Source organism: Pyrus communis, chromosome 8 (assembly GCF_041283825.1).
Source record: "Pyrus communis isolate YQ-2024b chromosome 8, ASM4128382v1, whole genome shotgun sequence".
Classification (NCBI taxonomy): domain Eukaryota; kingdom Viridiplantae; phylum Streptophyta; class Magnoliopsida; order Rosales; family Rosaceae; genus Pyrus; species Pyrus communis.
In genome coordinates this window covers 6,185,432-6,257,520 of record NC_142572.1, presented here as the reverse complement: position 1 = coordinate 6,257,520, position 72,089 = coordinate 6,185,432, and the positions used below count along the sequence as shown (strand labels likewise).

General features: G+C 37.8%; 1 protein-coding gene and 3 long non-coding RNA genes across 9 annotated transcripts; 2 read left to right on the top strand and 2 right to left on the bottom strand.

Moving 5' to 3' along the window:
• Positions 1-5,837: 5,837 nt before the first annotated feature.
• LOC148694663 (uncharacterized) lies at positions 5,838-6,429 on the bottom strand. The gene is made up of 3 exons (XR_015965085.1): positions 6,221-6,429; positions 6,013-6,134; positions 5,838-5,902 (listed from the first exon to the last, which is right to left on the bottom strand). It is a non-coding gene; the product is annotated as an uncharacterized LOC148694663 (long non-coding RNA).
• A 7,761-nt stretch (positions 6,430-14,190) lies between these two features.
• On the top strand, positions 14,191-19,339 carry LOC148694662 (uncharacterized). The gene is made up of 4 exons (XR_015965719.1): positions 14,191-14,496; positions 14,602-14,716; positions 18,363-18,435; positions 18,879-19,339. It is a non-coding gene; the product is annotated as an uncharacterized LOC148694662 (long non-coding RNA).
• On the top strand, positions 14,991-17,545 carry LOC137743788 (uncharacterized). 5 transcript variants are annotated; one of them, XR_011069531.2, is made up of 8 exons: positions 14,995-15,331; positions 15,802-15,898; positions 16,010-16,236; positions 16,352-16,413; positions 16,548-16,702; positions 16,893-17,007; positions 17,352-17,417; positions 17,513-17,545. It is a non-coding gene; the product is annotated as an uncharacterized LOC137743788 (long non-coding RNA). The 5 variants fall into 5 exon arrangements; XR_015965078.1 differs by having other exon boundaries at positions 14,991-15,331; positions 16,010-16,413; positions 16,893-17,206; positions 17,513-17,538; XR_015965080.1 differs by having other exon boundaries at positions 14,996-15,331; positions 16,010-16,413; positions 16,893-16,987; positions 17,513-17,540.
• An 18,489-nt stretch (positions 19,340-37,828) lies between the features above and the next one.
• Positions 37,829-50,841, bottom strand: LOC137717363 (acetyl-CoA carboxylase 1). 2 transcript variants are annotated; one of them, XM_088699185.1, is made up of 32 exons: positions 50,702-50,841; positions 49,611-49,986; positions 48,778-48,984; positions 48,529-48,690; positions 48,317-48,409; positions 48,118-48,213; positions 47,772-47,945; positions 47,339-47,432; positions 47,056-47,243; positions 46,929-46,979; positions 46,805-46,844; positions 46,589-46,713; positions 46,363-46,479; positions 46,199-46,273; positions 46,061-46,117; positions 45,834-45,935; positions 45,249-45,338; positions 44,978-45,169; positions 44,715-44,903; positions 44,437-44,547; positions 44,263-44,349; positions 43,995-44,171; positions 43,714-43,791; positions 43,490-43,612; positions 42,932-43,201; positions 42,510-42,847; positions 42,011-42,248; positions 41,568-41,920; positions 41,264-41,477; positions 40,564-40,740; positions 38,316-40,466; positions 37,829-38,240 (listed from the first exon to the last, which is right to left on the bottom strand). In XM_088699185.1, the coding sequence occupies exons 2-32, from the start codon at positions 49,980-49,982 to the stop codon at positions 38,184-38,186; spliced, it is 6,798 nt and encodes a 2,265-aa protein (XP_088555311.1). In that variant the 5' UTR covers positions 49,983-49,986; positions 50,702-50,841; the 3' UTR covers positions 37,829-38,183. The 2 variants fall into 2 exon arrangements, with proteins under 2 accessions (XP_088555311.1, XP_088555310.1); XM_088699184.1 differs by having other exon boundaries at positions 38,005-40,466.
• Positions 50,842-72,089: the final 21,248 nt, after the last annotated feature.

The following is a 72,089-nucleotide window of genomic DNA, read 5'->3' as shown; positions in this document are numbered from 1 at the left end:
TTAACAAGCTTGTGTTTGATCATGAAAAAATGTGCGTATTTATTATTTTCTAGATGCAAGATCCATAGATGGCAATAAAAATGCAAAATTAAAGGGAAATTAGGGTTGTGTTTATGGAGAAAACTAGAGTCCATCCCGTAAATAATCATGTGACAATATCATTGATCCATCTCAATTCTAACTGCATGGTTTGCTAATTTGTTGTGTTTTGAGTTGATGCACATAAGTAGTGAACATAACTATTAAGAAATAAGCAAAAAAAAATTTACTTTCTTCATGTTATAATTGTAAAACTTTATTAGCCTATATAGATTAAAACACAAGTAAATAACTCACCCGAAGACGCCATGGACAAAAGCTTGGTATGCAAAGAGTCTACTTTGTACTAATCCTTAGAAATCAAACTGTAGGGAGAGTTTATGAATATTGTGTGTATCAGCAAAGGCAGGGACCTTCACTTATATAGGCATGCTAACCTAATTAATAGGCTTAGCTAATCCTTGAGACCTAATAGCTAGGTAACTGAATATGTCAATATCTCCTTAATCAATCAGTATTAGGAACCTTTTAGCAAGAATAATAACTTTAATATTACATTTCCTTTTGCAACAGGTAAAGTCCAAGTTAACTCTCTAACCCTAACTTGATCCTCAGGTAATGTACAATGATTTTTTTTTTTTTTTTTGTTCCCTATCCTTCAAGGGTCATAACTATTGTACTAACCCTTAGCCCTGGTTCACACCCGAGTCTGGACCAATCATTTGAGATAATTATGCGGGTTTAGATGGACCAAATTACCTTCACCAACCCGATCATCAATGCATGTTGATTTAGAAACCAAACAGCAGATTGAAAAAAATGCAGTTCATTCATGTTTCTTCCAGAAACCACTAATTAACTCTGTTTTTGATACTCTAGTGATTTTGCATATATAGTTTACAGCAAGTCCTTTAGTCTTGCAGTATTCATGAATTTCTCCCCTTCAGATAATAAAAAAGGAATTATAACTTGTTGGCAGACAGAAAAAATAATCAGGCATATATTGTCCGCTCAAATTCTTCATATTTTCTGTTCATAGCTTAATGCATAAAGTTCTAAACTCTGGATAAAGGATTTGAATTTCTGTGTGCAGAGGAGCTATACTGCCGTAGCTAAATTAAGGAGATAATTACTTTATTATTTATTCATGTAACAAAGCTATACTGCCATAGCTAAATTAAGGAGATAATTACTTTATTATTTATTACTGTAACAAAAGAGATACAGTAAAACATCTCTAAAGTAATACTCTATAATGGAATAAGCTCTTTCAAGTCATAAAAAGTTGCAGTCCCAACTTGGGACTAATTTTGTACTGAAATAAACTTCACATTGTTATAAATTATAATTCTTTTTTGTCTCGTCCTAAGGAAACACGCCTCCACATAAGATAACTGCAAGTAAGTACAAAAATATGGAATATCATAAGTTAACTTTAAGATGAACTAAAATACTTCTCTAAAGTTATTGGGTACAATGTTTTGTTTTTAAAGTGCTTTCAATAAAAATACTAATGAGTAGAAGCACTTATAAATGAACCATACAAGACAACGAAGATGGCTGCCTTTTTATCCAAAAAGAAACCAAAAGCAAGACATTGTGTTATCAGGGTTGATCCCATGCCTTTGAAATTTCTCCTTTTATTATGAAACATTGCAACTTCTCAAAAATTCTTGAAATCATATAAAATCAAGCATTACGAGAAATTTGAGCTTTTTTTTACGAATTTTTAAGCAACGGAACAAATCTCGTTGGCTAAATCTAACTTACGCGATGGACTTTGCAGGTGGTAGGGCAAAATAAGTCAGCAACCTGGGTTGATTGAAAGTTCTTATACGACGAACATAGTTCGTGGGTAATGAACAGATTCGTCGCGTAAATTTTTGGTGCCAAATAAGAAAAGTTTTAACCGATGGAGATTTGTGCCGCCGTGGTAAAGCCTAAACTCAAAAGGGGTTGACATTCCCTTTGTGAGGGTTCTAGATCCGTGACAATTTGAACGTAGGCTAAAGAATGAAAGCCAAGAAGTGCTTTGCCTATAGAACTGAGTAGTGAGATATTAAGGCCTAAGAAGATAGATAAGACTCTGTTTCTTAATCAATTCCTACTTATTAAACTACAAATTATGATCAATTTAAGGATAATGTTAAAAATCAACCACAATTATGGAAGAATTGTGGGGGTAACTTAGCTATCTTTGAGATATGACATTTACTTAAGATCCAACTGCATTATTAGCTATATTAGCTATCCTCCGAACAAAAACAGGAAAGTATTTCTCTCCATCCTCCTACTTGACTCCTCCCCCAACCCCAAGATCCAACTGCATAGAACCGTTATCTTCCACCATTGGCAACAAGCTACAAACAAAAATGAGAAAAAAAAGGTTTTCCCGCCTTCCTACATGACTCACACCCCAACATTTAACCCTTGAAATCCAGCCGCTTCGAATCGTCATCTTCCACCACCAACACCAAGCTACAAAAAAAAAAGAGAAAACAATGCATAATGGCGACGACAACAACCTGAACAATAATGGCAGCAGCGTCAACAACCTAAACAAAAATGGTAGTCACGACAACATCCTGAACAATAATAGGGGCGGCGACAACAACCTCAAAAACAATGGGGGCGGCGGTAGCAACCTGAACAACAATGGCAGCGACAACAACCCGAACAACAATAACAACGATGCTAACAACAACGGCAACGTTGGTCGGAACCATTTCTCCCATGAAACTTTCCCCTTAAAGCACTGGAAATCAATGTCTTTCTTGCAATGGTTGCCTTGATGTGGATTATTACACTCAACCCAGACATATTTGTCAAGGCGATCGGACACGAAGTTGGACACTATTACTGTTTTTCGGATTGCGTAATGCAGGTTGAGGATTTGGTACCTTCGTCCATGCGAAACTCGTCGTTGGAAAATTCTTGTCCGAAGTTGAGGTGGTTTGATTCGAGGAAGAACCCCAACAAAAATTGGATTACAAGGATCATCAAGGATGAGGAGTGCGAGTGCAAATCAAGTTATTTCTATACATTCATGGCTTTCTACAACGTGTTCACGTTGATCATATAGTGGGGATTGTTGATCATGACTTATGAACTCGCACAGGTTACCTCCCCTGTGTGGGCTATATTCTGGGTTGTATGGGTGGCATATTGTCTGTCCACAAGGAGGTTGTACACCGGAGAGCAAAGTTTGTGGAGGTGGCTTCAAAGTTTGTGTAGCCAATTTGAAGCCGCCTCCACAAACTTTGCTCTCCAGGGTACAACCTCCATGTGGACAGACAATATGCCACCTATACAATCTAGAGTGTAGCCCACACATAAGAGGTAACTTGTGGGAGTTCATAAGTCATGATCAACAATCCCCACCATATGATTAACATGGACACGTTGCGGAAAGCCATGAATGTGTAGAAATAACTTGATTTGCACTTGCACTCCACGTCATTGATGATCCTTGTAATCCACTTTTTGTTGGGGTTCTTCCCTGAATCAAACCACCTCAACTTAGGATGAGAGTTTTCCAACAAAGGGTTTCACACAAACGGAGGTACCAAATCCTCAACCTGCATTGCGTAATCCAGAAAATAGTAACAGTGTCCAACTGCCTTGACGAATATGTCCGGGTTGAGTGTAATAATCCACATCAAGGCAACCACTGCAAGAAAGACGTTGATTTCCAGTGCTTTAAAGGAAAGGTTCGAGGGAGAAATGGTTGCGGCCAACGTTGCCGTTGTTGTTAGTGTTGTTGTTATTATTGTTCTGGTTATTGTCGCTGCCATTGTTGTTCAGGTTGTTGCTACCGCCGCTATTGTTTTTTTCGTTGTTGTCGCCGACCCCATTGTTGTTCAGGATGTTGCCGCAACTTCCGTTGTTGTTCAGGTTGTTGGCGCTGCTGCCATTGTTGTTCAAGTTGTTGTCGTCACTGCCATTGTTGTTTAGGTTGTTCCTGTTGCCGTCATTATTGTTTAGGTCATTGCAACTGCTGTCACTGTTGTTTGGTTGTCACAAATTGCAGTGTTGTTTCCGGTGTTGTTTGGGTTGTCACTGATTGAAATGATAGTAATAAGCTCTATTTCTGGCGATGAAGTTACAGTGGAAGTCATGTTGGAACAAGGAGAATGCATTGTTTTTTTTTTTTTTTTTTTTTTTTTGTTGTAGCTCGATGTCGATGGTGGAAGAAGATGATTCTAAGCAGTTGGATCTCAAGGGTTAAATGTTGGGGTGGGAGTCATGTAGGAAGGTCGGGAAAACCTTGTTTTTCACATTTTTGTTTGTAGCTTGTTGCCAATGGTGGAAAATGACGGTTCTAAGCAGCTGGCTTTTGGGGGTTAGGGGAGGAGTCAGGTAGGAGGATGGAGAGAAATACTTTCCCGTTTTTGTTCGGAGTTCTCTATAAAGAAGGTAGCTAATATAGATTTTATTAAAAATAAATAGTTACAAATTATTTTGATTTTAGTGTAACTTATATAAGTCTACTAGCTAGGTTCCAACCTCACAATCTCGATTCGTGCAAATGGACTTAAATATTTACAAATTATTTCTAATAATGGACGTAATAAAATTTAGTGAGACATGCCTTAACCCGGAATGCCCACTTGGACTCCAAATCGAGCTATGATGGCTGACAACAGGAGGGTGAATAAGCCATAAAGTGTAGTGATGTGGAAAATGTGAATAAATTTAAACCTAAAAGTTCCTAAATACAAGAGTGAGCGGGAATGAACATTTTCACACGTGATGTCAGAGTATAAGTAAAGTACAGTAAAGCAGGATGAGAATTATGCATTGAAGGTAGCCCACCTATACTGATATTTGCCAAGAATCCTCGTCGATACGAAAGTTCAGCTGCTAAAACCTAGAATGGCGAAAAACAAGGGTGAGTAGGCCTGAAAATAAAGCGTTGTAAAAACCTTTTCGAAAACATAATAACCCTTCGCGTAAAACAAGTATATTTTCCAAAATATACATACTACGTATAGTAAGAGAATATTTACTGTAGCCTACAAGATCTCGAGAATTCAATATGGCATAATATTTCATAAATAACATATGATATCCGTAATCACATAATCTTGCATAAGCAATCATATCATAGCAAACGTTCATCGACACATGCTGACACACGAGTTCATGTAGAGATATTCTTACATGAACAGAACTGGGTGTAACAATGATATATGCTTTAGTACTACAATCACATGAAGGCTGACGCTATGCGCAACACATACGAGTCCTAATTGTCTATAGCAATCTAGGACAAGACTAGCACCTACAATGGATCCAAAGTGAGCGTACAGTGCGATGTGTACTTACATGTGAAAGACTAGGCCTAGCTCGGGCGAGTACTAACACCGGTGTAGCAAACGATGAGCAAATAACATAAACATAGTCATGCCATAGTAATTCGATAATTCTAGTCAATATATCAGTATTCATAGCCGTAAATTTAGCTAAAACTTTCTGTAAGATTTAGAAAGATTTACTAATTCTCATCGTTACGCCATTTACTATAAACATTAATTTAATTACAGTAGTCATATAGAAAAATTCATTGCTAGATGTATGTATGGAAACTAAACATTTATATATATATATATATATATATATATATTTATGTATATATCAAGCTCGATTCTCCACCAAAATGAATGATACAAGAACCTAAGTGATATATATATATATATATTTATTTATGTATATATCAAGCTCGATTCTCCACCAAAATGAATGATACAAGAACCTAAGTGTAGGGAATAGGTCTATACCCATTTGCAGCTGTGTTATAATCGGAGTTCGCTGGAAAAGTGGTCTAAAAGTGGCCAAATGGTCATGGGTTCTTGCTGGAAATCTGGAGAATTTCATCCCAACTTTAAGAGCTAATTTCTAGTTCGATACTTAAGCGAACTTGATGATTCAAAAGCCATTTTGAAGTAGAAAGTACATAGAATAGATCTATACCAGAACGGGGCTGAGACACAGTCAGAGCTGGCTGGAAAAACGTCTTGAAAGTGGTCGGATGGCCACGGTTCCTCGCTCAAAATCTGGGGATCTTTTCCTCGAGATGTTTTTCTGCATCAACTCTTTCAAATTGCATTTTGAAGTTTAAAGACCTTATCAGAAGTTCCAAAAACAATAAGATTTGAGGTTGATGGCTCCCGAGGCTTACCCTTGGTCGGAAAACCGTAAAATCGCCGGAGTTAGCAAGGTTAGGTGCGTTACTGTTGTTGTGCAATGGACCAATGGTCAATGTTTCTGTGCAGGTGTGCATCGACAGTGGAATGGAGAAAATATAAGACGGGGAGAGAGATTGAAACATGGTGGTGTAGTGGCCTGAGGACTCACCGGAGTTTGGCCTTGGCTTCCCGGCCTTCTGGAATTTACATTGAAACATGGTGGTATGATAGAAGGATGAGTGTTGGGGATGAGAGAACTAAAAGAGAGTGAAGGGAAATGATAATCTGGCAGCCAAGGAGAGGTCCCAGAAATAATGGAGGGACACGGGAGGGAGGTGAAGGAATGGAGGGTGGGCCCCACGTGGCACACAGCCCAAGGCCACCAATGGAGAAACAGAAAAATAACGGAACATTTTTCTCTCGTACACATGCATTAAATGCTATAAAGTGCCCTTCTTCTGATTCTGGGTTCAAAGCTGTCAATAACGGATCATTTTTTTATTCTGAATCTCAATAAATTAGGCTTTTTTTTTCAAAACAAGGTCATCGTTACTTTTATGTTTGATTATGATACGATAGTTTTGATGATTTTTGGACCATATGTGACTATGTCACTGTCACATGCAGTATTGTGATTGTTTGATGATTTTACATTTATTTATATATTTTAATTTTTTTTTTTTTTATCCCCAGACCAATTTCTCTCCTCAAATTGTGATTATTTGATGACATAAGTACATTTGTACATTGCTTTATTCATAAAAAGTTGCAGTCCCAACTTGGGATTAATTTTGTACTGAAATAAACTTCATATTGTTATAAATTATAATTCTTTTTGTCTCGTCCTAAGGAAACACGCCTCCACATTAGATAACCGCAAATAAGTACAAAAATATGGAATATCATAAGTAAACTTCAAGATGAACCAAAATACTTCTCTAAAGTTGTTGGGGACAATGTTATGTTTTTAAAGTGTTTTCAATAAAAATATTAATGAGCAGAAGCACTTCTAAATGAACCATAAAAGACAGCGAAGATGGCTGCCTTTTTATCCAAAAAGAAATCACAAGCAAGACATTGGTTATCCCTACTACAATATAGGCTATCACCAGCGAAGCAAAAACCGACAAGAAACCCAATTTTTGTCGGAAATTTGGCAAAAATCCGACATAAAATAATGTAATGTCGGATTGGAATAGCGACACTAATGCTAGCGTCACAAAAGGCCTTTAGTGTCGGTTTGTTCACTTAATCCGTCATTACACAACATTGTTTAAAAACGACACTGACATTTACGTCAGCTTAAAGCGGCGTATACTTGAACATTAAATCGGTTTAAAGTGACGTTCTAACCGACATTGTGATAAAATTAAATAAATAAAATATACCTAAACCGACGTCAGATAACAGTTAAATAAATTAAATATTCAAACTAGTAACGGTCTTAACCGACACCACCCTTGTTAATAATAATAAAAAAAAATGAGATTCTGCATTAGATTTCAATTAATTGGTACTAAAAAAAATTGTATAACCAAATTAATAAATTTCAAGTATTGGCCAAAACAAACATTAATAAAAATAATTAACAAGAAAAATAGTGCCAAAATATACAAATATTCTACATCCAACATTCCAAATATCAAGAGTCACCCCATGACCATATCCTCTGACTCTATTATGACTCTTAGGACCCATTGTATCAACATAAACACAGGTTCTAAGTTCTTCATTATCCTCTTGGCCCGACTCAATCAAAGTTTGTAAATTGCTCTCCATTGTTGCCTTGCATTACAATTTTTAAAAATAAAAATTCAAACAATCGTAAAATAGAAAAATAAGCTATAGATAATAAAAATTAATAACAATAAAATACTAACATGAAAAAATCAATTACCATTGTACACTCCGACGTTTCGTCAATCCAACTTTTATCCCTTCGTGTATGACATTCAAGGAAAAAGGTTACTGAATCTGCCTCTTTCCCATGCTTCTTCCGCTTTATGAAAAATAAAATTTCATACAAACAATTCTAAGCAAACCTCATATTAAAAATAAATTTTATTACTATATATTATTTAAAATTAATAACATTTCTTTAAAATGTACAATCCTTAAAAATTCTTGCCGTACTCTTGCAAAAGATTTTGTACCAATAGTATGGTTCATTGTTTTCATTTTCCGATTAATCTTATTTTTTTCAGCAACCTCTTGAAAAAAAACAGGAATTTATTAGGCAAATTTAAAGTTATAACGAAATAAATCATATAACGATTACCCTTGTTTTTTCTCTATTCCAGTATGCCACCAATTCAGCCCACTGTGCAGGATTCACTTCAGGATCATATGGTGGATCATAGGCATTTTTACTATATCTGCATCTTCAAAAAAAATATTTCCCTACATCCATAAAAAAAAAAAAAAAAAAAAAAAAAATCAAGCTAATCAATTATTATTACTTTCATTGACTTTTTCTTCTATTCTCAAGGAAAAATAAAAATATCTATACCTTTATTCTATTCCACAAAACTTCCTTATCTTCTTCCTTAATCTTATGCCAATCCCTTTCCAACGGGAAATTTTTGTTGTCTTTAACCTCCGCTGCTACATGTTTTGAAAAAGCACTAGAATTATCACTAATGCATTTTCAGGACAAATCAAACGAACATAGATGTTTCGTCCATTTAGGAATTGAGGGTCCATGCCTCCGTTGAGATGTTCCTTATTATTACAAAAAATAAAAAATAAAAAAATAAAAACCAGGAAACAAATGTAAATTTTCAGTTTAAGCATAATACTAGTTTAAACAGAAAACAAAAACTGAAATTAGTAATAATTCAAAAACAACTAGCTTCGAACTCCTCTTCCAAATGAAGTTCCTCAGAACGTTGATCTTCACTAGAATTATCCATAGCAAAAATTAGTGGAAGGAAAAGGAATATGGTTGAAATGGGGGAAAGAGTAAGGCTGAAATGGGGGAAAGAGTAAGGCCGAAATGGGAGAAGGGGAGGGAGTAAACGAGAGAGAGAAATGAAAGAGAGAAATGGAAGCACGGAAGTAATGGGAAAGAAGGGGCTCAAATATGGATACAATTTTAGCGTCGAAATATGAACACATTACGTCGGTCCAAACCGACACTATCTCTGACAAACTGACATTTTTGGACTTTGCGTTGAAATATTTGGACCTTGCGTCGGTTCAAACCAACACTATACCTAACATGGACTAGCTACACCTAGCCTGACATACGTTTTTACTGAAAAGCCTGACACACTTTTGACTAAACGCTAGTGGCGTCGAAATAGGGTCACATTACGTCGGCTAAAACCGATGTTAGGCTGATAGATTTATGTGGCATCGAAATAAGGAAGCTTTACGTCGAATTAATAAGAGGTTGCATTGGTGAAAATCGATGCCAACTCTGAAATGACTGAAAAAGCTTTTCCAATCCATTTCCTCGTGCAAAAAAACCGGGAAAATTCCCGCCCACAATATTTGAATTAAACTGACATAGATGACATATGCTGTCGGCTAAAAGAGATAGGAAGCAAGCCAAAAAAAAATATATAAATAACGTTTAACCCAAAGTTAAAAAAATAAGTTGCTGAGTTATCTCATATAATATTTTAATAAATAAAATTTAACTTATAAATAATACTTAATAAAAAACAGAAATATAAGTTTATGATAAGATATCATCACACACTAATTGAAACATGGTCTAATTAATACATAAAATAATTAATATACTTATTCCCTGTCATCATCTGTTAGCTCGTTGTCAACATTGACTTGATTAACGAGCTCGGTAGGCAACGATAATGATTCAAGAAAAGGAGTCTCTTTCACGCCAACCCTTGTATGGAAATTTTCATTATCAAGAATTCGATCATCCAAGTTAGGTATGGCATAATCATCAATTGCATCATTATCCTCCAATACGTCAAACAAATCCCTCGACTGGGTTCGAACAACTACGTGCCAATCTTTTTCAATTGTGTCCTCCACGTAAAATTCTTGTAATGCTTGTAATGCTAATATGAAAGGATCATCTTTAAATCCCAATTGATTGAAATTCACCATAGTAAATCCATATTGATCGGTCTTCGTTCCTCATGGACTTTCACTATTAACCCATTCGTACTTAAATAACATCACAGCTCAACCCCTATCTCCTGCCTCAGTACGACCACAATATTTAACTTCGAACATATCTACAACTCTGCCATAACAATTCACTTGCCCAAGTGCTCCAGGAACATTTGCAGGTACAAAGACACCACAATTTTGATTTTTATGCTTATCATCCACAAATTTTATACGAAATCTAAAACCATGAACAATGTGACTTTTATATCTACTCACAATCCTACTTGGATAATTAGCTAGCCAATGCAAGTCTTGAGATATCAACGTGTCATTAGCATGACATCTTGAATTCATTTGTAATAAGTATGAAGATAAAAATTGACAAAATAACTATAAACATGTTATAATTAAAATGCAAGACAATAAATAAATAATGTGATTGTCAAGGCCGGTCTAGAGATTTTTGAGGCTCGGGGCAACGTCAAAAAATGTGCCTTCACTTTATATAAGAAAATTATTTGTTTTCACACGTAAGACATCGATAAAATTATACTTAGAAAAACACTTCAAACTTAAATTTAGAAACAAGGAAAAACTAGTTTATTTTGTATCGTGAGAAGGAACAAAAAACCTCTGGGTTTACAAGTAGATAGATATGAGTTTTGTTTTCCATTTGAACTTTAAAAGTGTTTTTGTATAAATCGTGAGGTGTTTTTTCTTATTTACTAGCCTTGTCAATATGGGACTAAACAAATAATGATATTTTTGAGTCTTTAATTGATATGTATAAGTAATAAATTGGTACTAAATAAAACTTTTTGATAACACTATATGATTTGCAAATTTGGTCTAAAAATGTGGTCAACGCATTACTCTTTGTGGAAGATTATGAACAAATGTTTAAAAATAACAACCCACATAACTACTAGCTATTAATTAAAAATAAATTAACTACCAAACAAAAATTCGTAAAAATTGAAAAGAATAAACATGCACTTAGCATTTCGAACTTAGGACCTCTCGTTAATTTTAAACAACAAAAACCATTGATTCTAATTAAACTTCTTGATCATTTAGCCAAATTTTATATATTTATACTCTTATGCGAAATTTGTAAAAATTGAAAAACAAATAAGCACACAAGGTTTTTTGAACCCAAGACCTCCTCATTAATTTCAAACAACAAAACCACCAATTATAGTTAAACTTCTTTGTCATTGAACCAAATTTTATACATTTACACGCTTATGAAAACATATACAAATAATCACCCTAATAATTTTGGTGCCCTCAATTATGTTGGGCCGTAGACAGTCGCCTTGCCCACATTGGGCCTGGGTCGGCTCTGGTGATTGTTATATTAACTCGCATGTTGCTTGAACCATTCTGGAAATTCTTTCTTACTTAGCTCCTTAATTTGTCGCATAGTTAACCTTTCTCGACAATGTTTAGTTTTCAAGAATTCCTCATGTTGCCTAGACAATTATGTCCAAATTTAGATAATTAATTTTTCAAAGTTAAAAAAAACCAATAAAACATTAAGATGTATGATTAAACGTTCTTACCTTCGAAATGGGCTACCTTCATCACAATTATTTAGAATGTATTTATGGCACTAATCAAGAACATTTAGATCGAGCTCCACATTTTCTCCTGAACCCATATAACAACATTTTGAGTCAAAAATTGATAACCCACCAGATACTCCACGTCCAATACCATCTTCATTTCGGCCTCTACATGTACGACAAGACTCAACGTCTCTAAGATACATGGAACAGAAAGACAAGCACTCATCCACCAAATATGCTTCAGCAATAGAACCTTCAGGATGACCCTTATTACGAACATAGTGCTTCAGTGTTTGCAAATACCTACAATTATAAAACAAAATACAAATCATTATAATTATTAATTAAAGTTACTATAATTGTAAAAAATTTATAAAAATTTATTCATTACCGTTCAATTGGATACATCCATCTATATTGAATAGGCCTTGCAAGAGCTGCTTCATCTGCTTCATCTGCTAAGTGAACTGGGAGGTGCACCATTATATCAAAAAATGCAGGAGGGAATATTTTTTCAAGTTGACATAATGTCAAGGCAATTCTTGAATTCAGTTGCTTAAATCCTTCCTCAGACTCCTTCTTACTAAACAATTATCTGAAAATTGCACTCAACTCTAATAATACCATAGTAACAGCTTTTGGCAAAACCAGGCGTATTGCAAGCGGGAGTAACTACTGCATTAAAACATGGCAATCGTGACTTTTCAACCCATGTATTTTTCATTCATTCACGTGTACACATCGTGACAAATTTGATGAATATCCATCGAGGACCCGAATAGTAGACAACACTTTGCAAAACGTAGTTTTTTCTTCTCTGTTCAACATGAACAATGTTGGAGGTCAAAATGTTCTATTTCCTTCTCTACGTGGGTGTTGACTACGTCTTATGTTCAAGAATTCAAGATCTGCACGTGCAGCCAATCCATCATTAGACTTTTCTATATCTACCAATGCAAGAGAGGAAGAAGAAAACACCGGGGAGAGTATATAAAGACCATCAATCTGTTGCTTACAACCGACACCGGTTTTCAAAATATTTAAAAAAACTAAAATCTATGTCGCTCAAAATCGAAGCAGGCTTTAAAATATTTAAGAACAATACTTTGTGTCGCTTAAAAGTGACACCCATTCTTTATGTTGCTTAAAAGCAACACTATTTTGTTTAAAGCGACACAAGTATTTAAAAATTATTAAAATATATGTCAGTTATAAGCGACATTAAATGTTTACGTCGGTTTAAAAGCGACATAAACATTTTATGACGCTTATAAGCGACAGTAAATCTGACGTCATGTTCTGTTAGTGTCGCAACTGTCTTGTCCGCCGCTATATTATATTAAACCAATGCTACCTACTAACACTATAAGGCCCTTTTGTAGTAGTGTATCAGGGTTGATCCCATGCCTATGAAATTTCTCCTTTTATTATGAAACATTGCAACTTCTCAAAAATTCTTGAAATCATATAAAATCAAGCACTACCAGAAATTTGAGCTTTTCTTACAAATTTTTAAGCAACGGAACAAATCTCGTCAGCTAAATCTAACTTACACGATGGACTTTGCAAGTGGTAGGGCAAAACAAGTCAGCAACCTGGGTTGACTGAAAGTTCTTATACAACGAACATAGTTCGTAGGTAATGAAAAGATTCGTCGAGTAAATTTTTGGCGCCAAATAAGATAAGTTTTAACCGATGGAGATGTGTACGGTCGTGGTAAAGCCTAAACTCAAAAGGGGATGACATTCCCTTTGTGAGGGTTCTAGATCTGTGACAATTTGAAAGTAGGCTAAAGAACCCAAGCCAATAAGTGATTTGCCTAGCTATAGAACTGAGTAGTGAGGCATTAAGTCCTAAGAAGATAGATAAGACTCTGTTTCTTAATCAATTCCTACTTATTAAACTACAAATTATGATCAATTTAAGGTTAACATTAAAAATGAATCACAATTATGGAAGAATTGTGGGGGTAGCTTAGCTATCTTTGAGATATGAGATCTATTAAGAAGAATGGAAATATAATTCGCAAGATGCACTACTAGAATTATGCCCATTACACACCATTTTTTGCCCACTCTTTGCAATTGGTGGTCATAGATATAAAGTTGCTACTCTTACTATTATTTGGTGGCTTTACAGTGAGATGTCACTGATATCAGTGGCCTAAAAAAATCAGCCACCAATATTGGTGTCTGTTAACTAACTTTATTTCTTAAAAATACTTTTTTGTGCATTTGTGATTAACGGGGCACCAATACAATTTATTGAACACCAATAAAACAAATAAAAAAAAAAACCATTAAACCTCTCTCCCCTTCACAAAAGTCCAACTCCTCCCCTTCATTCCCTCCGCTCGCTTCCCCTTTCATTCTCTCTCTCCTCCCTCCCGTATACTCTTCTCTTTCATGCAGCAGTGGCTCCGTCCTCCCGTCACCAACGAGCGTCAAACTATACCTTCAGAATCCTCTTCCCTTCCTCTTTCCAACCCTCAAGTTAGTTTCTCCTAATTTGTAGCCGAATTTTCTCAATTTCAGATCTAAGAAACGGTGACCATAGGTATTCCGGCCAATTTCCAGCAAAGTCTGCCTGAATTGGACCTCAACCAAGAGGTAAAAATGATCCTCTCCTCATGGGTGTTCCCTAGTGTAAGTGATTTTTTTTGGATCAATTCTAGATTTCAAATTTTAATTCCATTTTCTGTATGCATGTTGAAGATTGGGGACAAGGAAGGTGAATCAAGGTTGTTTCCAACCTGGGCCGAGAAGAATGGAAGCCTTGGAAGGTTGTGGGTGAAACTAAGTTGAAGAGGGTTCTTCTAAAAAAATTAAGGTGAACATGGTGATTTTCTCCTTAACCACAACTATCACATTTTATCTCTTGCTTGGAATTTTTTTTTAAATTCCCAGGATCTGCAGTTGCAATATTTTTGATGGACAAATTAAAAAAGAAGCAACTGCTTTTATAAAGCTTTTGTAGTCTCAAGCACGGTAAATATATCATATATACTAAAACCCGTAGGGTTGGTACTGTGGATGACCAGTGTTGTTCCAATTTTGCCCTTCAGTTGTTCTTTAAGTCTTACTGTTTTTGTCAATTACACAGTAAAATGACGGTTTTGACCCTGGATTGCCAATAGAAGTCTCTCGACTCCCTCAGAAACGAAATCCAAAAAGGAAAAACTGTGCTCTGCAACACGATTGACGATTTCGATTCCGCTTTGTGGATGCCTCTGGAACTCTCCAGTCCTGCGTCCGTTCATCATATCGCTGGACCTTCCACTTCCAGTGCATCTTCATGGTTTTTTCATCCGTTCCCTCTCTCTTTCTCAAATTTCTGCTTCCGCCGTTCTCAAACTCGCATCTCTCACTCTCAAGCGTTCAGTCTCTCTCGCTCTCAAACGTTGCCGATCTGTCGAAACCCATATTCCTTTCCTCAAAATCCAAGGTACGGACTTCATGCAGCACTAAGTTTTTGGGATTTTTTTTTATATTTTAGTTTTGGATTCGTAATTTTTTGCTCGGTAGATGAGAAAATGTGATTCCGTGTTTCAGTTTTGGTGTTTTTGTGATTTTGGGTTCGTAGGTGTTTCAAATTTTGGATGTTTGTTTGTAGGTTGCAAAACCCTTTGTTCTCAAGGTAAGTAATTTAAAATTCTGGGATTGTTCTATTGAAAGTTTCAATTTATAGTTTAGTTTAGTTTTTTTATAATCAGAGTTGAGTTGGTATTTTGTTTGTGTTTGATTATATTGAAATCGGAGTTTCAGAGGACTTCTGTTTGGGTTTGATATTTTCCCACGATGTATAAAATGAGGGAGGGCAAAGCATTTAATGCACTAGATTATATTGGTTGTTTTTGTTATTTCATGCTACGTATTGTAATTGGGAGATTAATATGTTGATTTGTGTTTATGTAGAAATTGGAAGAAGCAAAGAACATGTATGCTTTTAGCACCACCACCTACACTGGATTCCAATGAACTATATCCGAAGAAGCATCTGAAAAATTCAAAGGTATGCATAGTAGTCAGTTGCATTTGCGTTTTGCAGCTCATGGAATGCTTTTTGCAAGCTTAGATTCAGCTCATGAAAGTTCTTATTGCTGTGGTTGTGTTGTGGTTGCAGCTTATGGAATGATTTTAAAAAAATCAGGCCATAATCAGTTTGTACAGGAATACCAAGAAATCAGGGATTAGGATTAATCTCCCTGTTAACATGTGGCCAGTAACATGTCCAGGGCAAGCTTTGAATGCACCTGATGACTTGCCTAAGAATGTCACACGGACTTTGAATCAGGGCTCAATTCCCATGAGCATGGATTTTCATCCTTCACAGCAGACTCTACTTCTTGGGTTGTATTTTTTAAGTAGCTACTTATATTTATTTGTATACCTTTGGCTCTACAGTTTTTCCCTAGATGCTTGCTGCTCATAATTGACTGTTGATTGTTCTCTGTATATGCTTCAGTTGGTACCAATGTGGGGGACATAGGGCTGTGGGAAGTTGGATCTAGGAAGATCCTCTGCATGGTAGTTAATAGATACTTTTCTATTTGAAAGTTCTTATTGTTGTGGTTGCTGTGTATTTACTTAGATTAATTATAAATTAGAGGTGGTTAAAAATTCGAAATTTTATTGATGCATGTTTTCTTTTTTCTTCCCAGCTATCAATTTGTTGTCTGAGGAGAATCTGAATAGATCAGATAGTACATGAAGAAAATGATTTTGGTAACGAAGAAGAAAGAAGAGTGAAGTAATGAGATATGAAGAAAACTTTGCCGCTAAGATTAAAATAGAGATTGTAGTGAGCAAAGTCTAGGTATGAAGAGTCTGAGTTACATAATTGTTAATGGCTTTGAACCTTTCTAATTTTGTAAACCGTTAATACTATCTTAAAATTTAAATTATGAATCCTTATAATTGAAATGTCAATGATTTGAAGCTCATGACTGAATTATTACAGTTCTGTAAGATTTATTGATTACCTTTTTTCGAACTGTCTCTCGCAGCGGAATCACTGCCACCAACAGCTATGGCTACACAGTTCATCGTCATCCGGTATTCCTCCAAAATTCCACTATCTCTCTTTGTTCTCTCCTACTCAGTGCGTCTCTATTCTTCCAGGTCCACCAATATCTATATCCCAAATGACTCTTTATATGTATCTATTTGTTAGAGAAGGCTTTTGCCTTTTGGGTTCAATTTTATCTGCTGTCTGCATTGGATTTGATGTCTTCTTGGTCCCTATTTTTTTTTATCCAGCAATCGAGCTTGCATTATGACTTAAGAAATTAGCAAATGAAAGCTGCTTCACTTGCACACTGTAAAACATTCATTGTTATTGTATGATGTCTTTTTAATATAAGATGATTAGGCTTAGGTGATTATATTTTGTACCATCAATTGGTTCGTGTTGTGAATTAACAGTCTTACTATACTATGTTCATCCTTGAATTTACGACTAACAGGTTGCTGAGAAGAACAAAGATGTGCAATTAATAGATTTTGTTGAAATCAAGTTTTTAGCTGAGCAGGTCAGTCTTGATCTCTTCCCTTATTTTTCATCAGGTTGGAAAGGTTCTACAGGGACGCTTGCATGATTTTTGATGTTCTGCTTTTACCTTTTTAGGTGGAAGCCTATCAGGAAAATATCTGAAGAATTCTGGTGATAGTTCATAGAAAGTAAAGGTTTATGTTTTTTTTTTTAAATTCCAGTTGGAATGTGTTGCAATAATATCAGTATTTGTGAGATCAAATGAATAACACCTACCTTTTTGCCTCTTTCTACATGTTTTATACAGTTTCAAAACACGCAGCACCGCGCGGGCAAGCTTGCTAGTTAGCACTAGAAAGTGAGGAAATCCACTTTCTTTGGTCAAGTTGGATTCTTTACTATGACTACCATTTTTATCTCTAAACAAATTTTTAATGGTATGTATGATATAAAAGGGTAAATTTAACTATGTTGGTTTCTTTTTTTTCACGCTTTGGTGCCTCGAGTTTTAATTTTTCATAGCTGTGTTGAGTTTTTTTCCAGTTACAATTCGGGAGCCATTGGCAACTTCTAAGGGACCAAAATTGTTTTCAAGTCAAAATACAGGAACCAAATCGTAACTAGACTAGGAGATTACATTACCAAAGTAGGAAAGTTTTGTCTTGATTCATAGTTTGACAACATAATATGTATGTAGGATGTTGTTTTAGAATCGCTTGGTAAGTGTTAAATACATCCTATAACATGACTGACTAACAAGCATGGTCGTTCAGATATACATGCAATTGAGATCACTGACTAAATCAGATTTCTTTTATATTGAAGCAAATCTTGCCTATTGGGTGTTTGTGAAAATTCCCCGGAGAGTTGGAAACAAGGAAATGATGCAAATCTGAATGTAGGCTGTTTTGGTATGTGTGTGTACGTATAGGTGTGTTATATTGATATGACATGCTGCCTAATTTATCTATTTTTGGATTGCTAGATCAAAGAAGGAAGTTCAATTTATCAAGGATCAAGGTTTGGACTGCTAGACAGCGCGTCGCCTTCGGTTTGAGGTATGGAATTAGTCTCGTGCTTGCAATCTGGCCGCTTACGTGTTTAAATTTCTGGTTTATCAATATGCTCAAGATTTGGTTAGCAGGTAGTTATGCAAACAAATTAAAGTTCCTTTAAGCATATGGTTGGTAGTCTTGGTGCCCTCCAGATTTGTGTAAAAATCTAGAGCCATCTGCATGGTCCTATGCTAATGAGCTGCAAGTAAAACTTCAGTAACAATGTGTTTTTGTATTTCTTTCTAGCGATCAGCTCTTTGTGCTTGAAATTTGGCGATCAGGACTTGCCTTTGATTTTTTTTAGTGCAGCAGAGTTTTGCATCGATTTTTTCATCTTCTTCCAGATTTATGTTCCTTTTTTTTTTTTTTATATTGTTTTGGGATATGTGAATGTAATTTTTTGAGTATTTCTTTGCTTCAATTCTCTCTAATTTTTTGATGTTTAGTTTGAACTCCCATCGCAGCATCATCATCATCATCTGTTCTTGCTGCTGCTGCCTTTGACTGGTATTTCCCTATTTGCTGCCCAAACAACAGTCCTCTCAGATACTACTTGCTCTTAGATACTACTTGCTTGGAGTACCATATACCTATATAGTAGTTTGAAAGCTGACCTGGTTTGAAGAAACCTAGCTCAAACATCCCACCTGGAGAGACAATGGTTTGATCGCCAAAGAGAGATTGGCATGACATGATTAAGCTCTTTGGAAACAGAGTCTTCAAACACTTTTCAAAGTTTGAGTCCCAACATTTGTTCAAAATTGTATTAAAGATCAGTTATGCAAATTTGTAGTATATTCTTATATCAAAGATCTTACAATTTGTTTCCTCACAAAAAAAAAAAAAAAAAAAAGGAAATATTCCTATTCAAATCTGGGTGCCCACACAGGGCATCCTCTTTTTTTAATATTATTTTGCAATTTTACCACCGATGTGAATAAGGGTGGCACTGCAGGAAAGGCACCAATGAAATATTGGTAGTCATTGTTACAATAGAGTCCTCTACATAGGCCACACTCTCTATTTTAGTGGGTGCTTGGTGGGCGTAGAGGTTTGCCACCAATGTGAGTGGCAACACTTGACAATAGCCACTAAATGAAAAGGGTGGCTTATAGCCAAATTTCTAGTAGTGATGTCATCTCTTGCAAATGAATAATTGTTTGAGGTATGGCAAGGTTAGAGACCTTCTTACAATATCATAAATATGGGGAAAGTCTACTTCTTGGCAAATTATTGTGTAAGTCCTAACATATGTTTCTAGGACTTAACATTGGAAAACAACTACTCTCATATAAAATAAAATTTCAATATGGACTTTGCGCACCATTAAATATAATCAACCTAGTAGTGGATCCAATTATTAAATGTTAGACTAGAGAGTAAGTTGATCATCAAGGGGAATGAGGGCTAAAGCCAACATGACTAATGAATCAGCCGAATGAAAACCTAACTTAGTTGATTAGATATCCACTACAAGAAAAGAATGCTATAGGACACCAATGTTTGCACAGTCGAGTCTATAGGTAGAAAGATAGCACTCTTGGTTTTGTTTGGTGTCCATTTAATTTGATGCCACTCTATTGGTGGTTTTAAATTTAAGATTGGTGTCCTTTCATTTCATTTTTGGTGTCTTTAAATCTGAGATTGGTGTCTTTTAAACTCAGACCCACCGATGATGGTGCTAGAACCCCTTTGGTAAATCACAGTTTAAAAAATATATAAAAATTAAAGTAAAAAAAAAAGCTTTTTTGTCTCCATTTCATTTGGGTTTTACTATGTTTTTTACTACTGATTGATGGAGCAAATGCCTTTATAATTTTCTGTTTGGCTCTGGATCTTTTGGAATTGCTATTTTATACATTTGTAATTCATTAGTTTTGTCTATATTTGTGATTTATTTATTAAATTTGTGATTCTTTCTGTTTGGAGTTTGAACAATTGTTTAAGTATACGAGAATTTGACTTACATAACTAGTTTTTATTGGACATTTGATTGCAGGTTATAGCAGCTAATGGGAAGTTCCGCCTATCAATGCTACTACAAACTAGAATGTTGACGCCTCTATAGGAATTGGCCTATTGTAAACAAGAGTTTGCTATAGGAATTCACTGTCTTGACCCCTCTATAGGGGTATTGCTAGTTAACTGTTTTGTGGTTTTCTTATCCAATTCCAAGACGGGGGCATTATATGCTTTCAGAAATCCCCTACACTCGAATTTAAACAAGAATATAATATTTTGATGTCCCTTCGTTTTTGGAATATGTACGTTTTCCCAGGTACATGCAATGGAAGCTTTTACATGGTTATTGCACCTCCTTTTACTTGGTTATAAGAGTTGGCATGGGTATTTTTTAACATAATTATACTGAATGATTTGGTGCTCTATAGATTGTTTATTTCCGTTCTTTGGAGAAACCGAAGGAGGAGGATTTTATTTTGGAGTTGTAAGTGACTGTATCAGGAACTATTGTCCCTCATAGTTGAGTGTCCATCCTTGCTGTGTTACTTAGTGGTATACTGTTTTTTTTCTTCTTTTCTAGGTCAAGGCTAGACACTTACGATAATGTGGTGAAGAAGGTGGCTAGCAAAATTGGTTTAGAAGATCCCACCCAAATCAGACTCACTGCTCATTATGATTGTCAATGTTATTTAACTGTCACTTGTATAAGTATCATGTATAATTGATGCTTATTATGATTGTCGATCTCTATACAGGTAATGTGATATGCTGTACTATGAAGTCCTACTCCTAGACATCCCCCTGCCAGAAGTGCAAGCCCTAAAATGTTTGAAAGTTGTTTTTCATCATGCTACAAGAGCTGAGGTCCGTGTGAAATATTTGGTCAGTTTTCCTGCGTATGCACCGTTATTAAATTTATACACTCATCATAATCTTTTGTAATTTGTCCACAGTTAGAGATTCAAAATATTAGATTGCCCAAACAGAGCACGGTTGGGGATGTACCTGAAATAGGTCCAGTTTCTCATCCAAATGCAGAGATCAGACAGTTCGGGTTTACTATCTCACAAGATATATACGGTAATTACTTGTTCTTGCATGTCAAGTGTATCAGCATTTTAGGTTTTTTTTTCATCCGTATTTTCTCCAGAAATGGAGTCTTTGCGCTGTTTGTATTCTTGATTATTATGATACATTTGTAAATGGAATTGCATTTGATGGGATTTGATTGAAATTTAATTTTTTGGGATTTGATTGAAATTTGTTTCATGGAATTTGATTTTATATGAGGCTGATTGATGCAGATTTGTAGTTATATTCTTATATCAATGATATTAAAATTTGTTTTCACTAAAAAGAAGAAAAAGAAAAATGGTATTCCAATATGGGTGCCCCATGAGGCATCCTTTTTTTAAAACACAATTTGCAAGTTTGACACCAATGATTTAGGGTGGCACCATTTTCAAATGACTTCAATGTATTAAGGGTCTCTATTGTTACAATAGAGACATCTACATAGGACATGTACTCCTATTTAGTGGTTGTTTGGTGGCAATCGAGGTTTGCCACCAATGTGAGTGTCCACTATTTATAATAGACATCAATGAAAATGGTGTCCTTTAGCCAAAATTCTAGTAGTGAACCCATAGTCCCAAGTTCAATAGGCAAACTGATTGGGCATGATTCAAAGAAGTTAACACACTATATACGTCATTCCCGTGATGGAAGAAGTGTGTTATCTGTAGAAGTTTTAAGGTGTATATTTATACTTAATAGCAGTGATATCTTATAGAGCAGACTATTCTTAATCAGTGGTCACCTATGTGGGAGTAAAAGTGATGGGTACGAGGTGGCTAAATTCTCTAAAGCTTCCATGAATCTGGGATTTGTTCATAACCAAAATGAATACAATTGTATGAACCGTAATTTATTAGGATTGGTGATGTGTGTTGGTTATTGTCTCGGTTTACGCTGCGGTGAACAGTTCAAGATTTTTCACATCCACTGCGTCATCAAGTAAATATAATAAGTTTAGAATAGGTTCAAGTCCAAAAGACACCTCTTCCGATCTCTTGTCCGCCTGTACTCAAATTCTTTCTAATTTTCATTTATGTGGGGGATTGTTGGAATATATAAATTTTAATTTATGAATGAAAATATTCAAGTCTTAAAGGTTGCATTGTTCCACATATAAAAATGATGCCAAGTATTAAAGAACCAACGGTTTTGGTTTGAAAGATGCATATTTTCTGATAGGTTACATCTTGTTAAGCAATACTTGAGTGCCATATAAACCTAAGAGACAATTGTCATTTAAGTAGAAATTAAGAGGAGATTTTTTTTCCAATGTCTTCTATTCTTTGTTCGTCAAATTCCGAGTTGTGTCTTAAGAGTACGGAATTTATGAACTTCGCCATAGTCCGAATATTGAAGTGGTTTGACTTTGGATTATAGATTGTTGAATCTTGAGAGACGGACGCCTACCAAGTTACAAGCACAGAGGAAGGGAGAAATTCTATATTTAGGACATTACATTTATGCAAGCCTCAATCTCCAAGTTTGTCAATCTTTCTTACTTTCTCTCTAGTTGTTTATATTAATCTTGTATACTATTGATGTTTGTGGTTTTCTTTATGATTATTATCATTGGAATTCTTGTGCTATTTTCATATTTTCTAATATTGTTCTAACGGTAGCAAATAGAAGAATTAATGCTAATGTCACAAGCAACTGAAGGTACATTTTTCCTTGGAATATGGTAACACTAATCATAGGGTCTCCGGAGCATCCATGTAGCATATATCCAAGGTGTAACCGAGCCTTACTATACGTATTATAGCATAGAGGTGTGGTGGCATATCATTTGTTGAAGTCCTTGGGTTAATTTGAATTTTTAGGTTATAACAAAGGACTTGGATTTGAGTTTTGTCAGGTTATGAGAACTACTGTGTTCCTTGTTTGAATTCCAAGTCTTTCCACTAACTATATATATATATAAAGAATGACCAGCTAATTTGTAATGACAAATTATTTACATGTAGTGCCAAATCATTTGTTGTCTATAACAAGTACCTTTATGTAAAGAATGACCAAAAGAACATGCTATTGTTTTGGTTCTGGAATGGCACCCTATTAGAAAATCGATTACTTTTATGATAATATATACATGAAATTGTCATAGAGGCTTTCAAATTAGAAAAAGATATGCACACACTATTTTTTGGTTCTTATATAATTTTTTTTTTATCAACAAATTGAATAAATTAAACACAAACAAATAATTTTATTTTTATTTTTTTGAAAAAGAGGACAACAGATTGCAAGCCCAGTTTATCCATTCCTTCCGGGTCTGGAGAAGATATGAAGAATTTCATCTTGCTGTGACCATAGTCAAGCAAACTCAACACGGAGAAAAAAAAGTATGTAATTAACATTTCCTATTCCGCTTGACCATTGAAGCAAAGTTTCATACTATAATTAATATTTCTCTCATAATTCATATTTGTTGTGACACAGTTTTTACTTTATTAAAATAATTTTTTATTTGAATACCGAGAACGACAGTTGTTGAATTAATTAAAATAAATAAAAATAAAGAGAGGCGGCTGTCTATCAAACGAAGCTGCGCAGCTGTTTCTAGGAACAAACTTAGCAAATACAAAACAAAGGCAAGGCGTATAAATAGCCATTCATGCATATGTTTTCAGACCATCAAACAGAATTTCCTATGTGCAAAATTGCAGTGCAAGTAACTAAAACAAAATGTTTGGGGGCAAAAAAGGAATAAAACTGACACTTTCGAAGAGTGAAGTGCTAGCGGTAGCAAGGAGGAGGAAAGCCATAGAAGATCAGAAGAAAGGAGAAGTACTGGAGAAAGCTAGGAAGATAAGAGAAGCAAAGGAGAAGAAAGAGAGGGAGAAGAAGCTTGCACAAAATGAGTTGTACAGGAAAATTGAACAGAAGAAACAAATAGAAAGAGACAGAGACATGTTGAGCCGCAAGCTCGCAAATATGCCGAATTAATTGATCAACTCTTTGGCAGTTACATCTGCAAACTCCTTCCAAGCTTGTTTAATTTATATTTACTTTTCCTTTGGTGTTTTTCCCTTTTTGTTATTGGCTGATGGTTTTTCTTGTCTATGAATTGAAATAAAGCAGCATATTTGATGTACTAAAATTATTAACCAAATAAAGTGAGTTAGTTAAAAACTGAATCAGGTAGAATCAAGTGGGAGTTATCTTCAATACAGTTAGAGTTTGTTGGAATTAGTTGAAAGGGTAAAAGTGTAAAACTGTACATCTTAGTCTCTATATAAGAAAGGTCTTAGAGACTCAGAAAATGATGATGTAATATTTCCTCTTAAGAAATACAACACAAAAGTTTCTCTTTCTTATTTTCTTCTTCGTGTTCTTTAGCTTCTTCTTCCTTAAGATTTCTGTAAATCAATAGTGTTAATATGGTATCATCGCCGGCATTGGCTCACTGCCGTTGTCGATCTTAGGTCTTCCGCTGCTATACACGATTGAGGAGTTCGAAGAGAAGGTTCATTCCGGCTTTGGATCAGGTGATATTGTCAATTTTTCTGTTCGGTTAATTGGGTTTCAGTCCTGATTAGAAGGTTAATTGGGTTTCAGTCCTGATTAGAGAGTTCATTGGGTTTCAGTCCTTCTTAGAAGGTTTGGGTTTTCAGATTTCGGTGTGTGATGTGTGTTTGATTTTGTCTGTATTTCAAGATTTTCTTTTCAAGAAACGTTTCAGTCGTTCTTGATTACAACGGGAGTTTCAGTCTCTCTGGATTTTGTTTCTGGATAGCAAAGATTGGATATTTGTTTGGTTTTTGATAGTGCGTGTATTTTTTTGTCAAGAAAGCATGGCTACTTCTCCTGTTAAGGTTGAAAATTTGTTGGGAATGATAACGATTAAGTTGAAGGATGATAATTTTGCGAAATGGGCATTTCAGTTTAAGTCTGTGTTGAAGGGTAATAAATTGTTTGGGCATTTTGATGGCACTATTGCTTGTCCGTCAAAGTTTGTCGTTCGTTCTGAAGGAGGAGTTACTTCTGATCTTAGTGATGCATACCTTGAATGGGAATCCATAGATATGGCGTTGATGAGTCTCTTATTAGCTACTCTGTCAGATGAGGCTATTGAATATGTTCTTGGATGTGTAACTGCGTACGAGGCTTGGTCTAATCTTGTAGATCGGTTTGCTTCTGTATCTAAGTCTAGAGTAAATCACTTAAAGACAGAGTTGCATACAATTCAGAAAGGAGGAGATTCGATTGATAGGTATCTATTACGATTGAAGAATATAAGGGAACAATTAACTGCTGCTGGAGAGTTCATTTCTGATAATGATGTCATTATTGCGGGTTTAGCTGGTTTACCAAAAGAATATGCTATAATTCGAACAATGATATTAGCCAGAGAATCTTCTATTTCTGTTAAAGAATTTCGAACTTTGTTGCTTGGGGCTGAAAAAGAAATTGAAGGTGAATCAAGCGGTCTTTCTGCATTATGTGTTCAAGCTTCTCAAATGACTTCGGGAGTGTCTTCTGCTTCAGGGTTGAATCCTGCAGGTCATAGTCATGTACCTGGAACCACTGGGGGTGTTCTAACTTCTCAGACATATCCTTATTATGTTGAGTCTTATTCTCAGCCATACACACAACCATATCCTTCATCATTTACTTCACCACAGCCTTCTATGCCTCAACAGCCATATTCCCAACCTTTTATGCCTCCACAACCATATTCTCATCCTCTTATGCCTACACAATTTCTTGGTCCTGCTTATCCTCAAAATCTTATGGTGTTGGCTTTATGGGTAGCCTTGCAAATTCTGGTTCGAGATCTCAGTTTATACCAAAGCCAAATTATAAGGGACACAACAGTTTCAAGCAAAATGCTGGGTTTAAAGGCAAGGGGTACAATACAGGCTCTTCTGGTGGTTTTTCATCTACTAATACAAGGCAGTTTGGTACAAATATGTGGAATGGGAATACAGAAAATCGGTCTTCAACTGTGATTGAGTGTCAAATCTGCAATAAGAGAGGACATACTGCTGCTAATTGTTTTCACAGGAACACCAATCCACCAAGTAATGGTTTTCACGTGTTGTGTCAGATTTGTGGGAGGCATGGTCATTCAGCTCTTGACTGCTATCACAGAGGAAACTATGCGTTTCAGGGTCAACAACCACCTGCACAGTTCACAGCTATGACAGTCCAGCAAACAGACCCACAAATTCCTCAGGATGCTTGGATTGTTGATACTGGTGCATCTCACCATATCACTGCTGATATCAATGCATTGAATTCGGTTACACCATTCCAAGGTTCTGAAACAATTTTAGTTGGAAATGGGACAGGTTTATCTATTGCAAATACTGGCGCTACTACTATTAAAAATAATTCTCATAGTTTGGTCATTAAGAATGTTTTACATGTTCCAAAAATTGCTCGAAGTCTGCTATCTGTACAACAATTGTGTGCTGATAATCGTAGTTGGTTTGTGTGTGATGAGAATGAGTTTTTTGTGCAGGACAAGAAGACAAGGGACATACTGTACAGAGGAAAGAGTAAAGCAAGACAGTTGTTTCAAATCCCTGTTATCAAGCAATCAAGAGGAGTTCAGAGTGTGATTCAGCAGCCTTATGGATTTCTTGGTCAGTTGGTGAAGTCAACTTTGTGGCATCAACGGTTTGGTCATCCATCTAATGAGATCATGTCACTCATGTTGAAACAGTCCAATATACCATTAGAATTAGATATGAATCATAGTATGTGTACTTACTGTCTTCAAGGAAAGATGTGTAGGCTTCCTTTTTCTTCTAGTAGTGATAGATACTTCTCACCATTTGAAAAGGTGCACTCTGATGTATGGGGCCCTTCTCCAGTTAAAACAGTAGAGGGGTATCGATACTATGTTACCTTTGTTGATCAATATACAAAGTATGTTTGGATTTTTCCACTTTATAATAAATCAGATGTGTATGCAACTTTTGTGAGGTTTTACAACTGGGTTTTTACACAGTTTGGTGTTGCCATTAAATGTATGCAATCTGATGGTGGGGGTGAATACACAAGTCATTCTTTTAAAGCTTTTCTTGCTGCAAAGGGTGTTGAACAAATGATTTCTTGTCCATACACTCCACAACAGAATGGGGTAGTTGAAAGAAAACATAGGCATATAGTAGAGACTGCCATTACTCTTCTTGCTCAAGCTAATTTGCCCATTAATTTTTGGTATTATGCCTGTGCTCATGCTGTGTTTTTGATCAATCGAATGCCCTGCAAAGTGTTGTCAATGGTGTCTCCTTATAAGAAATTGTATGGTACTGATCCTGAGTTGCAGAATTTGAAAGTCTTTGGATCAGCAGTATATCCCTGGTTAAGACCATATTCTGCACATAAGTTACTCCCTAGGTCTGATCAATGTGTGTTTTTGGGCTATTCTAGGGGACATAAGGGTGTAGTTTGTTATAATGTTCAAAGTAAGAAATGTATTGTGTCAAGACATGTTGTGTTTAATGAGAATGTGTTTCCTTATGCATTGTTAAACTCCAAAGCTCAAGGACAGAGAGTTTCTGTCAGTCAAATTTCGTGCAGCACTGTGGTTATACCAATGCCAATACAACAAAGATCTTCAGCTCCTGCGAATTCTATGCATCGAGATGTTATTATGGGTTCTGTTTCGGGTACTGGAACATCATCTACAATGCACACTTCGGCTTCAGAATCTACTTCACCAATCAATAGTTATTCAGACCAATCAGCCACTGGCACACAGGGATTTGAAACACAAGACTCCACAGACATTCTTTCCTCTCCTCAACATACAGTTCCCTTGCTTCCTGTCCTTGATTCATCTCAGCTTCAGGTAATTCTTCCTCTGCCTTGTTCAAATGCACAAACTCAATCTCCATCACATAACACTATTCAAACTAGACTCAAGACAGGTGCTATTATGCGACGAGATTACACATCTTCTCTGGCTGCTTTACCTGAATTAGCATCTCTTCAGTTTAAAGATGTTGATACTGGGAATGTCAATGGTCATATACCATGTGGTGTTTCTTTTTTGGCTGACATTCATGAGGACGAGGAACCAAAGAATTTCAGGGCTGCATCACTTATTTCTCACTGGCAGATTGCTATGCAGGAAGAATATGATGCTTTAAAGTCACAAGGTACATGGATCTTAGTACCTCCTCCACATGATAGAGCTGTGATTGGTAGTAAATGGGTATATAAAGTGAAAAGAAATCCGGATGGGACTGTGTCAAGATACAAAGCCCGATTGGTCGCACAAGGTTTTAGTCAAGAGCAAGGGCTTGATTATTCCGAAACTTTTAGTCCTGTGGTTAGACATTCAACTGTGAGGCTTATTTTAGCATTGGCGGCTCAATACAACTGGAATTTAAGACAATTAGATGTTAAGAACGCATTCTTACATGAGGAGCTTGAAGAAGAGGTGTTTATGAAGCAACCTCAAGGTTTTGTGGATCAGCAGTACCCAAATCATGTGTGCAGATTAGTCAAATCCTTATATGGATTGAAACAAGCTCCAAGAGCTTAGAACTCAAAATTTACAAGTTTTCTGCCAGCTCTTGGTTTTCAAACTTCCATGTCTGATACCAGCCTGTTTGTGAAGGTGGATGACAGTGATGTTATTTTGCTCCTTTTATACGTTGATGACATCATTTTAACTGGTTCTAATAGTGAGAAAATTCATACTGTTATTGATGATCTAGCAGCTGTGTTTGAGCTAAAAGATATGGGCAAGTTGACATATTTTTTGGGTCTTCAGATTCACTATCAGGCCGATGGATCTTTGTTTGTGAATCAATCCACATATACAAAGGAGTTGTTGAAAAAGGCTGGAATGGAGCACTGTAAATCAACCTCCACCCCTTCAAAACCTCACTCACAATTACTTACTACTGAAGGAACCCCTTTATCTGATCCTACTCCCTATCAAAGCCTGGTTGGAGCTCTACAATATCTGACCTTTACCAGGCCAGATATTGCACACGCAGTGAATGTAGTGTGTCAATATATGACTCATCCATCTGACTCTCATATGCATCTGGTGAAAAGAATCATGAGATATCTTCAGGGCACATCCGACTGTGGGTTAACATACACTCAGTCGTCTGATTTTCAAATTACTGCTTATTCTGATTCGGATTAGGCAGCAGATATCAATACCAGGAGGTCCATTACTGGTTATGTTGTTTACTTGGGGTCCAATCCAATATCCTGGCAGTCAAAGAAACAAGCTACCGTGTCTCGAAGCTCTACGGAAGCTGAGTACAAAGCCTTGGCACATTGTGCTGCTGATGTTTTTTGGATTCGATCCCTGCTTAAGGATGTTCATCAGGTTCTTACACAACCTCCTACATTGCATTGTGATAACATTTCTGCTCTAGCATTATGTTCCAATCCGGTGTTTCATTCGAAGATTAAACATCTGGACACCGATTATCATTTTGTCCGGGAAAAAGTTCAAAGGGGGGATCTTCGTGTTCAATACATCTCAACACATAAGCAGGTTGCAGATGTGTTAACGAAAGGCTTACATAGTCCCGTATTCATTCAACACTGTCATAGTTTGCACATTGGAGTCTCTGGTGTTGGATCCGTGCCAGATACAGAACCTGTTAGTCACCACAGTTCTTCATTACAGATGCAAACATGACTTGGGACTTCCCAGTTCTGTTTGAGGGGGGAGTATTAACCAAATAAAGTGAGTTAGTTAAAAACTGAATCAGGTAGAATCAAGTGGGAGTTATTTTCAATACAGTTAGAGTTTGTTGGAATTAGTTGAAAGGGTAAAAGTGTAAAACTGTACATCTTAGTCTCTATATAAGAAAGGTCTTAGAGACTCAGAAAATGATGATGTAATATTTCCTCTTAAGAAATACAACACAAAAGTTTCTCTTTCTTATTTTCTTCTTCGTGTTCTTTAGCTTCTTCTTCCTTAAGATTTCTGTAAATCAATAGTGTTAATAAAAATTAGTTTCCCTTCTTTGATTTGAGCTTTATGCATTTTTTTACATGTTTGATTTTTCCCCTTCCTTTGGTGTTATATGTACTTTTACGTATTTTGCATCACTTGGGTTTTCCTCTTATGCACCAGAAAAGAAAAAACATAAGGAAAACATAAAGCACAACAGCATCACCACCCTACTGTACCGCGTGTTGGTTCAGTAAGCTTCGATATCCCTCAGAGTTGGAAGAAATATTTGTTTGTAACTTTACGTTGTTGCGTGATTTTATTATTTTACAAATATAAATTTATGTGGAGAATGTTGATTTTCTTACAAGTGTACAAAAAATTATAAAACTTACATCCTCTCAAATATATTAACTTAATTGAAGACTATCTACCCTTGCAAGAGTGTTAAGGGGTGAATATCAACATCACAATAGAAACATAAACTTTATAACAATATAAAAAGAGAAAATTGTAGCAGTTGCTCCTTAACTTTAACCCAATTGGAGCAATGGTCCATCAACTAAAAGTTCATGACCATGAGTCCCTTAACTCGTCAAAACATGCATTTATGGTCCTTTTCGTCAACTCTATCAAAATTCTGTCAAAATGACTCATGTTGGAAGGACCATTGTTAAAATTGGGTTGAAATTGAGGGATCATTGCTCCAATTGGGTTAAAGTTGAGGGACCATTTCTCTAATTGGGTTAAAGTTGAGGGACCATTACTACAATATTTTTCATTTGGTTTTCTATACTTGCCCCTTGAATTAGCCTTACGTGCATAGCACGTGACCCATTTTGACAAAAGTTTTACCGGAATTGACGGAAATGACCATAACTACACATTTTGACAAGTGAAGGGATTAATAGTCATGGATTTTTGTTGAGGAATCATCGCTCCAATTGAGTTAAATTTCTAGTTGAGGAATTCTTTGCTCCAATTGAGTTAAAGTTGAAGGACCATTGCTACAATTATCTCATATAAAAACTAAAAAAACTCTATGTTTGTTCCCATTAATACATATATAGCTGAACATACAGACTCCCCTTGATGTCGAATGCCCATCTATATGAATTAACACCCTCAATTATATCATAATTTCCCCCCTTTTGGGGCAGTTTGGGATTGATGTGCTTTTAAAAAATTTCTTATGTTGTCTTTAAGAATAGAATAATTAGCTATAAAATAAAGCAAAACAGAGTTTGATAAACTGTATTTTTTAAAGTTTTGTGAGTATCAAAAACAGTGTAAAAGTGTGAGGTAAATTTTAATATAAAAGTAATAATTGTATATAATGACAAAAATGGGAATAGTAGTGGTGGTGACGGCAATGAGAGCAGTGGCGGGGGAAGTGTTAGTGGTGCTAGCTATGGTGCCGGCGTTGGTGGTTATGGTAGCATCAATGGTAGAGGTATGGTGGGGTGCCAATAGTGGGGTGTAGTGGTTGGAGTGCAAAGATAACAATGGTGCTAAGGGTGACGCTAGCGGCGATGGTGACAGTTGTGGTTGTGGTGGTTGTGGTTATGTTGTTGGTGGTGGTGGTGACGATTGCAGTGGTGGTGGTGGTAGTTGCTTTGTTAGCCATAGAATTAAAGTCTTGGAAGCATAAATGTTGTCAGTCTTCAAGCAAGGAGATATCTCCTTGATGATCAAAGAGCTAGCAAGGTACTTGGTTTACAGTCCTCCATGGATATACCTTCATATGAAGATCATGGCGGTTGATTTGTCAGCTTCACCAACCGGGTTATCCATCTTAGTTTCAATGGTATCCCCAAGACTCTTTGCAGTGAGGTGGAGCTTCACATTTTGGACCTACTTCAGTTAGTTTCTTCCAGAAACTTCTAGAGCGACCAATTCGAGTTTGTTCAAATTGACTTGTCGCTGTCATAAAAAGAGAACAAGATTGTGGTTAGTGCAATGGAAAAAAAAAAAATCATCCATAAACAAGGAGTAGAAAATTCTGGTTCTATTGGACATGTTTTGGTTTAAATTTTCTTAAAAACTTTGGGTTTCATAGGTGTAGTGTTTTAAGAAACTTTGGGTTTAAATTTTTATGAACTTCAAGTTCATGAGTACCTGCAAACAAACGAAATATGTACAGAATAATAGATATAACAAGTAAATTAATGTATGTCTGCAGGCCTAGTATTTCACAAAGTTGCAAGAAAGAGAGAAACAATTGTGTGTGGGTCAACAAGACCAGGTCCATACAGGGCCGAAATAGAAGCAGAGGGTGCCCAAGCCCAGAAACTGGGTTGAGTTTTGACTTTTGATGCGGGATGAGCAAGGCAACAACAACAGGGGATAGCCCTGCCCAACAATTGGGCTAGACTGCTGCAAGAAATCCAGGATAGAAGCCCAGACTGCTATGGATGCAGGCCGAGCGAGAGAGAAGTTCAGAAGGCTTTCTGGTGAGCTGAGAATCAACCCAGCGAGGCTGGGTGTGGGTGTCACCGAAAACAGTGCCGCCATAGCTGGTGGCGGTGATCTCAGGCCAAGGGTAAACCATGGATTCGACGGGAACCAAAGAACGGTGACGGAGGAAGGTTCCTGGACGTCGGAGTCAAAAACCCATGGGTTTTCGAAATCGAAAATTTCGAAGGGAAATCTCATCCACACTCGTCGTGGATGACTGCAGGTCAGCTGGGATGGCAAGGCTTCACCAGAAATCGGTGAACCACGGTGGCTGGGCTCGGCTACAGGCGAGGCACGTGGGTGGGCCATGTCCAAGGACACGACGACGTAAAACGGTGTCGTTTTAGTGTTCTGGGTGGATAGGCTTGGCTCCAATGGCTGGGCAGCTCAGCAGCTCGGCTCAAACGGCGCAGCTCAAACGGCTCAAATTCGTGGCTTTTTCGAGTTTAGGGTAGAAAACCCTTTTTTTTTTTCCTTTCATTTCACAATATAATATATATGAAAAATAATGCAAACACAATTTAAATAAAATTTATAATTTAAAACATGTAAAAGTTGCGTTCATGCACAATGGTAAATTTTTCAATGAAGTTTCATCTTGAATTTTTCATTAAAAAAAATCTATTATATTTTTAGAATAATGATTTAATATATATATATATATATATATATATATTATTGTTTGATCTAACATTCACTAAAGTTTCTGTAGACATGTAAATTTCGTTGCATGTAAATGATGTATCACAAAGCTCCATGTGGCATATGACTCATCACAAATGAATAAGTCATCAATGACATATGGCACAAATCAAGTAAAGGAAGTACACAACCTTTCCAAAAGTCGGCAAAAGGGGAAGAAATCTCCTTAAAATAGGCAAGGGGCCCAAATTGCTCACAAAACCGGAAAGAAAGTTAAAGTATCTTCACAAAACAAGCAAGAATTGAACATTGCTCGCAAAATTGGCAAGAAAGCCCTATAGATTTCGGCCAAGTAAGGGAAAATGGCTGAAATTAAGTCACAAAACATGCCCAAATTCTCCCATGGGTAAATCAAAACACAAATCAAAGCCAAATCTATCCAAAGGCAAGCTTTGAGAAGTCTATAAATACAAGGTCCTATGACAAGCATAAGGTCGACAATTTCTACATTGAAGGGCCAAAATTCTCTCAAAATGAGAACCTCTGCCAAATCTTTGAAGACTAATACGTTGCCAAAGCTCTCTTCGAAGAACGTACAACCAAAGCCAAACCTTTCTTTCGACCAAAGCCGAAGCATTCCCTTGAAGAATCAACAAACACTTGTGCCGATTCTTTCAAAACTTTGTTACAAGCTCAAAACTTGTAACAACATTCGATTCAAGATCAAGTCTCCAAGACCCTTGAATCAACAAATTCCTGCATCAACTCTACCTTTGCCGCGGCCCTAAACCTAAGGTGAAGACTATCCACGCATCGTTTCAAGCTCAAAATTTGAAGCAACCGTTCAATCGTTCGTCTAAGATTAAGTCATCGCGACCCTTCGATCAACACCCTACGCATCTACATCAAATTTGAAGACTAAATCAGAGGAAAATTGTAAAAAGAGATTGTAACCTACAAATTCAAATCAATACAAATCTACTTTGTACGCATGTTCTCGTTTCATTCGATACATAATTTTTGTGTTTACAGTTTCATCTTGAAATTTTCAAATTTTTAAGCAAATTTTCATTATTTCCGTTGAAAGAAATCAATTAATATTTTTGTATTTGCATATCGATATTTCCAATAAATTATGGACGATTCACTTCCGCTTGCACATAAGTACAACAATCGGATCAAGCCATTAAGCACATGTTAAAATAACGGATTGGTTCAAGTCTACCCACTCGTACCTGTTAAGAAAAAAAAAATTATTTTGATAATTGTACCTGTTAAGAAAATAAATTATTTTGATAATTTGATATACGAAAAGATGCCCTGGCTGAGCTATCTCCTTTCTCAATACCCACATTGTTCGTAAGTCACAACCACACCGCCACCAAGTCTACCCCATCCTTTGTTGAATTCCTAGCCTTTCCACAAAAAATAAACAATGACCAATTATAGTTTTCTAATGACATTCTTTCCATGTAGTACCAAATCATTTGTTGTCTAACCATATAGATCAATATAGAAAGTGGCCAGAATAATATTAGGTACAACAAATGATGAATTCCATGCACATTATTTGAAAAAAAAAAATTCATATCTAATTGTGTATTCTTCATATCTCACAAAAATACTTTGACATAGCGTCATCATGGTGATATCAGCTTTGCCATTGAAATTGGGTATTGCACTATAATTAATCTTAAGTTCTTAATTATTTTCATAAACGACGGTTATTGAATAAATTAAAAAGGAGGTGGCTATCGCAAGGAACCACCCTAGAAAGTACAAAGCTGATCAAAGCATGCTATATAAAGAACCATTCATGCATATGTTTTCAGATCATCAAAAAGAAGAAAATTGCATTGCATTATTGCCTCTAAAAAATAATGTTAGGGTGCAAAAAAGGAATAAAAGTGAGACTCACAAAGTAATGATCTCAAGCTCCCCTCCAAGTTACTTAAAAAAAAAAAAAAAAATTTCCTCTTTTTATTTTGTTTTCCCTTTGTGCTCAATTTCTTCTCCTTTTATTTTTTATTTTTTTTTAACGGAAATAAAGATTTGAAGTTGGCCAATGGCTTCACACACCAAACTTTTAATAAAAAGCGTTTAATGAAAATTTATTAGTAATGACAAAAGCAAGAGAGTGGTGACAATGTTGTAGATAAGTTGAAGTTTGGTTGCATTGGCAGTATCGTAAGTAAGCTGAAGTTTGGTGGCACCGACAATTAGTTATGAAAAAAAGGTTAGTAGTGTCACCAAACTTTAGCTTAATAATATTACCACCGCTTTCAAACTTCAACTTATTTTGCATATTGCCATCATCTTGTCTAATATTGCGGTATTACTAAATCACATGTAGATTCTTTACACTTGATATCGTGGTATTACTAATCCACATTTCATAACATAGGTCGACGAAGGGGATCTAAGTTGTGAATTATATCTTTAATTAAAAAGAAAAACATAAACATTGGACTAGAATTTGTAAGATTTTTAGATGAACTACTTTCCCTTGTTATTTAACCCAAGGTTTCTGCCAAGATGCAACTTCCATCATTTAATGGTTTTCACCACATGCACAGAAAGATGACTCAAAACCTCATGAAAATTTTGGAGTAAAAACAAGAAGTTATGGAGAATAAGGATATGGTGCTTAAGATAGTGATACGCATGAATCATACAATAAATGACAATTCTTACATAATAATACTTGCGATCTAATGGTATAACTTCTTATTTTCGAGCATCAATTGAAAACACATAATAATATCTACTACCATAATAGTTATATGGTATAACTATATATGTTTTACGTTTTGTAAAACATATATAGTTGGAAAACTACATAATAATATCTACTACCATAATAGTAAATGAAAATCACAATCAAATCATCAATCGAAAACACTCAAGCAATAGTTCAAAAATCATACTTGTATTCAATTAATCACATTAGTATCTACTAGCGTAAGCATATCAAGTAGGGTAAGCTAGTCTCTACTAGCTAAATTCTCTACCAGTATCTATTTGTATTTCCTAGCATCTACTAGAAATATATAACACCTACAAATAATCTAGGGTTAGAAGATAGCTATACAAAATATCCCATGATAACTATGTGGTGAAAATAGATCACCAATATGGACAAATTCGAGTTTATGCTCGTTTGACCAATTTATAACTTCAAAACATATTATAAATCATAATCAATTCTTATTTAAGTCGCATTCAAAGACAAACTCAAATCAAATATAGGATTTTATTGATCATGCAATATAACTAAAATGATAAACATGCCATAAAGTCTTATTTTTTTCGATGAAGTAGTACTATAATTTCTCCCTTGTGTTAACCCTTTCACGACCCATACTCAAGACGTAATTTGAAGACATATATGTGAAGTTCTTGGAATTATCCTTGTGGAAGTTAAGCAATGTTATATGCCCAGGTACTTCATGTATCTTGCGTTGATTGAGGAACAATCTTACTATAACATTGGATCAATTCATTGGTTTTGACACATCCTCCTCATCATTTGAAACTTAGCATGAGCAGAGTTATGGGAATAAGCAATTCATATTGCTCATGTCTTGCACATTTGTGTTTTATTGTCATGCTTTTCATATCTTTTGTTTGCAATTTTGTTGTCCTTCTCCATGCTCGATCGGGTTATGCAACGAGTATAAGGAACCAAAAAGAAAGTATTAGCAACAACCAGTTTAATTTATTGTAGACAAACTCATGGTGTTCCTATTGATTTATTGTATGTCTAGTTTGTAATTTTCATATTGCTAATTGTAATCTGTATACATTTGTCCATTCATGTAATTATGAAATTTTCCTTTCTCAAAATACTACAATTAAGCTGGCAACATTGTGTGTGTGTGTGTGTGTGTGGGGCATAATTTATCCTTCCCACTTTCCTTTTTCCGTTCTCAACTATTTGGAAGCTCCATTTTCAATTACAGTTTTAACAATTATGTCGACCCTGATTGTTTTTGTTTATTTGACGTGTATTAGTGCATGTTATAGTCATATAAATTAAATATATGGTGGTATTACTAATCCACATGTAGATTCTTTGCACTTGATATCATGATATTACTAATCTACATTTCATAACATAGGTTGACGAAAGGGATCTAAGTTGTGAATTATATCTTTAATTAAAAAGAAAAACATGAACATTGGACTAGAATTAGTAAGATTTTTAGATGAACTACTTCCTTTGTTATTTAACCCAATGTTTCCGTCAAGGTGCAACTTCCATCATTCAATGGTTTTCACCACATGCAAAGAAAGATGACTCAAAACCTTTGGAGTAAAAACACGAAGTTATGGAGAATAATGACATGGTTCTTAAAAATAAAAAGACACTGATGAGCATGAATCTACAATAAATGACAATTCTTACAGAATAATATTACAATCTAATGGTATAACTTCTTATTTTCGAGCATCGATCAGCCCTGTCGTAAAATACTGAAACAGAGCGAATTTACACTTGAGAGCAAGACTGCTCCCTACAAATCTTCCCCTAATCAACACTGAAAAGCTTCTATCAGCAACCTCAATCTATTGATGCATCCCATGGGAAAGGAGCCATTTCGTTCTTTCGTCTGCCAACTGCAAATCATTGACATGCACCTACTTACCAATTTATAACTACGATTTAAGAAGATACAACACAAGTGATTTATGGAACCGCAGTCTCGTGTGAAACTCCAACGCCTCATTAACCGAGCACCTTTCGGAGTTCATCAATCAACAGCGCTCTGCTTGATGGCTCGACCTGCATTGGATTCAAACCATTAAATCCAGGTGATGTGGAAAGATGCTTAACAAAGAATATAACACGATTGCTTACCTTGCTTAGAAGGGCAGCAAGACCTTGAGGTAGGGCTTGCAAATCAGAAATTGAGTCGCCAATATTTGCCAATTGAAGCAATACCTTCTGGACCCGCAACTCCTTCAGTTTATCCTCATAATTTTTCGGATTTTCCTTCCATCTAAAGAAAATTTCGTCGTCCACCCAAGCATCTTTTTTGCATCCCGGAATTTCCGAACTCAAAAACCAGTTCTTGATCAAATCTGTAGCACATTTATGCGACAGCTGTTCACCAGCAGCATCTCTCACTGTCTTGATGAGTGACTCTTCGGAAATTCTCCGACGCAATCTTTTATAGAAGAAAGCTCGAGAGCTGTTCCAGTCCAAAACTTCTCTGATTACTCCCTTTGCAGCCATCCTGAGAGAAGTATCGTGCAGTTCTGCAAATCGAGTGGCTATCTGAGTGTAGACAGGCCAAAGCTGTTTTTCACGTGATCGTATCTGATGTTGTAGAGGTTCAACCATCTCATGTGCCCCACTGCTCTTGGCTTCCTGAAGTTTTGCCTTCAGTTGGATCAGCTGTTGGTCAAGCCTGCCCATGCTCTCCAGTAGCTCCTTGTTCCTGAACTTGATCTCGATCATTCCCTCTGGCTCAAGCACGTTACCTCTAGCAGTTTGATCAGCATACATTTCAATATGGTCTGGATTTATACGACTATCCACGACCACCCATGCTCCACCGCGTAGCTCACCCATCATGGGGATGAACACAAATATGGGCTGTTTGTAAGTCCTGAGGTTCTCCACAATGGTTGATCCAGCTTGAAGGATCCCTTCGAAAAGGTCCCTCTGCCCACCAGAAAATCCTCTCCAGTTGGCAAGAATGAAAAGTGGGAGCTCTTCTCTGTTGAAATCTAATAACGCTTGGGCTGTCTTACTAGCTGAATCAGGAAACCATACTTGCCCAGCCTGAGGAACAACCCTCTCTTGGGAATCAAGCTGGCCTGGATCAGCAGGTATGGTTTGCATCACCGTCTGTGTCTCAACAGCAACTATTCCTACAGGGATTCCTCCAAGCTTCGCCCTTCCAGTAACAACCGTCCTCGCCCAGCCTTCTAGCGTCTCAACAAAGCTGTCTTTGTCAAAAATACCCCCCATCCACTTCCCATTACTATTTAAAGCACCGCTAATTGCAGCACGAGGATCGCATGAATTCTCCGGGCAGTACTCAACAGGCCTTTCTGGAGGATCTAAGGGACTCAAAATGGGGAGTGGCCCACCAGCATGGGCAGGAACGTAACTTAACCACTTCAAAATAGCAGATATTCCTTCAAGATCATCAGCAACCGTTAAATGGACAACCCCATTCGTGCCCATAATTTTAGGTCCTCCAAGTTGCATGTGAGAGCTGTATACCTCCCGGCCAAGAAGTTTGTTCAATGCAGAGAAACCGGTTAAAATAATGGGCTGATCAAGCCTCTGTATGCACCGCATCCCAAGCCGGGCAAGATAAGCACCAATCCCTACGGTTCTTCCAGTCACATATGTTAAGGTAAAGGTTTCCCTGTATGCCCTCGAATATGCACCGGCAATTGCCCCACTCCCAGTCAAGCTTTCAACCCCTAAGCCATCATCCTTTCCAACAATGGTATCTATAACCCATCGGGTCTCTCCATTTGCCAGCTTTAATTCATGTGCTATCACAGATGATCCAATCCGAGCATAATCCTCAGAGGTTAAATACACATACTGAAAACCACGCTCAGGACTCGATTCATCAGACCAACCAACTTTAAAGCAGGATTTGACTTCTTCAGCTACCCCAATACGGGCACCTGAGTTTGCTGCCAAGTATATTAAAGGCAGTTTCTTAGCACAAGCAAGTTCAGTTATTGCAAAGAAGAATGCATCCTCTCTTGGACCAAAAGATCCAGCTTTGAAGGTCACGTCATTTGAAACAATCAATATCTTCCTTCCTGAAGGGAACTCGGGGGTAGACATCTCCATAAACCAGGCTACCATGCCAACATCATTGAGCCCAGGTGGACGAACTACTTCAACAAGAGGAGTGCCCCAGGTGCCTTGTTGGTCAGAAAACTTGAGCTCAGTGACTCTTAGAATTTTATCTTTCGGTTTTTTACTACCCGGCAACTGGGATGCCCATGACTGTTCCAAGGCCGTCTGAAATGCCTGCAAAATAAAATTTTATCTCCAGTAAGTTTCACCAGCACGGTCAATCATGGAGAAACATAAAATAAGAAAAACCAAATTTGTATACATATCTCACCAGTGGAAAATCATAGCAGTAAGTGGTGCTGGTTCTCCTGGCCACCAGACGTTTTCGGTCAATAGCTCCCAAAGGCTGATACTGTGCATTTACTGGTAAACCATGCAGGGGGGCCTGTGTAGAGGCTGAATGGTATACCACCCTCTGTTTGCTGGTATCCTCTAGTTCCCGATATACCTGATTATCATGTTCACCAGTTATAAACAAACAAACAAACTATTTCTTTGAGACAATACTTTCTTTACGACTGACATTTCAAACTGTTTATATAAATATATAATTTGAGACTACATCTTCTTTGACTGACATTACAAACTATTTATTAACCTGTGTACAATATGTAGAAAACTAAAGCAGCATATTGTTTATTCAGTCAACCTAGACCACCATATCTCAGCAACAGTTTGTAGACCACCATATATCAGCTCTACCACGATATGTATCAAGTACACACTGAAGTTTTTTCTCACTTTCCTTTTCTAGAAAAATAAATCTGATTTCCACCTCAGACCAGTCTCTTAGTGGTAAATTTCTACCTAATATAGATAATCAAATGATGCCTTCTGTTCTAGCTCAATCTATGTTTAATATCCTATGGTATGAATCATTACTACTCATCCAGCCACCCTAATATGCTCTTGCAAAACGGCCTTCAACAATTACATAGCTGGAAAATGTAACTTGGTGGTAAAGAACTTACATGTACAGTGCAGGTATGACCAGTCACGTTTGTGACGACAACCCTCCAAGAAACATTTGCCTGCCCAGAGGATGCAATCCACAACTTCACTTCCCATTCACAAACACCCAACCTATGCATCTTTACACCAACAGATGCATGGATTTCACGTGCAAGTTCTTCTAAGATCGCCTCCACCACAATTTCTTCTTGTCCAGCATCTAAACCAACTCTCCTGGCAGAACATCTCGAATGTAAGATTCTAAAAAGTTCCCCATCTTATCTCAGGAGAAAAATATTGTATAAGAAGAAGAAAAAAATTTACTTGGAGTAAGGCAGTAGATCATCAATTTGTTGCTCACGTAAGATATAAAGGTACATATGAGTATGGTCAGATTTGACAGTGGCATTGTGTGCATTAAGTTCCAACTCTTCCATTGCTGTCAATAAGGACCTCAAAATGCTCCTTGAAGTAAATGACAAAGCCCATTGCTTACTAGCTGCTTCCATGTCTAGCCTTTGAAATCCAGCGAACACATCATTTGAAGTGGGCTGCCTTACAAGTGTTCTGAGGAACATCCTTTTGGTTGGTTGTGGCTTGTCTACAACGCTGTACAAGTGCCATTGACGGTCCCGGGATGGGGTATACTGTACATTCTCATAACCTTGAAGCTTGTCCTGAATCAGAACAAAGGATGAGTAACTTCATAAAAAGAGTATTCCGAAATTCGCACAAGACACTGGAGCTACAACCACAAAACTACTAACCAATTCAAGGTAAATGGATAGAGGAGGCTCCAGATGACGCAATAAAGGTTCTTCCTCGTAATAGAGTTTTTCAGATGACCAGTGGAAGGAATGCCTCATAGGAGCTCGCCCTTCATCTCTTTGTATGATGCAACTAATTACCCTGACACCTGCACTGTGTAGACTGGAGGCTACTCCTTGTTCCTTAAGAATTTTGGCTAACTTCTTAATTCTTTCTTGAGCCTGATCCTCATCACCACTGCCATTTATGAACAATGCTGGTCAGGAAGGTTTCGATGTAGGTTCAAATCCGAAATAGGACCATTGTAATTTGGAATGTATAGAGAGATCCAATTAAAAATCTAGAGTTGGTAAGATTAATCAGAAATAGAATACAGTGCTCTCTTAGGGATCCCACATAATGTTTAAGTTTTTCAATATAGAACTGATCCCGAATCTAGTCACATGTTTAATTCAAAGTTGAAAGCTTTAATGAAAAGAAAAAGGGCAGGTACAATACCTATCCTGAAGTAAACTCATCTGATTGTTGATGCCAACTAAAGCAATATGCATCATATTACCAAAGCCGCTTGGTTCACTAGATCCATTTGGAATTGATTCATGAAGTTGATGAGACATTTCCTTCAGTGCAGCATTAATAACTGCTGGCAGAAATTGAAGGGATTTGATAATAACCATGACTCCCCATTTTCTCTCGTTGTATTTCTCAATTAATTTATCAGAAGATTGATCTTCATTCGCAGTTTTTCTCTCTGTATGTTCGTCCAAGAACTCCCAGGAAGCCATAAGACCAGATCTTTGCCACTGCATCCTCACGCTCCCCTTTAAAAGATATGGCTGATAACAAATAAAGCAAAGTTAAACAAGGAAATGACTGAAAGACAAAGTAAGCAGGAACTCAAAGTGTTTGACCAACGGTACCTGGTATAACCGACGCACATAGCTCTCCACAACCCGCCTCTGAAGTGTGTGATCACTGTGATCAAATAGACCTACAAGGGCATCTTCAACTGCCAAAGGAGCGCTCACAAGATCCTCCATTCGTTCATTTATGGCACTTTTCCTCTTAGGAGTATCCATGCTTTCACCATCCTCGGTAAACATCTCTAACTCAGAAAGACTTCTGGCAATGCTGGAACGAAGTTCACTCAACTTGGTTTGCTCCATCAGTTGACTTGCCTTAAGTGCCAACTGCACAAAATTTACTTACTAAGAAAATGCGGCTATTATACAAAAGAAAATAATTATTAAGTTTTTATGCGAGGACAATTTTAATTGATTTATAAAACTTAAAACAGAGGAAGAAAGATCCATTCAATAAAACTAATAGTTCAGCTTGGTTTGATTCACTCAGTAAAATGGGCAAAATAAAAGTAAACAGCCATTGATTACAACTGGATTTTGAATTACTTAAAAACAGAGAAAGAAAAGTGTCCACGTTATGATAATTATTAGTTCAAGCTCAGTTCAATGGCAAACCTCAGAATAGCTTGTATGGTTAAGTTGAGAAAACCGAATTAGCTTTTCCCTGTACGCAGCAGGGTTGGGGTAGACCAGTTGTTCCATGAGTTGTAGTATCAACTTATTTTTATTCTTGACACCCTGTGAAGCACAAGACGCATAGTACATGTATAAAATAATGTGAACAGAAAATTGAACAAGACAAGGAAAGGCAAGCGAACAGAGCATGTAGATTTTAATACCTGGTGAGAAAGCACAATGTCCACAATCTTCAATAGATCTTTTTTATACTGAAGTCGAAGGCGTTCAATTACATCAGCCTGGTGAAACAAAATATCAGTCTATCACGAATGAAGATTATCACAAGTATACAACATTCAAAATCTTGGAATAGTGTGAAGTTCCTAATTATCAGGGTATACTAAACTGTAAAACTACGAAGTTAAAAAATCAACAAAAGTCAGTCAAAATTCAAACCAGGGTGGCTAAGGGCAAACGTTGTCTTTCATAATGAGAGGCTAACCTGAATGTTGTCACTGAATAATTCTTCAACTGACAGGTACTCTTCAAAAAGGGAATGAATGATAACTCGGGCATGACTTTCTCTTCCACCCTCATAAGACTTCACAAGGCTCATCAAAGGCTCAACAAGCCTTTCTTGGGCTCCTTTCTCTTTATCAGGACAGGAGAATAGATGGGCCTGCAAAGAATATGTAAAAACATAATACAACATTCTTAAGAAGAAAGTAGAAAATAGTACTCAAATGGGGAATTTAAAACGTGATACTCACCTCAAGAACAACGCGCAGCAACTTAGCAGGGAACTCAACATTCTGAGAACTAGAAATCACCTCAAACTCCTTAAATTTTGATTCCAACTGTAAAATTATACAAGAAAATCACACATGAGCATAAAGACTCATTTGTAGCATAAATGCATGAGAAAACAACCATACTTTTCTTACTTCATTTTTAAGATCTTTGGGTAGGCGGGTTGCTAGAACAGCAAAGCACTCTTGCCATTGAAGGAAAGGGAGTTCAGGATTGTCTAGGCAAGTGAGCAAGTTTTGCACTACCTGAGATAGATGACAAGTCATAGATAAAACAAGTTAAAGAATAAAAACACAATCTACAGATTCTACACATGATATATTCCCACAATTACAATGCCCAAGAAACTGAAAAAAATATAACGATCTAAAAAAGTGTTCAAAATGTTAATGTATGTTGAATGAGAACTCACTTCATCAATGTTATGCTCATAACCAGCAAGAATCATTCGGGCTGCGGTTATGCTAGCAGCACATCTCTGGTGAACTTTACCAGAAATTGCAGTTGGGGGCCCCAGAACCGGGAAGCTCCCATGGAAAGGTTCTGCCTTTCTTACGGCTGAAGGATCATCTAAATCAAGCCTTGCAATAAGTTCACCAGCCTACACAAAACCAATTTTATATGAAATTCCATCAAGCAGCGATGTATTTACTTCCTATCGGGATCATGAAGTACCTGCATTGCTTGACCTTCAGACATTCTAAAGTGGATAGCTCCAGAAGCAGGTGAAAGAAGAGGCATACACATCTTCATAACCTCAACCTCAGCATATGGTGTGTCAGCATCGACATGACTACCATCAGCAACCAAGTACCTCAGCAGCTTGCATGGTGTCTCTGCTATTAACTTTGATGGGTCATGGTCGTTCTGGATTCAACAGAAGTCAACTTGTCAGCTTTCTGAAGGACATTTTGGGGGAAGAAGAAAAAAGAGAAAATGGAGGCACCTGAAGCAAGCAAGTCCTTCCATCAATAAGAAGGCGAGTTCCAGCTGCTTCTTCCTCTGCATATATAATGTGACTGTTTCCGTCCAACTGTAACGAAATTGAAGTTATTAGTCACAAACTGTAACTGATCGCTGGGTATAGTTATATCCCTAGATAAAGTGACAGTTCTATAGACGTCAATTTGTTACTTTTCATTATATTTGGAGTTGCCTAGATTTGATGAACTTCTCCTTTACTTGTACTACTTTTATTAATTAGCCTGCATTTCTTATCAAAATAATATATAATTGCATTCACACGCCCACACACGTGTATAATACAAACCAAGGAGTAGCAGAAACAAACAACTGGAACTACACAGTATGTAGAAATTTTGATGCAAAAGTACAGCCAGTTATTAGGATATACTAGCAGGCAGACACTTGATATGATTTACATATCTAGTGCATTTGTACTGTGCTTGTAAGACATGCGCCTTTTAATCAATAATCCAAGATTAAATGGGTAATAACTAATGAGTAAAAGAAAAATCATATGTGAAGCTACAATAATGAAAACAGTAAGGAGAATATTTATACTTTCCTGCATCAACAAACCCCCATCACGTAAAGTATGTATCTCTGCTTCAATCTCTGATTCATTCATCCTCAATCTGTAGCTTCCAGGACCCCCTCTCACCATGTCAATCTATAAATAGGTTTCATGATGTTGATTATATATAACTATTGATTTTTCCAACGAAAAATCTCCAAAAATGCGTAAAACATTAAAAGAAGTCCCTTGGAATGAAGCAATGTCAATTGAAAACATACCGTGTATTTGCTCCCTTCAATGTTCAATGATACTTGTGCATGGACAAGTGATATATGCTGCAATCAAAATTTCCAAAAATTAATTGAAAAGGACATACAAAACACATTTCTTTGAAATATATAATTTTAGTACCACACCTTGGGTGGAATTTGCCCTTTCTCAAGATAACCGACATAATCTGAAACCATTGCTGCACTACTGGTAGACGCTTTCTGAATAGGCCATAATAGGAAACATAAGCGATGCATTTTACAAGTAAAATATACAAAAATCAACGATTAAGGAAGATGGTTGCACTTACAAACAGAGTCCCTCCAACTACAGAAAGATACCAAGGAGGCCTTTCTGCTCTAACTCGCATGGCGATTCTACTATCCAACCAACCCGTGTGGATTTTATTCTCTCTGTAGTCTGAGGCCTACAGGACATGTGATGTAGAGTTACTTGAAAAATCATCGAAATTCAATGCTCTTTATATTAATTTTTAAAAGGATGGTAAAGAATTTAATAGATTTTGGGAAGATTACATGTAGAAGATCTATTGAATAATCAACATTTGTACGAATTTCTCCTCGAATTTGAATTTCCTTCAGCCCAAGAACCATATTTGCAATAGCTAGAGCTCGAGACTCCCCAAATGCAAAAACATGTCCTGGAAAAGGAGAATTTTTTGTCTTTTAATACATTAGCAGCAAAAACTGAACTGTTTCCAAAAACAACAGTCAAAGAAGGTTCATACTTACCAAACTGAGAGTCCGAGAATTCATGAATGCCCCCTCCAGACTGCAAACCACAACATCAATCAGAATTTATCTGAGAGCTATATTGTTCCTTTTCTTTTATGGAGGAATTTGTCAAGATATTTACCTTAACAGAAAAGTATGCCCAAACATTTGGCTTGCTTTTAAAACTCAACTCCTGCATATTGTGTGACATATTCAATATGAGGTCATGTAAGCACTAGGAGAAAGACTTCGGAATGATGATAACTAACCTGTACTTTCCCACTGGTAGGCTTAAAGCCATCATCTGGATCCTCACTTGTTACACGCACAGCAACACAATGACCCTTTGGCCTTGTAGATTCTGCCTTGTCAAAATCGAATGGGGTAGCACTAGCTGAAGTTTTTCTCCAAGCATCATATCCACCACCATGTTCCATTCCATAAAATCGCCTTATTTCTGATCGAATGAATCACATGAACAGCGAGTGTGAACAAATTAAAAATGATACGGAAATCAATATCTTTGAAGAAATCCAGCAATTATGATTATACCAGGGATTTGCCAGAGAGGTATGCCCATCCCAACTACAACTTGGGCTGCTGGGAGATTTATTTCAGCTATCCACTCAGTGACTGGGTGCTCCACCTACAAGGATTCAATTAAATAAAAAAATTTAGTTTCACTAGTAAAATTATATGTCTTGAAAGGCAGATGCAAATCCATAAGCTAAGAAGCTATATGGAATTCTAATGACCATAGAGATCATATGATATTAATGTTTCTGTAAGATGTTGCACTAAGATTGAATGGCTTGTTTGGCACATAACAAACATACTTTTGTTTTAATAATTCACTTTAAGCATACTCATTTCCTTCGTCCGTGTATTATTTGGTGCAACAATGCTACCAACAAAACAAACTAAAGAAAAGAACACAAAACGAGTTCATAGGCTACAATAAGACTACAGAACCAAAATAACAAACCTGTAATCGAGGGTTCAGCTCTAAGAAATAGTACTCGCCAGTTTCCATACTGTAGAGATACTCAACAGTAGCTGCTCCAACGTAATTAACAGATTTAGCCAACCTTCGAGCTGATTGCTCCAACTTTTTTACTGTCTCTATAGGAGCTACAGTAATTGGTCCCTCCTCAATAATCTGTAAAACATATAAAAACAAGTTAAGCTTTGATGGGGAAACATCTCCAGTAGATGATATTGTGCACTAACAAGTACTGGAGAAATTCTAAGAAAGAAGAGTACCCATTTCTCTAGAAGACCAAGCTAGTGAATACAGAAACACTGCCTTTAGTATGCCATAAAACTATTACCTTCTGGTGCCGCCTTTGAACACTGCAGTCACGGCTATGAAAAGCTGCAACATTTCCATGCTGATCACACAGTAACTGTACCTCTAAATGTCGGCTCTGATAAGAAAGAAGAAAATATTAAATTGGAAAAATTGGCAATGTCTGGTCTGATGTTTAGCAATTATGATCATCTAGATCAAAATGGAATAGATTATCTGACCTGAGATGCGACTTTCATTATAAAAATTGGAGATCCTGGAACTTCACCCTGAACTTGCTTGAACAATGCCCTTACCTCATCATCATTATGGACCTAGAAAAGTAAATAATTCAACGTAGCTCAGCTGACTATTCACAGGCATATTGCCCATATATATCAAAAACTAGATTGCAATTTTAGCCAAGTGTAACATTTTCATGTATGACACAAACCTTTCTTATGCCTTTACCACCTCCACCCCATGAAGCCTTAATCATTGCTGGGTAACCTACAACTTGACAACTTGCAACTGCTTCCTCTGTTGTATAAACACACGCTTCCCTATATACTTCATCCGGGATTGTAACCAAGCAGCTTTCTGAAGGAATTTTCACCTGGAGAATCAACACTAACAATATCAACTTGCATTACCCAGCAAAAGCAACCAAAAGAAAATAGGACATAGTTTTCAGGATTCATACATGTGATCCACTCCATGGAAGAGTAGGTACGTTGGCAGCCTGAGCAATTAATGATGAACCGATTTTATCTCCTAATGCTGCCATAGATATAGATGGTGGCCCAAGAAATACAATTCCCTTTGCATCCAATGCATCTGGAAGCTCAGGATTCTCTGAGGCATGGCCCCAACCAGGCCAAACTGCATCAACATGTGTTATCTCTGCCATCTAGGTAGTAAAGAACAAAAAATTCAGGTGAAATGCTACCAAGAACTACAGGAAGTCATGAAATGCTTAAGAACTGCAGGTAGCGTAATGCCCCATGCCATAGCTACTTTTTTTTAGCTATGGTGTTTTGAAGAAAATGTAGAAATACTCTAAATGGAGTGTCAGTGAGTGAGTGAAACAAAGTTTACCGAGCAAGTGGAACAGGTTTTTTCTGTTGACAGTTAACAACATGAAATGCAGCTCAATATTATCGAAACACACCTCCCATACAACAACAACAACAACAACAACAAAGCCTTATCCCACTAAGTGGGGAAACACACGTCCCATAATCACTAATAAATCTTCTATGACTAATGAGAAAAATAACAATCTCCAGCCTCTTCATTTGCATGTTCATAATTTTGATTTCGGTATCCACTTCTTTGATTTTCTTCTTATTTATATCAAATTTCATTTCATACAGTCAAACAAATGGTAAAAAAACCACACCACTCAAAACTTCTTTCGGCTACAAGGTACCTCAGGAACTCAGTTGGATATCTTCCTTGTTGTCAAATACTTTGATACTGATAAAAAAATGGAAAAGATTAAGGTATTTGAGGTTAAGAGCTTATGATACACACCTCTACAATGAGTTGCACATTGGCATAGTTATTATTGTTAGTTCCACCAGGAACCTCCACAAACTGATCGGCAATTCTGATGTGTTCTGCATTGATTCGCATGTCCTCTGGTGTGGCCATTGCCACCAATAAAACAGCCTTCTCTGTACCAAATGTTTCATAAGACCATGTCCTCACACTACGAATAAACTTGACAGCTGCCATTCCATTGTTTGCAATTAAAATGCTATGAATTGGCTTCTTCCCACCAAGGGCATAGCAGAATTCATCAACTTTAGATGCTGTAGCAGGATGCCTGAGTACACCATTTACGTACCCATTTCCACGATGGAAACTGGGCACTGTCACCAATCTCCTCTGGGCTTCTGACATGCTGCTGATCAACAAATTACGCCATCAACATGGTAAGTGACATTTTAAGGAAAAGTTTAGTGCAACTAATTCACTATAGCTTTCAAATAAGCTGCCAACATAATATAATGATTAAACGTATAGTATTTCCGAATGGGGCCTTTCCTCATTGCCTCTTCTCATGGTCGTTAAGAAATGAAATTCATGATCCAAGCGCAACATATTTGCAATTATGAACATCTACCGGGTTATACTAAGGCTGCGTTTCGTTGCATGAAATAGGAGGTGATGCTTTTCAACATATCCAATTCCATGTCATCATGAACTCTTATTTTGAATATAATTTTTGTTCTAAATGTATAATTAAATTTCAATGTTACACTAATTGATGCTTTTCAATTCCATTTCAAGACAACTGAACAGCCTAAGTTTATAGTCTCAGGTTTCCAAAAAGGAAACAAAGAAAAAAAAGAATGCACCTTTGTGAAACCATAAACTCCAGAAAACTGCAAATTAGAGTCCCAAATCCACACAAAACACAGCCTTACTCAAAAAACTAAAAGCTACCCGAAAAAAAATACAGTCTTTCGAAATTCCAAAACTAATTCCAACTCCAATCAAACTACTTCCAACAACCAATATCCAAATCAAACAAAACCCACCTCACCCAAATGCAATTGATAACAGAAGCACCAACAAGCCAATAACTTGAAAGGGTTTAAAGCAAATGGGTCACAAACCTCAAAAGTGAAAAGAAACAGGAGCTGGAATCTTGATCGAGGTGCTCAAATTGCTATCTGGGCACCAAGCATTACGTACGACTCAAGAGGCAGAGGAGGGAGAGAAAACACAGAGAACCCAGAAATGCGTAGTTTGAAGGTTGGGAGTGTGATCATTGGGGAGTATTTAAGTTCTGAAGGATTTGGAGAGAGAGGTAGGTGTGGGTTTGGGTTTGGAGGAGAGTTGTGGCTGCATCTGCATGCGAAAAAGTTAACGGCTTTAATCAGAGTTGTACGTGGTAGCTGCCAATTCCGCACCTTTCTTCGTCCCCAGCAACTCCCAACTACCCCATTTCTCTCTCTTCTTTCTCTCTCTACCCATTTCTAATTAAGATCAAGGTGGGCTCTCTCTCTCTCTCTCTCTCTCTCTCTCTCTCTCTCTCTCTCCAGTCAAGTGATTTTCCCTCTCTCTGTTTTTCTTGTGTGAATTTTTTGGGCTTAAACAAATTTTCACATGTGGATTTTGATGGGATCTTGTAAATACGGAAGCAGGACATTCCATCAGGAATGATGAATGAATGAATTAAATTTTGGAGCCGGTGGCGTGTCTTGACTGTGAGTTGGGTGGTGCAGTCGACCAACCCTTCACCCTACGTCCCTACCGTTTTTTTTAGATGAACCAGTCGGTAATTGTCCAAATGTTTGTCATGATTTCTAATTTAAAAAAAATAAAATATATATTTGTGTGTGTGTGAAAAAATCTAAGTCTGTTGTAAACTTTCATATTTTAAGTGTGATAATGTAAATCTTAGATTATATTTGATTATAGTTATCATTTTTTATATGGACTTGTATTCTTTGGGGATAAAGGATTTTATTCTCTCCCTTATTACTATAAATAAAGGCACTACGTAAGGGGAGAATATAGATCTCTCTCTACAATTCTACAAACACATCTCTCTCCCAATCTCTCTGCTTGCCATCAGCCCCCCTCCCCTTGTCAAATAAAATAGGCTACAACACGTTATCAGCACACTCCAACTACTGCGCTTAGGAATCTGACGTTGAAGCTTTTTCTGCATCAAACCAATTCATCCATATCATCACGCAATCAAATTCTTCCAAAACAACGGTTTTTATCTCGATATTTTTGCAGCCCTGATAGCATGAACATTCACCATGATGCATGATCCAACTTTACGTTTTACGAATTTTAAATTCTACATAAATTGTGTATGCATCATAATCATAATTGTTGAATTATGTGAATTTGAAATTTGATACTGCCATGAATTGCATCAAATATATGTCCATGCATTCAAATTATTTGTTAAATATACATTAAATTAAATCTGGACCAAAAAAAAAAAAATTAAAATTAAGGTTTATGAAACCCCATCCTGTTGTCACCACCGCAAGTCGTCGGCTTCCCAAGTTACGCCGCGTCGAGCCACCAACACCAAGTATGCAGCCTGTGTGGCTAAAGCCAAGCTGCGAAACCATTAAACTGGAGTTAAGGGCTCCTAGTCTTGAAACCTGCAAACCCGACGCCTTCAATGGTGTCTCCACCACCACAGGAGGGCTTGCAGCCCTACCTTGACCATGGGTCACCGTCACGACGCCCTGAAGCTCATTCATCGACAAAGATTGACCGAGATTCCTCTAAATCTCATCGGATTTTTCAAATTTCCGATTCAAATTTCTAGTGTTTTTGGTTGAAACGTTGAGATTTCTCTATTCTTGATCCCCGTTGATTCATGAACTTGCCCCAAGAAAGTTTTTCCCAAAACATAGCCGCCTAAAGTGGTGGCGCTGACTTTCTTCCCCGACAAATGCACCCAACTACGGCTAGGGAGTTTTGGTGTTTTACCCGAGCCTAAATTGAGCTTAACCTTTCTCGGCCCAAACATCAAACCAAATTTTGGTTTTGGGCTTGACATTGCAACCCACACTCGAAATCTTTCTCTTGGGCTCGTCTGTAGCGGCCCAAACCCTTAGCTCGGCCTAAATTGACACCAGCCCGTAGGGCTATAGTGTCCCCGTGCACCCAACCACTCCAGAACCCAGCTCGTAACTGGTGTATCGATGCGCCTGCACTGTGGCACACTTGATCACAGCCCCATGGTGCTTCTGTATATTGCAATGCACTGGATTGCACCCTCTCCGGTTATATACGCATGCATCGCACCTGATCATGCCCTTAGTCTGGGGCTCTGTTTTAGGCCCGACTCCCTTTGCAGCACAACAAATATTTAGGGCTTAATCATCCCGTGCCCTCCCCATCCCTTTCTTTTTAGGCCTGGCCACACGGTTTCAATTTAGTTAGCCCACCCGTGGGCTTTGATCCAATATTTTGGGCCTCCGATTTATTTGTCTAATTATTTTAGGACCAATGGCTTTTATATTTTTCACCCACACATTTAATTTTGGCCCGAAGTCCAAATAATTAATTCAATTATAAGTATAGACCTGAAGTTATATTTGCATATTTTCTTGTTGCATATTTCTGTATATATTTGTGTTTTTTCTGCAAGAACATATGAACCTAAAGTTCATAATTACTTCAAAACCTGAGGTTTCTAAAAACATGCCTTGTTTGAAAACCTGAAGTTTTCCTTAAAAACATCACCCATGAAAACCCAAAGTTTTTCATGCAAATTTTAACCAATACATGTCTATTAGAATCTAAATGTTCTACTCCTATGTGAATGGATTGATTCTTTTTTTCTCCATTACACTAACCACATCTTGTCCATCTATTTTCTGATAGGAACGTGTCGAATTTGAACGAACTCGACTTCACCGCTTTGGAGGTCTCTGGAAGAAACTATCTCAAATGGGTGAAGCTCTACCTCACTGCAAAGAATTTACGTCCTGCAATTGAAGAAGAAGCGGACAATCCGATTGGCGAAGTTGAGAAAGCCACTGCTATGATCTTCATCCGAAGACATATTCATGACGCCCTGCAAACCGAGTACCTTGTTGAGGAAGATCCACGTGCATTATGGGTCGCTTTGGCTGATCGTTTCAATCACCAAAATGACATCTTCTTGCCTGAAGGACTGGCAACATTTGTGCTTCCAAGACTTTAAGTCTGTGAATAAATATAATTCTAAAGTTTGTCGAATCTGATCACTTCTCAAGTTTTGTAACGAAACTTTGATCAAAGAGGATCTCCTGGAGAAGACCTATTCAACATTCTCTACTACTAATATTGTCCTGCAACAACAATATAGAGCTCAGAAGTTCACTAAGTTCTCGGATTTGATCTTTGTTTTACTTCTCGCTGAAAAGCAGAATCAGCTATTAATGAAGAATCATTAAGCTCGACCTACTGGGGCGACTGTTATGCCTGAAGCACGCTATAGCACAAACCAACATCCAAAATGCCAAAAAAGGCGTGGTAGGGGTGGCCAGAAGCCACCTAGCCAAGGTCAATAGAGTTAACGCCCATCCAAGGGAGGAAACAAAGCCCAAAAGCACCTAAACCTTGCTCCTAAGGCCCTGAACTTTAAGAGTAAGGGGAAAGCACTTACAACCATGGATGCAGATATGTGCTATCGCTGTGGTTCAAAGGGCCATTGGTTCGGTGTTTGCCGAGCTCCCCAAAAGGTCGTAGCTGAATATCATTCTCATCGTCAGAAGTTTGAATCATACTTTGTGCAAGTGGACGAACTGGAGAGTACAAAAACGGAGGTTTCTGACTTTCAAGAGGATACTACCCCTATGGAAGATTAAAATCTTAGACATAGACTTATTTTTTAGTTGAAATAAGACATTGAGGCCGAATTCCACCTAGTGGTCGAACCCCCTTTGTGTTTTTTGGTTAAATTTTGAACAATTTTTTCCTTTATGCTTGGATTATTTGTTGGTGATTTGTTTTTGGATATTAAGTTTTTAATTAATTACCATCCTTGAATAAATAAAATTATTTTGAATTGATATTTGTTTTAAGAACTTTTATGCATATGACCGATTCAAATTAATTTTTCATTCTAGGTATGACTAATGGGGAAGTTAGTTGTCTGGCATATGGTGCAACCAAGCACACCGTTTTGCATGAATGCATCTATTACACTAACTTCATACCTATGAATGCACCTCTGATAACCCTCTCAGGCTCATCCAACCTGATTGAAGGATACGGTAAGGCACGTATAATGTTGTCCAATGGTACAATCTTGACCATTGATGAGACACTTTATTCTCCACATTCTAGAAGAACGTTGTTAAGTTTCAAGGACATTATAGAAAACAATTACTACGCTAAAACCCACATAGAAAACGAAGTTGAATTTTTGTGCATAACTTCCTACGGATATAACCAGAAACGTATTATAGAGAAGATGGAGTGTATCCCGAGTGGTTTGTATACTACGACCATACGCCCCATAGAATGCCACTATATGGCCGACCCTACCTTTGGGACCGCGCGCGAAATTACACTTTGGCATGACCGGTTGGGACATCCTAGACGAATAGCAATATGCCATATCCTCAAATCACCACACAAGCATCCACTAACCCCGAAGTTTAGGTTCGATCCAAGAGATCGCATGCCAAACATGTTCAATGGGAAAGCTTATCACTAGGCCTTTTTATGACAATATTCATTCAAATCCTCTTATTTTTCTGCAACGAATTCAGAGGGACATTTGTAGACCAATTCACCCTCCTCACGGACCATTAGATATTTTATGATTTTGGTTCACGCTTCCACACGTTGGTCACATGTGTGCTTGTTGTCCACAAGGAACGCTGCATTCTTCAAAATGTTTGCTTAGGTTATTAAGCTAATAGCTCACCACTTTGATTATCCGATCAAATATATCTGATTGGATAATGCTGGAAAATTCATATCTAAAACTTTTGATGACTATTGCATGTTGGTTGGGGTTGAAGTAGAACATCATATACCCCATGTTCACACCTAGAACGGCTTAGCAAGGGCATTCATTAAGCGCTTACAAATGATTGCTTGATCATTGGTTATACGTACCAAACTCCCAATCGCTGCTTGGGGCCATGCAATATTACACGCAGCAAAGTTGGTCCGTCTGAGGCTTGTTACGCCACAACCATATAACGCCCTTCAATTGGTTACCGGATACTACCCCGACATATTGCATCTGCGTGTTTTGGGTTATGCGGTCTATGTGCCGATTTTGACATCCTTACGTACAAAAATGGGGCCTCAGCGAAGGATGAGAATTTATGTCGGATATGATTTTCCTTCGATCATTTGTTACTTAGAACCTTTGATAGGGGGAGATAAGAACGATGCGAATTATCGTGGACGACTCCCACTTTGTCTCATTTAGATCCCCTCACTGCTCAATTTGAAACTGAAGTGCAACGTTTATTAGATCTTCAGAGCATAGCTCGTAGCATGCCAGATGCTTTTACAGATCTAGCGTAAGTGACAAGATGACATATTCCAGCTGCGAATACACCTACAAAGATGGATGTACCAAATGTACGACGGACTTCCCTTTTGGAGGCCTAGGATGCCACTTTGACCGATTTATGTACATTAGTGGCTAGCCAATCATCTGCCCCTACACAAAAGTGTGGCAAACCTTTTGGTTTAAATGATTCACACCCCCAGAAGAGGAAACCCACATCACAAGATTCTGAAGAGCCTACCGTGAATCTGATTGTCGGTTACTCATTCTATCCAAATCATGAAGAAATTTTAGATTATGGAAACGTCTTTAAAGAGACGAATGCCTTACCCGAGAATCGTGATTTCGGTCTATTATGCTAGCTTAGATGATGTGTAGTGTAGAAATGAGGTGATCATTGATGATGCATTAGCATTTGCAGTAGCTACTAAGATCATGTTGAGCGATGACATTGAACAACATTCTGTTAATGAATGTCGACGTAGAACTGATTAGTCAAACTAGAAACAAGCAATCCAAGTTGAACTTAATTTGCTTGCGAAACGTAAGGTGTTTGGACTTGTAGCTCATACTCTTCCACATGTGAAGCCCGTTGGCTACAAGTGGGTTTTCATTCGAAAGCGTAATGAGAAAAACGAAATTGTGTGTTACAAAGCTCTTCTTGTTGTGCAAGGCTTCTCACAATGCCCCAGGATTGACTATGACAAAACTTATTCACTTGTTATAGATGTGATTACTTTTCGCTAACTTATCAGTTTAGTAGTTTTAAAAAAACTGAATATGCAGCTGATGGACATAGTAACTGCGCATCTCTATAGGGATCTTGATATGAAAATTTATATAAAAGTTCCTGAATGACATACATTGACTAAATTAAATATTTCCAAACCTCAAAACACGTTCTCAATTCAGCTGAGGCGTTCACTTTACGGTTTGAAGCAATCCGGAAGAATGTGGTATAACTGTCTGAGTGAGTATTTGACTAGTCAAGGATATGTGAACAACAAACTATGCGCTTGTGTGTTCATTAAGAAGTCATATTCTAGATTTATGATTGTTGCAGTATTTGTTAATGGCATAAATCTCATTGGAACTCCTGAAGAGTTCGCGAGAATTGTTGCGCACTTGAAGTTAGAATTTAAGATAAAAGATCTAGGTAAGACTCAATATTGTCTCTGTCTCGAGATAGAGCATTGTTCGAATGGAATCTTAGTTCATCAATCGAACTACACCCAGAAGGTGTTGCGTTGCTTTAATGAAGATAAAGTGAAGCCTTCGAGTATTCCTATGGGATCGCTAGATGTAAAACGAGATCCCTTCCGTCCAAAGGAGGATTATGAAGAGATTTTTGAGCATGAAGTTCCTTATCTAAGTGCGATAGACACTTTATTGTACTTAGCTCAATGCATTATACTCGACATCTCTTTCGTTGTTAATCTTTTGGCAAGATACAGTAATGCACCAACACGCAGACACTGGATTGGCGTGAAAGACATCTCCGTTACCTTAAAGGTACTATGGATTTGGGCTTGTTCTATCGTTACGGATCCTTAAGCGATGCCATATCCTCTGCTTCTTGAGTCGATTCTTGCCTTGTTGGTTATGCCAACGTAGGATAGTTATTTGATCCGCATAAGGCGCATTCTTAAACGAATTATATCTTTACCATTGGAGGCACCACAATCTCTTGGAGGTCAACTAAATAGACCTTAGTTGCCACTTCGTCTAACCCTGTTGAAATTGTGGCTTTACATGAAGTAACTTGGGAATGTTTTTGGTTAAGAGCAATAACGGGCCATATTTGAAGCTCTTGCGACCTTTACCTCGTCATAGATGTCTCGACGATGATTTATGAAGACAACGTAGCATGCATCAAATAGCTCAAGAAGGGTTACATCAAAGGAGACAACATCAAACACATTGCGCTGAAGTTTTTTTTCTCACATCAACAACAAGAGCATCAGAAGATTGAAACCAAGCAAATCCTTTCACAAGACAATCTGGCTGACCTCTTCACCAAATCACTGTCGAATACGACGCTTCAAAAGCTTGTTCAAGGAATTGGTATGCGTAAGCTTTCTAAGTTGTAGCAATTACTAGTTTTCTTTGGAATTGTGTCAAACTTAAGGGGAGTATCCTGAAGTATACTTGCTTGATCTTAATGTACTTTTTTCCCCTACGATTAGGAGCATTTTTTGCACTCGGTTTTTGCTACCTAACTAGGTTTTAACAAGGCACCCACCTTGGGTTAGTCATATCCCTGATGACCTTTCGTAGACGTTTTTTTTAACCTTGTATTGCTTACACATTTTTCCTTAGACTAAGGATTTTGTCCCTACTCAGGTTTTTACCATAGCCTTAGGGTTTTTTAGTGAGACTTACTTCTTTATGCAAATTCCTACCTCATTGAGAATAAACGTTGTTCCTTAAAATCAATACCGATGAGTCGACTTCCTCAACTTTTGCATGATGCTGAATCTATCTTGAGTATTTACACACTCAAGGGAGTGTTGTAAACTTTCCTAGTTTAAGTGTGATTGTGTAAATCCTAGATTAGGTTTTATTCTAGTTATCCTTTCCTAAATGGACTTGTATTCCTTGGGGATGAATGATTTTCTTCTCTCCCTTATTACTATGAATAAAGGCACTACATAGGAGGGAGAATATAGATCTCTCTCTACAATTCTACAAACATATCTCTTTCCCAATCTCTCTCCTTGCCGCTGGCCCCCTTCCCCTTATCAATAAAATAGGCTACAACAAAGTCCACAATTTAGAAAATAACAAAAGAAATTGGTGAGAAAGATTAGAATAGGAAAGTTTATTCGTAAGCAGTTATAATATTTTTAAAATACTACTAAAACCGCTTCATTGTCTTAATTTTCACTCACTTTTTAATAAAAATAATAATTACATATTTATCTTTTTAGTGAAAGACTTTTAAATTCATATTTATAAATTCGTTATAATTTTAATTAAATAAACTAAAATAGAATAAAGAAAAACTAAAACTAACAAAAGTTAAAATAAATTCTTCACCCTCCCAAATCATCCGCGATGTGCTGACGACTATCAAGTCCCAATCATCCATCACCCCTCCCAGCAACAAACACCACCCCACTATCCCTTTCAATTCCTATATTACCACCTCCATCCTCTCTTCCTCTTCCTCATAGACGAACAACAACAGCCACCGGTCACATGCAAAATGGAGATGCAACAGAAGAGACACCATGGAAGAGGACGATGACAACCCATATTTTCAAATAAAAAAAAATGCCCAACTCCTAATTCGAATAAATCGATATGGAGCAATTTGCCTTTGTAGTGGAGCTATATCATGCTTCTCTCTCTTCCTCCCCCTCCCGTTTCTCTTTTTACAAAGGAGATGCCACCAACCAGGTGCCACAGGGTTTTGGTTTTTGATGGGGGTGTGTGGATGTGTTGGTGTGGCTCGGGTAATGCAGGTGTGGAGTTGCAAATAAGGAAGGATGATCTTTTTTCAAAAAACATATTAATATTGTTCTTTGAAAATTGAAAAAAGAAAAAAAGAAAACTAATGAAAAGGGCTTGAAAACTTTGAGTTTTAACGATAAGGACAAAATAAAGGGTAAAATGAATAGTACCATGATTGACTTTTTAGTGTAAAAATGTGGTTTTTCGTTAAAGTGAACAATACTGGGAGCTTTCGTTAAAATTCCCAAAAAAAATATGTTAGAGGTTATTTTAGGAATAATGGTGGGTAGAGAAATAAAATTTTAAAATTTTAAAATTATTATGGTATGTGCAATTATTATGTGGTTGTTCAAATAGGACAATATGGCGGATCTATCAACACTCTATTTTAACTATGAATTACCTGTGTGTGTACTAATGATATGAGAAATGAAAATACGACTGAGGCTGAGACATATACAATATTAGGAATTCTACTCACAACTCTTGAGGAGTTGGACCCTTGGATGGGATTGGTAGTCTAGTTCCCTTCTCAATTTTTTACTATCGAATCGAATAAATTGAATAGGATTTAAAAGACAGAAATTAACAAAAAATATGTGAATAACACAACCGTAAGTATAACAATCATACCTTGTAAAAGCACACCTTTAGAAGGCGCTTGGCAAAGCCAAAGAAATATCAAAATGCACCCTTGTTCGAGTAACAAAGCTTTCACATGAAATGGGGAATGATAATCTCCTATTTTCATTTTTTGACAAAGGTAAATTAGTGAAAATCTTATGAACACTTAGTATCATTTCTACATTGGTTCTAGTTAGTTTAGTAAATAACTACACTGGGAAGTTGAATTTTGATTTCTTTCTCAACTCTTTCTCAACTCTTTCTCAAGTGAATTGTTTCTTGCTGAATAATGAATTAGTAAATGTACAAATAGTCTATATCCAATCAACTCTTGCTTTTATCATTTTTTTTTCATAGTGTTGTAAGATATTCTAAGTTCGAAAGTTGACACACTCTCCCTTATTGATTAAAATAAAAGTATAGTATTTTTACAATATTGTGACCGATGTTTAATCAATTATATTGCAAAATGATAGGGAAAAAAGCCCTAGCCAAGAAAAGTAGAAATTCAAAGAACAAACCTATAGTTGTCGACCCTAGCCTTTGGTCTTAAGGTCGGCGGCAATCCATCTTAATCCGTTCTCTTTCTTTTCTTGTTTTTAGTAGGTTTGCTCTCTCACTTTGTTGAAGAGAGCCTTTGTGGTTATGGTCACTCTCTCTTTCTAAGAAGGAGAGCTTTTGTAGCAGTTATGACTTGTTTAGCCCCAGAACTTAGAGTTAGAGCAAAAGGTGGTGATTCTGTGGTTTGTGTGCTTGGCAAGGATTATGCGGAGAAGCTTGATGCTTGTTGAGGTGACTTATAGTAAAGTTTTAGCTGACGATTGCAAGATCATCAAAGGCTGGTGCGGTCTTTCTGTCATAGGGTCATTGAGTGGTTTAAGGGATTCACAATCATATTCTCTTGTCTTTGCAAAGTCTTTGGGGTGATGATATGATGATTACCTTGTGTGTCTTGACGGTGTTGGGTTCGACTCATGGCGTTTAGGCCTTATAAGCTTATTTTTCATATTGGTTAAGTGTAGGTCTCATTGATAAGCTCATATCTATATATATTTTACATCAAATTCACTTGTCTTTTCTTAGTTAGTTCCTTATATTTTTGAGCTATTTACTTTGTTTTTGTGTTTTGTAGGATTTGTCAAGTAAAGAAAAGAAAAACAGCACAAGTGGAACTTTAAATAACAAATTCGTCAAAACTGCCTATGCACGTCAGCTGACTTTGGAAGCAATTTGCGGACAGCTCAGAATGAATTAGAGAATGAGCCTTATATGCTTGGAAAGCTATGGATGTCTATTTTCTGGAGCATTAAGGGACTTCAAAATGCATCTTCTACACGTAACAAGCACATGTATACAACGTGCCTTGAAGTGGGGGCATTTGTAAACATTGAAATTTTGGTGAAATAAATGTTGAAGTCCCTTAATGTAGATGTTGATCTAAGGGTCGTCGAGGCTTGATCTTGAATTGGGCTGGAAATTTCTTTAAGGGCCGTTGGGGCTTGATCTTGAATTCGGCTGGAAGATTTTATGGTTTCCTCCCATTGTTGATTTTCCACAGGCTTAATTTTGAACTAGGCTAGAGGATTTTCTAGTTTCTTCCAAAGATCTGAACTTACTCCTTTGATCTGGAGCTGAACTTGATTCAAGGGTGCTAGAAACTTGATCTTGATTCAGACTTGTAATCCATTTAAGGGTTGTTGAGGCTTCTCAAGCACTTCGATTAGAGCAACGATGTTGAGCTTGGATTTGACTTAGACTTCTTCATCTGGATTATGCGGTTCTGCAGAGAAGGGCATCGTGCTATAGTGATTTGTTACAGCTCATCACGTTGCATTCTTCTCTGCTTGTTTCTTTTGCATAGCATAAATGGTGCGCGACCTTTTGCATTTAAATGGTCTTTCAGAGCATCACTTCTCAGCGACTCATCCATGCTTGGCAGCTTCAATGTAAAGAGCCAACATCATATCAACTGTCCTGGAGTATTCGCTGAGGAAATTCGAGACCCACCAATAGTTGAAGACGAGCACTCGAAAGCAATGCTAGGTAAGCAACCATGCAAAGGTTCTGGGCAATTAGTTGCAGTTCGGAAGTTTGATTTCAGGTTTCGACTGATTGCTTTCTTTCTCCTTGTCTTACAGGCAAGAGCAAGGGCAAAGGAAAAAACATGGAAAAAACATGATATGAGATACCTTTACTTTCAACCATGATGATATGATATACTTTTGCTTTTGAAGAAGTAGCGGATGAATCAAGACATGTATTTGTTGCGCTTGTCTCCACATGTTTCGATGTATCATTTTTGCTTGCCTTATCTGTTCTTTAGGCATATGGTATCTTCTCTAGAAATACATCAACAGCTGAAGATGAGTACTCGAGAACGATGCTAGGTAAACAATCAGGGAAGGGGTTGCAGGCAGTCAGTTCCTGACAGGAAGCTTGATTCCAAGTGCCGACTGATCGCTCTCTTCCTTGTCCTGCAGGGAAGAACAAGAACAAAGAAAATGACAGGGATAAAGTATGCTATGAGATACTCCTATTTTCAACCCTGATGATATGAGATACTTTGCTCTGGTATGACTTGGTTGAAGAGGTATTTTCAGAGAGGAAGAAAACTGAGTATGTTGAGAGGTTTGGTTATAGATGTATTCTTGGCAAGGAAGAAGATTCAAGCATTTTGGATGTGTGCCTTGCCATGGAGGATGAAGGTCGACCTATATAGGGATTTCCTAATAACTTGTAATGGTGCGGATGTGGCTTTGTCATCCACGCTTGTCAACAAAAGTATGGTAGTTGGAATAGTGAATTCACATGTTTTCAACTTTATCAGAGATATTTGACAAAGTTGCACGTACTATCTGACAAGCTGAGGTTGCGTCTGAAAAGTGTTGACGAACTTTATGTAGGAAAATCCAGCTTTTGATATTCAGAGAATGGTGTCTCTTCGATTTTTGAATTGATGGCTGTGTTGCCTCTCTTTTTATAGAGGTATCGATCATATCCAACATGCACATTTTGAAGATCGCCTGCTTATGAAAATTGTCACTAGTGTATTTCTAAGATTTTACTCCATCCAACCCTTTTCTTTTACCACTTTTAAAAATAGCCTACCCATCTAACATTTACTTAGATTTGAGTCTCATGAGTGATACAGGTGTGCCGCGTCAGGGTAATATATGGTGCCATTCCTTCTTATCCTCTAATAGCCCTCTTACAGTTGAAGACTCTATGATGAAGGATGCAATAACGGCTACGGTAATAGCTAGGAACCTCCTTACTCTTACAGATAATAGGCTGCTTTTAAGACGGTCTAATAGGTTGGCTATCCAAGGCTCCCTAGCTCTCAATGTTCAGTGTGCAGGCTCTGTGTCCAATATGGGCAAACGCCTACTTGCTTGAACTTGCCAAGTTGAATCATTGACGACCGAGGTGGCAAATCTTAGACAAGAGATCAAATAGCTCAAGCGCGAGAATAGAGATTTGCACATGCTTGCAAATAATTATTTGATAAGCATGAAGAGGAAGCTTGATCAACTGCAGGAATCCGAAGGTTGGATTCAAAGTCACCATCAAATGTTTGTGGCTGTACTCTAGAGGCACTTTTTGCCTTCGTCATCTAGAGTTCGACCAAGTATTGAGGCTCCGAATAATCAACCTTTGGTGCCTCTTCTTCCTAATGTTCCGCCAAGTATTGTAGCGTCACGTGAGCAACCTTTGTGAAGGCTTCCCTTTCTTTCTCTTTTTTTTTTTTTTTTTTTTTTTTGTACATATTTTTAATTTCCAAAGATATCAATAGACGGGCTTTATTTTATTTTATTCAGTGCATTGTGCTAAGTACAAATAAAGCATATATCTCACCAAGATGTGTTACTTCCTTTTTATTTTATTTTATTTATTTATTATTTTATTTTTTTAGTGCCTGATGCACCATCATCCCCCTACTTTCTACTTTTCAATTATTCTGTCGCCACCACCCTTTTTCTTTTTTCTTCTTGACTTGCTAATAGTAGCATGCAATTGTGAGTGATTTCAAGATTGCACAGCTGGGTTCCTTGGTGGGTGCTTGACTTTGCATAGGATATCATTCCTCTTTAGAAAAATGTGAGCTCCACCTTTGAATTGGCATGTGGAAACTCATGTCAAATGTGTTAATGGGTGACTTCTGAACATGTGCCTTTATCCTACAGATTAATCTCACTCAGAACCCGTCATATGGTGCCGTGCACCATTCCTGAAACTTCTATATTTTTTTTTTTTTTTGTCAGCCAACATCTTCCTTTTCTTTTCTATATATCCTCCACATGGTGCAGGGAGAAATGCAGAGGAACTTGGAGCAGCATGAGGCAAATATGTGTGAGTTGACAGACTTTGGTTTTGTTAATCACATTCACAAGCAGCAGCAGTGGCAACCAAATGTGCGTTGACAAACTTTGGTTTATTAATCACATTCTAAGGTATCAGTCAGATTCACGATCGGCTAGTCGTTTGACGGCGGTCACTGAAGCTCTTCGCTGATTTCGATCATGGTGGTCAAAATGACGAGCTCGAGGTGGTGCAAGGCGTTGAGCTTCACGACGGACTAGCCATTTGACAGCGGTCACTGAAGTTCTTCACCAATTTTAATCATGGTGGCCAGAGTGATGAACTTCAGTGGTGTAAGGCGTCAAGCTTGAAGTGGAGGAGTTGCAGCGGAAGATGAGGAGCGGAGTTGGATGAAAAACTCGGCACTTTTAAATCTGAGCAGCTCCTTGGCTGACTCCAGAGCTCCCATGAACGAAAGCATGACCTTTAGAGTGTCCTAAGAAACCTCTTCCTCATTGTTACTATCTTTGGTCTTGAAGAAACCTACCATAGACTTAACGGGGGAATTCAAGGCCTACTTGGAGTCAAGCTTGGAGCCAGAAGTCGGGTTTGGTCACCATCGGTGGCTATGGGTCGTCGTGGAGAGCAAAAACATTCTAAAGGCCATTCGACTTGATGGTTTGGATCGGAGGGTATAGCAGCAACATCAACAATATGAAGCCGAGAAACACATGATTCTGGAAGGCAGTGCTTACGAGCTTAGTGCGCCTGATGAAGCGGAATCCTTTATCCCGGAACTCGGCTTTGGTGACAGAGTCAACCTCGACGAAGCTGGAAAGAGCAGGGTCAACGTGCGAAGTAGTGGATTGGGGCCACGAGGAGGATGCGTCGTTGTCGGGAGGCTTGCAATTGGGGAGGCAGAGTGCGCTGAAGGTGAAAGCCTTGCAGATTTTTATCAGATGAAAATAGTGGGATGGTGAAGACAGTGCAGGAGAGATTAAGGTCGGGGGCGAAGTTCAAAGAGCCAGCATGGTGGTTGAGGTTGGCAAGCCAAGATCCAAAAGAAGCATCGGAGATGTCGTACTGGATCAGCCGATACACGTTGACGAATATGGCAACAAAGGAAGAAGGTGAAGCCAAAGAGCATCCCAAGAGTCCAATCCCGATCGAGGCGGCCATGGTGACTTTCTTTGTCCACTTGGTTGGTTGCGGCACTTAGGGGTCCTGCTTTGAGTTTGGAAACACCGAGAGAGTTACAGAAGAGAGTGACGTGGCTGGGGAGTTGAGCGCCAAAAGGACTGGGCCTGGACGTTGAACTTGATGCAGGCTTGGGCCTGGTGTTGCTTTGGAGTCCATGGCACTTTCTGCCTTCTCTTATTGCTGCTCAAACTCGATTGCGACCCACGAGTTGTAGATATATATATACACACACATACAAACTATAATTAAATATATATATATATATATATATTATTTTATTTATTTTTACAAAGTAACTTTTGTTGCCTTTGTAATAAATTGAAAACCTTTAATAAAACCCTTATTTTTTATTTTGATGTGACTGAACCCAAAGTTGAATGTTCGAGCTGCCTATGTACCCCTCAAAAGAAGAGATCAAGTCATAACGTAGTTCAAATGAATGAATGATTTTTTTTTTTTTTTTTTTTTGCCGTGCACAGTTTATGCTCTTGCGGGCGAAGAGTGTGGTTCGTTTATTTCAGGGGTACTAGCGCTTCAAGAATTTGCCATTAATGGGGTCGAGCTGTCTTCCGCCATGATTAAGTAGGCGTCATTGGTGTAGACTTCTTGTATTACATAAGGTTCATCCCACTTTGATGTGAACTTGCTTTTTGTTTTGTGAGTTGTGATGATAGGCCTACATAATGCAAGGACGAGATCTCCCACTTGAAAAGAACGAGGGCAAACTTTCTTGTTGAAAGCCTTGGAGAGTCGTGCTTGATAACACTCCAAGTGCTGCTGAGCTTCGAGCCTTCTCTCATCCAGCGCTTCCAGCTCTTGAAGACGCAACTTTGCATTCTTTTCTCCAATCAAGCCTTCTTGTATAGCCATCTTTAGTGAGGGGATTTGACTTTCGAGCGGTAGAACAGCTTCCATGCTATATATGAGAGAATAAGGTGTAGCTTGGATATGAGTCCTATGTATCGTCCTATATGCCCAAAGTGCTTCGTTTATTTTTTTATGCCAGTCTCTCTTTGTTCGGTCGATCACCTTTTTTAAAAGGTTGCACAATGTTTTGTTGAATGCTTCTGCAAGACCGTTGGCCGGAGCATGATACATGTAATAATTGTGCTACTTGAACTTGTATTTCTCACAGAGCTCGTCCACGAGTTAGTTGGAGAAATATTTTCCATTGTCAGTGATAATGTAGCGAGGCACACCATATTGGTGGATGATATGCTCCTTGATGAAACGGACGACAGTTTCCTTCTTGACTTCTCTTAGGGGTATAGTTTCAGGCCTCTTAGAGAAATAATCTGTTGTAGCTAAGATGTAAGCTTTTCCTGAAGATGACTTTGGCATAATTGTTTCTACGATGTCTAATCCCCATGCATCGGACGACCATAAAGCAGCTGTAAGGTGTAATGGTTAAGGCGATTGATGTATGAAGTTGGTGTGGAATTGGCAGGCTTGGCACCTTTTGGTGTGTTCTAGGCAGTCCTTCACCTTGCTTAGCCAATAGTAACCTGTTCTTTTGGGCTGAAAATGTAGCTTTGGCACAAACTGATGTGCCCCATATACACATGAGTGTGCTTCTTTCATGGCTTGATTGGCTTCTTCCTCACCTAGGCATCTCAGAAGTACTCTTTCAAAAGAGCGTCAGTAGAGTGTTCCTTTGTAGTAGAGGAAGCGAGGCGCTCGTCGGCGTATTTTAGAGTGGTGTCTGGGATCATCTGGAAGCTTTCCATGCTCCAAGTAGTTGATCAGCAGCCATCTCCACTCTTCACTGTCGACTGGAAGTAATGAGATGATGTTTGTATCATCCAGTAGCATTTCAGTGATAAGCGGGATCACCCATCTTTGGCAAACTGGTATGTTTGTAGCTTCATCTTCTCCTAATGTCATACTCAAGGCTAGGTTGGCAAGAGCATCAGCCATTTGATTTTCTTTTCTTGGCACATGTTCTAGTGTTACGGTCTTGAACTTTTGTAGCAGTTAAGTTGCCAGCCGGAAGTATGGGACGAGATCATATTTCCTCACCTCATATTCAGTTAAGAGTTGATTAATTATGAGATTGGAGTCGCCATATACCTCAAGGGTTGTGGTTTCCACGTTGATTGCCATTTGGAGGCCGATGATCAGTGCTTGGTACTTAGTGACATTGTTAAAGCATAATTCACTTAGTTGGAAGGAATAACGTAGTATTTGCCTCTATGGCGACATGAATACTACTCATGCCCCCGCTCCGTTTGCTCATGTAGATCCATCAAAGAACATCGTCTATGTCAGAAAGATGTCGATGTAGAACACCTCTTCGTCAGGCAAGTCTTCTGAGATTTTCCAATCAGTTGGAATTGGGTGATCGGCAAGGAAGTTTGATAGCGCTTGTCCCTTGACGGCTTTAGTTGAAACGTAGATGATCTCATACTGATTAAGAAGCAATGCCCATTTAGCGAGTCGCCTTGTCAAGACTGATTCGGACATGACGTATTTGATCGGATCAGTTTTAGTAACTAGGTGGATGGTGTAAGCATGCATGTAATACCTAAGTTTTTGGATAGTGAACACTAAGGCAAGGCACATCTTTTCTATTGGGGAGTAGTTCAACTTAGCACCGGTGAGAGTTTGACTGAGGTAGTAAAACACTCATTCTTTCTGGGATTCATTTTCTTGTGCCAAGAGTGCTCCAACTAAACTTTCCTAAGTGGTGATGTATAATATGAGCGGCTTCCTGGGCACAGGCGCCCCCAGGACATGTGGACTTGATAAATACTTTTTTATGCTTTCAAAAGCATTATGGCATGGTTCGTCCCATACAAACAAAACATCCTTCTTCATGAGTAGGCTGAACGATTGACAACGCCCTGCAAGGTTAGAGATGAAGCGTCTAATAAAGGCTAGCCATCTTTGTAGACTATTCAGCTCGGGCATGCTTTGAATGCCCTTGATCTATAATTGCTCCACTTCAATGCCACGGTGCTTGACAAGGAAGTCGAGGAACTTTCCAAAGGTGACGCCAAATGCACACTTTAATGGGTTCATCTTGAGGTTATATTTTCGTAGCCTTTCGAACACTATCTGCAAATCCTTCAAGTGATATGACTTTTTCTTTGTCTTGACCACTACATCATCTACGTAACATTCTACATTTTTGTGTAGCATGTCATTGAAGATTTTCTGCATTACGCGTTGATATGTAGCTCCAGCGTTCTTCAAATCAAAGGGCATCACCTTGTAGCAGTAGATACCTTTTGGAGTGTGGAAGGCTATTAGTTCCTCGTCTTCAAGAGCCATGCAAATTTGATTGTATCCAAAAAAGCCTTCCATGAATAACAATGCCCCGTGCCTAGTGGTTGCGTCCACTATGATTTCAATGATTGGCAAGGGGAAGTCGTCATTCGGGCAAGCATCGTTAAAGTCTTGGAAATCTACGTGAACACATATTTGTCCAGATTTCTTAAGGACAATGACGATGTTGGAGATCCATTTAGGGTATTGCATGTCTTAAATGAAGCCTGCTTCGATTAGCTTGTCAATCTCAGCCTCAATTTACGGGATGAGCTCGGATCGATAACATCTTTGAGTTTGCTTTATCGGTCGTATTCCAGGCTTAACTGTAAGATGATGCACAACGATAATAAGGTCAAGGCCAGGCATTTCTTTGTAGGTCCAAGAAAATATGTTTTTGTATTCTAATAACAGCTGGTAATACTCTTCTATCTCGTCCGCACTTAATAGTATACTTACGAAGATAGGCTTGGTTCCTCGCTTGTGCCTAAGTTGAGTTCTTTGAGATCATTAATCGTGGCTTGCCCCTCATCTTCGAGCTATGGTGGCACAGTAGTGACATCTTTCACGATGATTTCGTCTTCTTTGCCTTCTTCAATCGTAATGTGGAAGACAACTTGGACCTCTTCTTCAGTGCTGTCATCTCAAGCTTGTTGGCATGAAGATTGTCCAGTGTGGATAATGGTGCGCCTTCTTACTTTTAGTGATCCATTTGTGTCGACCTCCAAGATTGTTTGCCGCTTTATCCTTGAAAGAATAGAGCTTTGAATATCACCTTTTATCTGCTAGAACGTCGAGCTTTTCTTCCTTTTGGTGTTGACTCCCTCTTTCTAGAAGACTTCTTATTGTCTTCAAGTCTTTCCAAAGTTGATCGAAGTGAGCTAGCCGTGTTGCTTTGTTTCTTAGGTTTTGACAACCTTTTGAAAATAGAGTTTTGGGATGTTGGCGTGTTAAACTTCTTGAAAACGGAGGTTTGGTCTTGACCGATTCATTCTATCAAAGACTGACGTCCGAGGGGTGAACTTAGGCTTCTCTTGATCGTGTTCGACGTTCATGCTGATGTGTTGAGTGCTAGCGTTTTTCGCTTTGCTTGAAATCTTCACATGTGCATTTGGTGTAAAGCCGAGTTCAGCTTTGTTGTTATCAACTCCGTAACCATGCTCCTTCAACTTCTTTTGAGTCTTGGTGAGGTTGTGTTCTTTGTCGTTAACGGTGTTTGAAACCTTCTTTCCAAGATTCGAAGAGAAAGCGAAGTCGTACCCAGCCTTCGACATGAGTTTGTAAGCGTTTGGATCAAAACCTTCTTCAGTCATCTTGGTTGGAAGAAAGCTTTGTTCCACCCCCTTTTGCAGAGCTTTTATGAAGCCTTGAGGTGGTTTTACAACCTTAGCATTGCCTAGCTGTGTCAGAGGCAAAACTGCGTCTTGAGCAACTTTACATTATCCTTCCGCAGTTGTGTGTCGGTTTTGCTTGCTCCAGTTTCGAACGGAGATTGACCATTATTTCTTCTCGACATCGGGATGTATTGGAAGACGGGTGCGTTCGGTCATTTTGAAGGCGTTCTACTCCCTTTGGTTGTTGCAAGTTTAGCAGGCTCGTCATCGTTTTTGCTTGAAGATGGCACAGCTTACCCTTTTTGCTTATTGGGCATGGCTTGCCACTCCTACTTTTTAGGTGTTGCTTTGCCCGTGGATTGGATCTCTTCTTGAAGAGCTTCAGGCACCATGTCTTCATCCATGTAAAACTTGGCGTCTGCAAAGTGTGATTCGACTTCGGTGAATGGCTTGGTATCACCTTGGATCACCTTTACTCCTTCCCAGTAGAATTTTAAGCATTCATGGAGGGTGGATGTCACTACTCCATTCCTGTAGATCTAAGGTCTTTCTAGGAACAAGCTGTAGGAAGTTTTGCATCAATCACGTGGAATATCGTGCTTGATTTGAGTTCACCAATGGTCATCTTTACTCGGATCATGCCCATCGCCCTTTGTCCTCCTTGATTAAAACCTTGGATTAGTAGACGGCTTAGGGATAATTCATCCACCTTGATGCCGATTATGGTCATTGTTAACTTTGGCATGATCTTTATGGCCGATCCACCATCCACAAGCATGTGGTTGACTTTATGTTCCCTTACGTATCCAGAGACCAAGAGATGACAGTTGTGAGGCTTGGATCCTAGCAGCAAGTCTTCATTGGTAAAATAGATTGCGTCTTGGGCAACATAAAAAGTGGCATACTCATGTGGTCGAAGTTTCAAGCCTTCGTCCTTTCTTTCTTGCATTTCGTGGGCGTCAAGACTTGCCAAGACCACTGTTAGTGCTCTTCGCATCTTCTTTGGCAATCTTAGCGTTTCCTCGATGTTAAAGTGTGTCGACAGGCTGTCTTTAGGTGTGAAGGTATTTTCTTTTTTAATGGCAATGACTTTGCCTTTTGAGGATTCTTCTATTTCTACTTCAACCATGTGACATGTAGTGGTAGTGCATTGTTGGAAGAAGTCATTCAGGAAGTACTCATGCAAGGAGACAGGAATGCGTGGCTTTTGCTCCATAGGTTTCCAAGTGTACGTTGGCTTAGTAGCTTTTATATTTCTTTTGGGCTTCTTATTGTTGCGGCAACGGTGCTTTCTCCCTTGTTCCACCTTTGGCCTTGTGGATTGTGGTTTTGGTTTCCTTGTCTTTTTGTAGGTCATCAATGTTCATCCTTCTTCATCGTCGGTAAGTGCATTTTGGTCACTTGCCTCCAGCGATGGTTGTGCAGAAGGTGCCATGTGGCTTAGGCATTGACGGGAGTGGTCAAGCATCATTTGGAGAGAAACAGAATCAAATGATCTAAACACGATTGCAGTAATGTGCGTTGCAGCCGTGTCTTCCAGGTCGAGTTCGATGCACCCTTGTTGTGGCAGCTTTATGATGAGCTCTTTGAGGATGAAACACTTGCCAACATGATGACTTATAATACAATGGTACTTGCAGTACCTAGGATCATTAACACGATTCATCTTTTCAGGGCGTTTCCATTCCAGTAACTCGATCACCTTCTTTTCCAGCAAGTCGTCTAACATTGCAGCCATATCTGAGTCAGGAAAAGTGTATGTCTTTTGCTCCAGTTCCCTCAAGGTGTTTTTGTACCTGTCTAAGGTGCGAGAAGACTCATCTC

Excerpts from the sequence above, each read along its gene's own strand:
- LOC137717363 (XM_088699184.1), bottom strand. The coding sequence starts at position 49,982 with ATGTCAGAAGCCCAGAGGAGATTGGTGACAGTGCCCAGTTTCCATCGT. Across the intron at positions 44,350-44,436 it reads CCAAAGATCTTAAAAATGAA|TTGGAATCAAAATTTAAGGA; the intron begins GTAAGAAAAGTA and ends ATAATTTTACAG. Across the intron at positions 42,249-42,509 it reads ATGAGTTTACTTCAGGATAG|TGGTGATGAGGATCAGGCTC; the intron begins GTATTGTACCTG and ends CATAAATGGCAG.